We start from the raw sequence: 72,089 nt of genomic DNA on the forward strand, positions 1-72,089 counted from the left end.
AGAGGCAATCACCTGTATTTATCTCCCTTTTTTGTTTGGAAACGCATAGGAGTTCCTAAAATTCCACTCTATCACAAACCAACATAGGTCTCCGCTTCCAATTTCCAAAATTTTTCTTCCTCTCAAGTGTTCCTCCTTACTGTTCTAAGGCAGGGAGGGGGGGGGGAGGTCTCTTTTAATGGCATCTCATACCTTCATGTTGTGGGTTTCGTTTACTCTGGAAGTAACGTGTGCCCCTGTGATAGTTTGCATTCTTACTTAGTCTACTAATATTATGATATGTTTCCTTGGATTTCTCCCTCTCACTCACTTCGATTTTTGTTCCATCCCCCTTCAACCTTTTAGAGGTGTTCAGTTTGTCAAAAAATTGTCTAGTGAATTGGAGGCATCTAGTCCTACCAAGTTCCTTATCAGGATGGGGACTAGGCTCTCTCATTTTCCTCCTTTTCTTTTTCCTAACTCTACCATGACTTACTCTTGGGACATTAGGCCTAAACGTGTCTATTTCTAAGCTCCCAGTGCCAATTGAATTTCCCTGTGAAGTTCGTACTACCAAGGATACTTGATTCACATGAGGGCTTGTCTCTGCTGACAAAGTGTGCTCCTTCATGCTTAAGTAGTCATCTGCTAACTCACCTGTGGATTTACTAACCTGGGTTTTAAAGGCTCCCCATAAAAGATCAGATTCTTGGTGAGTTCCATCCGTTATTATGCAATTTTGATTCAATTCCTTTGTTTATGTTTTGCCTTCTTCCAAGGAGATATACTTCTTTTCTCGCATAATCACACTTAAAGTTGTATGGCTTTAAAAAATCATTGCCCAGAATCAGCTTTATGTGTGGGAGAGAAGATCCTGACAAAACTAGAAACTCATGCCAAACACACATTCTGAACTCAGGCAGATACACTTTAAGATTTACAGATTTAGATGCGTGAGATGCTGAGGCTGTGCACCCAAATATTCTCATGGATCTTTTGAGGTAAGTGATCTTGTCCTTAATATAGGGTTCTAAACCTTTTAAAATAGTCTTCAGAAATGATGGAGGTTTGCGCTCCAGTGTCAAGTAGGGCATTGTAATGCTCTCCAAGCACACTGGTCTTCACCATCATTTCATATGACTGCCCTCTTATCCCTTGTCCCTTCTTCCAAGTCCTATTAGTATATGTATGAGATCTAAGTTCTTCTTCATGACTTCTATTAAAGCGTCCCCTGCCTTTGAAACAATTGCGAGCCGTGTGCCCAATTCTGTCGCACCTATAACATCTGGGAGGCTCTCTTCCATTTCCTTGATCATTGACCTTGTGATCTGATGGTGGTGGTACAAACTTTTCTTGGGAGGTAATAGCTGTAATTTTTTCCATGACCGTGTCCATTCGGTCAAGAAGGGGCCTTTGTAGCCTCTCGACCTCTTCTCTAATTAAACTTTTTGTTTCGTCCGCCTCAGAAATATTTGGTTCTGGGGCCTTCACTGATAATGTCTCTAATCTTTTCATTACTTCGTTCAATCGCTCCATGACAGGTTTCTGGAGAAGTTCCACTTCCTGTTTTACTATAGCCCTGATCTTACAAGTCTCAGGCAGGATTTCAGTCAACTTATTCACTGTCTCACTATTATTGCCCTCATTTCCTTTTCTTGTCTTGGATTTGTCTTTCTTATCTTGGTTCATTATTGGGCCGCATTCTTGCTCAACTAAGTTTACAAGACCGGCAGCAGATGTGGGATGTATGTCTCCAAGTATCTGCTCCCTTTCTTTAACTGCACTGTAGAATTAATCCAAGTTAGTCACTTTTTTGTTGAAGGCAGTTTCTTTAAATTCCTGTCTTACTCCTTGCCTGAATTGCTGGAAAACGGCCCAGTCCAAATGAGGTTTCTCTTCATTGTGGACACTCAGGGTACTGGCCACCATTAGTAATCTGTTCTGAAAATCAGATACACTCTCCCTGTCCTTCTGAGTGCACCTCTGGAGTTTCCATAAATTAGGCCCCAAATTTTCTAGTTTAGAGAATTGGGAAATTAGGACCGTTTTAAACTTTGAATACTCAAGGGTCTCTTTTAGAATGGGAGAGGAGTATAGGAAGGTTTTTGCCTTCTCTATCAGCTTACTATGGAGCAAGACCAGTAAATGAAAGTCAGTCCATCGTCCAGCTTTTCTTAGTTCTTCTATGTATGTAAAAAATGAAATGACATCATCAGAATCTTCGCCTGAGAACTGGGGGAACACTTGTTGGGGGTTAATGCATCTAAAAAATTCATTGTCCTCCATTATTGAGCTACTCGAAGGGTTAGACATGTTTGTCTCTGAGTTTACACAAATATTAAATCAACCTTTGCCCTTGTTAAGAATTTCTGTTTGGAATCCGAAACCTGCTTACTGTGTTTGATATTTTAATGTCTTCATCTTCATTTTGTTCTTTCGCTATTGTTATTTATTGCCGTGTGTGCCATTTTAATGTCGTTGCTCTTTTCCTAAAATATTTTACTTCCCTCATTCTTTTAACCTCCCTACTTTACTTGACTTACAAAATTTCCTTGACTCTAACATCTGTATCACTTCTTACGTCTCATTCTATGAGGAAAGCAAATTATATCTCTGGCCGATTCCTAAATTTACTCGCGTGCATACCCTAACGGTTAAAGGCTATTCCTGACTATAAGAAACGAGTCCTCTAATTTCTGTCTGGGACCATCTCCTCTTCAGATATTGACAAATTTATTTTTTAATGCTGTGCCAGCCAATATCTTAGAATAGAAGGGACTCTTATTCAGGGAGACTCTAGAAGACCTTAGGTGCACTTAGGAGAATAAATTTAGAGCTTATACTCATAAATCAAATGCTCTACTAAGGCTAAGAAAATTCTGGTTTGCAGTTGTAACCTCATTAACAACATGTTATACCTTTCTTTCAATTCCTCCCCCTCCCGCTATGGTTAGAATTAATGAGTGGTAGTTTTGGTTCATATCACAGGCAAAACTCGGGTGTAAAAGAAAAAGCATATTTATTGGAATCTAAAGACATAATGTATACTTAGATCAATCTTACTTTCAATTAGTTCGATGACATGATAAATCAAACTATATCAAACTTATTAATATTCAAATGCATAAATAATAAACCCTTCTTTCAAGTTAGAGAATTAACACACATAATGTACACCTCTAATCAATATTCTACCCATAGTCACAACCAAACTGTATCAAACTGATTGATACCCTAATACATGAACACCAAACCTTCTTTCCAGTTAGAGAATTAACACACATAATATACACATTAATCTTTCCTAATCAATATTCTACCTACTGTGTTAATCTATCATATTAATCTAGACACAATCATCTATAATCATTCCTAACAATTTGTCTTATGGACATTAGCCACTGCTAAATAATCACTTAAAGTCCTTAAATACTGTCCATACTCGATTAATACACTGCAATGATTTTTCCCTTTTACCGACTGGGTAATTATACAACAAAATCTGTACTTTACCATTTCTTGGGGCAGGGTCTCCTGGTCTGTCCGAACTGTCCTTCTTTGTTTGAAATACCTTTTGAATCTTCCATAAGCCTGCATCCACGTGGTAGGTCACTATGGTTATCAGTTTCCCTCTTCTATTCTCGATCTGTTTCGAGCCATCCTCAACTCTAACTGCTGGTTATAATATACGTCTGCGATAGTGTTCTGTCGGTACTTTCAGCAAAGGCCGTATCTACTGACATCTCATGCTTTAGTACCGGCAGAAGTTCAGACATCGAAGGGAAAGGCGCACCCTCCGATATCGAACTGCCGCCACGAACACCACCAGGAACCACTGGTCCACGAGAGAAGTCAAATCATCATCCAGGGAAACAGGCAAAAAAAGCCTTGAGAAGGGGGGTGCAAACCCTTTTTATTCTTCCTTCGTTCCCCCCCCCCTTTCAGCACCCTGTTCTTACCACGATAGCGTCTCTTACTCTTTTTTCTGCGATCTTTTCCCGCCCGCTACTTTCATCGACAACGGCAACTTCGGTACATCACAAGATCATAGCAGTGTCTTCCGGGAACCGAATATGCGTCACTTTCCAAGATTTAAAATTGCCTCAGGCCCGCCCGTGACCTTTGGACTATTGCTTACATCTAATTTACGCATTCATATGATACTACTTTATACATGAAGTTCTTTACGTGATCTTACAATTCTGCTAAAATAAAGTAATTCTATTTCCGTTTACAGTTAGTACTTTAATTCTTCTGCTTGAGTACAAGTTTTTCTCTCAGCTGATTTTTCTGACTTGTTAAATCCTGAATGACTTATTTCTTTAATAAAGTTCTTCATTCAGGATGTAACACCGTAGTAGGACAGATTTTTGTTATGAGTGAATCTCATCACATTAACAGTTAAAAAATGTTTAAATATTAATAGAATGAAATAAAGCATATTGCAGACATTTTTTGAATTCAAGGCTATATTGAGTGCAGGTAGTTTCTTTTGTGCGCCTATAAGATATGACTATTAACTTATTTAAGGAACTTGCAACGTATACTGGAATATTAATTAAAAGAAACTTTAATAAATACTTCCTATATTTTGTCATTGTCACATTGCCATCTTTATGGGAACATACAAATATGGCATGTGCATACTGGAACTACAAAAAGCAAATGAGGCAGAAGACAAGAAACTACTGTTGTTCCTCAAGTCCTAATGGTGCCCCCAAGAATACCCAATATATTGGGTATTCTTGGCTGTTGGGCTGATGTAAGTCTACCAAATTTTGGGCAGTCTCATGCACCCAAATTTGTTGAGGTGTGGAACTTTTTTTAGGGCTGAGGCTGATTCTGTGAATAATCTTTCGTACTTGAACTTGCTGCAGTGTATTACTTTGGCTTTCTTCCAACGTATTCTGTGGCGGGTATCCAGACCATGGTCTGCAAGCCCAGAGTGGCTGTACTGGTGAAACTTATATGTACTTACGATGAGTGAATGCAGACTTTTTCTTCTGTGTGCTGGAAGTTTTCCTCTCCTTTTGTACATCCTGGAGATCACTTTGTAGGCTGGTAGTAGATAGCTCACTATCTGTTGCATCACAAACACCTTCAATAAGAGATTTCTTAACACCAAAATTAAACAACGTCCCTTGTCTCTTATTCATATTAAAATTTAAATCTGCAGGCCTATTTTAAAAAATCACGGCACTACGGTTTTGAAACTTTCACCTTACAATGCAAACTTGCGAAGAAAGTATTCAGTATTACTAGATTTGAGAATTGGATACAGGCTACCTTGATCTTCAGTTTTAGTGGAAAAATTTCTTTATACCTTCTTCCTGATTGGTCACTAACATTTGCAATGCAGATGTTATTTCTTTCAGGTTTGAGAACAGAGGATACATCACCTGTTGTTGTAATCGGCTTGCAGGCAATTTTTTGATTGGTCATAAACAGCGGTATTCTCTTTCCCGATTGTTGAAAGATTTCGATGTTTGAAAATTAACAATAATTCATGAATATTTCCACGTTTAAAAATATGCTGCTTGGTCACTAAAATTTGCTACACAGATGTCATTTCCTTCAGTTTTGAGAACAGAGGATATGCTGCCCATTGCTATAATCTGCTTGCAGGCAATTTTTATGACCGGTCATTAACAGTGGTATTCCCATTCCAAAATGTTGAAAGGTTTCGATGTGTGAAAATTAACGATAATTCGGGAATACTTCAATGTTTAAAAATACACGGCTTGGTCACTAACATTTGCTACACAGATGCTAGTAGGCATTCTAGGTCTGAGCTTTTCGACATATTCACGAATATTATTCTCCCCAGAATATTTCCACTATAAAATATTTATTCATGAAAAATGCTTAGAAAATTAAATGACAAATTCCAAGAGAACTTCTTGCAGAACACAGTTTGGGAAACCTTGATATAGATAATGAATAACAGAGGGGATAATGTACATCCTTGTCTGACACCAGATTTAACATTAAACCACCTTCCCGTACTTCCTTCAATTCTAACTGCTGACTTACAACTCAAATGAAGACTAAGTATTGCTTGATATAATCCCCAATTGACACCATATAACTGTAGTGTTTAGAATAGCTTCTCTTTTGGCACCTTGTCATATGCCTTTTCCAGATCTGTGAAACTTAAATTCAGATATTTGTTTCTCAACTATCTGTTGTAAAGTGAAAATCTGATAGCCTGTATTTGGCCTGAATCTAGCTTGTTATTCACCATGCTTCTCTTCCACAATCCTTCTCAGCCGTTTCTCAAGTATACCTGCGTATATATCTTACCAGGAACACTAAGTAGAGAAATACCTCTGTAATTCTTACATTCATTTTTTTCCCCTTTTTATATATGGGTACTATGAGAGCTCTACTCCAATTATCTGGAATTCGTCCCTCTGTCCAGGCCTTCTGAACTATACAGTGTAAGGCTGCATTTCTCCATACTTGAACATTTCTGGTCGAATATCATCTACTCCTGCTGCCTTTCCACATTTCAGGCTTTTGATGGTTTTTCCTATTTCTAGTATGGATGTGTATTCCTGATCGCATACCTGGTCACTGTTTTTTACCACTGTGCTGTCATCACTGCTTGTTCTATTTAGCAATCTTTTGAAGTAATTACTCCATACTTCAAGGATATCTTTTTCTCCTGTTTTTCATGTTACCTTTATTATCTCTAATTCCTTTTACAACACTCTTTCCTCCATTTCTGAGCTTCTTCAACAACCTCCAGAATATCTTGCCACCTTCTAGATATTTATTTTTTATGTTCTTACCAAAGTCCTCCCATGACTTTTGTTTAGCTAGTTTTAAACAGTGTTTAGCTTTCTTACATTTGGCTCTGTGTGTCCACCATGGAGTTCTGATTTTTCTATCCTTACAGACAACCTCACCACATGCCTCTCTGGCTGAATCAATCAATGTTTTCTTCAGGGCTTGCCACTGAATTTCCAAGGTTTGGTTCCTGTTCTCAAACTCTTTCATTTTTTCTTCAATTATAATAAATTTAGTTTAATCCTTTATTCAGGTGCAAATTTTGTTTGCTTACACTTGGATAAAGGAATAAAACTAAATTTATTATAGTCTAACCAAGTGCAAAATGAACTTCCAACATCTTTCTCTAAATCCAGAGTAATTTAATATTGAGGTGGTACACTGGTTGGCAACTCATATAAGTATCACCACTCTGGGTCTGCCTCCCACTGACGAGACCTCAATAAAGGTTGAAACCGGTCTGGGTAGTGGCCCTTCCCTTAATGCATAGGAAGGAGATGTGCTTTGCATTACGGGACATGCTGAGACGAGTGATGAGAGCTTGGTCCACCTTTGCTCAGAGGTGCCAAGGGATGTAGCACCTTACCTCAGTCCTGAAGATATTTTCAGGTGCAAACTTTGTTTGCTTACACTTGGATAAAGCATGAAACTAAATTTATTATAGTCTAACCAAGTGCAAAATAAACTTCCACCATTTTCTTCAATTATGTTTGTGTATAGCTTTGAAAATTGCTTTAAAACTTTCTTATATGTTCTTCTTTTCAATATGAAATTCAATTTTATCCTGCTCAAGACTCAATGGTGATCACTTCCAATTTCAAATCCTCTGTATGCTCTGATGTTGTGCACCAGGGAGAAAACATTAATATCAACAATAAGATAGTCATTGAGATTTTTCTTATTCCTTGCCTCTTCTCTCCATGTGAATTTGTGCACATTTTTATGTTTGAACATTGTGTTAGTAATAGCCAGTCCATGTCCTGAGCAGAAATCGAATAAGTATTTGCCATTATTATTAGCTTTGCTGTTTTCTCCTAATTTTCCCAATATATTTTTGTATATCTCACCATCATTTCCTACTCTGCTATTTAGATCCCCAACAAGGACCAACTTTTCCTTTTTCATTGTGTCAGTTGCTTTCTCTAAAGCCTCAAAAAATTCCTCCACTTCTACTTTAGTAGAACCCTCTGTGGGAGCATAGGCGCAAATAAGTCTCATTGTCCAGTTCCCCATTCTCATATTTGCCCACATGACTCTACTTGAGACTGCCTGCCATTCAAAAAGATTAGCCTCATATTTAGTGTTGAATACTATGGCTACTCCTTCTTTTCCTTGATTTTCATTGCCTGAATATAACATTTTGTATTTATTGCTCAGAAAGATCTCGCCAGTTTTTGCCTTTTTTGTTTTAGTCACCCCTATTATGTTGATCTGGAACTTATCCAATTCCTCAGCTCCTTTCTTTGCCATTCAGGCTTCTTATGTTGATACTTATTTATTTATTATTTATAGTATGGCATGTACACATGGTTAAAAGACAATTAGATAAAATACACATGAATATAGATAAGATACACATATATGATAATATAAATAAAAAGTAAAACATCTACATTCAGGCAAATAAAAACACGAAATTTATGACAAGCATCGGACAGAAGATTAATCATATTTTAACATTTAGGTTTTTTAATCCAATTGATCTTCTCTGGGGATAGGTCAAAGATATCCTTAAAGTCACCTGGATATGCCATCAGCTCATATTCCTGTACTATATGGCGAATGGTTTGGGTCTCAGCTCCACAGGGACAGTGGGGATTTTGTATCTTACCCCACTTTGAAAGTAAGTCTCCACATGCACCATGGCCTGTACGAATCCTGTAGCCGTTGTCCATATATTCCTGGGCAGGTCAAATCCAGATGGTTTTTGGAAGCGTTTATGTAATTATGAAATTCAGGTGATACTGCTCGGAACCACAGTACATCCTGCCTACTCACCATACTGTCATTCTGGCTAAGAAGATTATGGGTGGTTTTTATGGCAGGTCTTCTGGATTTTAGTCTATTAGATAAAGCATATGGATTAAATTCATGTATTGAGAGGTTTTGGTTATTTAAAATTCTTTTATATTCACGAAGCAAGGCTTCCTGTCATTGCAGTTCCAGAGGAGCAATATGGCTCAAAGCGGAGAGCCATTGTAAGGGTGTACTCCTAATGCAACCTCATTATTGTAAGGGTGTACTCCTAATTAACTCCACTCTCCGTTATTAAACGCAGAGTGGAGTTAAGTTGAGCATCTAGTTTATTGACATGGTAACTATTGAGCCAGACAGGAGCACCATACTCTGCTGCACTGTAAACTAGACCCATGGCAGTGCACCACAGAGTTGTGGCACTTGAGCCCCATATAATACCACAAAGCTTCTGAACTATGTTATTTCTGGTGCGAATTTTAGCAGCGATATTAATCATATGCTGTTTATATGACAGAGTTCTATCCAGAGTTATTCCCAGATATTTAGGTGTCAGATTAAATGAAATTAATGTTCCATCAGCATATATCTCTGGTTTTTGATTTACGTCTGTTATTGAGATGAAAGCAAGAACATTCGGTTTTACCAGAATTTGGTGTTAATCTCCTTTTTTTTATAGAACTGCCATAAAGCCGGCAGATCATTTGCCAATATTTCTTCAGTTCTTTTTATAAACTTGTCGCTGATCACCAAAGCTAGATCATTTGCATAAGCAAACTTCCTGCTGGCTATTTCAGGAATATCTGTGATGTAAAGACTAAAAAGCAGATGTTCAAGCACTGAGTCCCTAGGTAATCCATTCTTAAGCACTCTCTCTTTACTGATGCTTCCTCTGGTGACTACCCTGAAATATTGATCACACAGTAATTTGTTTAGGAGATGACTCAATATTTTACATGGGATGAACCTTGAGAAATTTATATATGAGTCCCTCCCTCCAAACAGGATCGTAAGCCGCTGTTAAGTCAATAAAGACTGCAGTAGTCTTCATGCATCTTTGAAATCCTGCTTCAGTGTAAGTTGTTAAACTGAGAACTTGATCTGTGCAGCTGCAATCTCTTCTGAACCCCTCTTGTTCTATTGAAACATGTTCCAAAATTTTCTCACTGATCCTATTCAACATTAGTCTCTCCAACAATTTGTAGGTTGCACTTAAAAGGGCTATGGGGCATTAGCTTTCAGTTCTGTCTGCTGGCTTACCTGGTTTTAACACAGCAATGATTTTTGTTCTTTTAAATTCTTTAGAAACGCAGCCATTTTCAAGTATAATGTTAAAGAACTTAGCCAGCCACAATCTTTCATAAGGTCCACAGTATATCAGGAGTTCAGTTGGGGCGGGTTTTAGGATTTGTGAAATGCAAAGATAGACAGGGAAATTAACAGTGCTGTTATTACACAGCACTTAAGAATGGTTTGAATAGGCTGGAACTGTTGTCAAATGATTAATGGCTGTCAGTTCAGTGATAGTAAGTGTGAAATTATGTACTTTGGTGTGATGAAATTTCCAGCAATTTATTATATTGGTGGGATTATGCTCAGAGAAACTGATGAGACTAGGGATCTTTGAATTATGGTAGATAAGAAGTTGCAGTTTAAAGGTGATATAGCAAAAATTACAAATACAACTCAGAGGATAATTGAGACACTGAAACAAGCATTGATGTGTAAGGATAAGGAAGTCATTTTGCAGTGAGGATAAATTTGAGAGTTTGTGGACTGCAGATGCTGGTAAACCAGCATCTGCAGATTGGTCATATTATAGAGGCTTATAAATTTCTGAAAGGGTGTTATGAAATACCACTTGATGGAATGTTTCTTTATATTTGAAGAGGACAGAGAGCGGTGGGGGATTGTAGAGGTTCAAATGCAGTTAAGCAACAGGTAAAAGCTAGATTTTTCTCTCATGTAGGAGTGTTGGGTGAGTGGAACAGTTTTCTAGTTTGAATGAGTTTAAGAGAAGATATATGACAGGTGGTGTGGGTGATGTATGGATACCGTGAATGAGTTATTGATTATTATCCAAATGTCTCTAGTGGTGGTGAATGATGATGATAATAATAATAATAATATTGAAAATGCCTATAGTTTTTCTTATCAATGTATTTTCCACTTTATAGTAGTACTATTTTATTTTTAGGAACAAAAGGTCGAGAAAATGAGGATCACTACCAAAAGGTTTGAAGCAGTCTTTGATCTGGCAGTTTTTCGTAATAGCCACTGTGAACAGAAGTTCATATTTCAAACATGGAGTGTACAAGAATTTTGTAAGTAGTAAATTTATCTGTCAAAACTAGACAACTATTTATAGTGTGGTATCTGTATATATAGTACGTGTTTGGGTAAAGGAGATGTCTATGTGGGTAACAATTAACTCTCTTTCAACTCTAAGCATAAAAAACAAATAACTCAAAAAAAAAAAAACCATAAGAAGTAAATTAAAAAATGTTTTCATCTTCACCAACATTCAGAATTTAATACTAACATAAATAATATTGTCACCACTTAAAAGACATTCAGATTCAGGTATTCATTTTTTGGCTGAAATATATGTTGCAGCTACAACAACCATTGCAAACACCATGGCTGTCCAAACTACCTCCTGTGTAATTCCTTTCACAGGATAGGTATATGTTTATTTATTTAGCAAAATTTATGTACATAGAGGTAATTATAAGAGAATGAATAGGTAGAGCTATTATATAAAAGAGTATTCACTTGTTCTTCTACTATATTCATTCATTTCAGTATTAATATCAGAAACTGATAAATCTAGAATTTACTTTTCTTTCCAAGTTTCCTTAACTGGAAGATTAGAGAGATAGACACACACTCACACGAGGTATCACATAACTCCATTTTTTGACATTAATCTTTTACCTCTACCACTTCTCTAAATTCTGAAAATCTTAAGTCTTTGACTTTTTTTTTTGTTATTATTTTTAATCTCTGAAGTTTGATTTGCTGAAGACTAACCACCTAAACTATGATGTCTTCCTCTGTTTAGTTATAGAGGCTGCTAGAAGAAATGTTGCAGTGATGATCTAACCTAAGTCGGTCAGTCATTTACCCTCCAGAATACCAGATAACTTTACTGATCACTTAGCCCTTGATGCTTTCTTAACCACTTCTCTTGCCAAATATATCAGAGTGGTCACATCTCCTTTGGTAACTTAGTAGATAACATTCCACAAACGGAGGTGATCATGAGTACTTTGCTAGTGAATCAGTTTAAAGAGAAGTGTGAATAACAGCATGGACCTATGATGAACCTTCAGACTCCATGGAGCACTTCCGTTAGCTATAACTGATCGAGTTGCAGAAATTATTCTTTGCTGGAATGAAGACGTTTATTTTCTGTTCCATTCAAAATTTCTGTCCTTCCATTCATCAAACCTTAGTTTTTTCAAAATGTATATCAGGGGAGTTCAAGAAAAATATTATATACTCTATACTCTCTTTTGTGGAGTCTTGAACCAGCCTGAAGATATTGCCAATATTGACAATATTGCCATTTACTGAAAGTGAATATTACATTATTCGCTTCTTTCCCTGCATTGTCATTTTCTGTAGAGCTTGATGTTTTTTATAGATATAGCATTGGTATGTCAATGCTATATCTATAAAAAAGATGGCACATGCCAGTCTGGTTAGACAGTTGGATAACTCAGAGCACTCTCCAACATGGATTCACATTTCCTGGTAAGCATGGATGGTTATGGATGTCTTTAGGTAGTAGATGAATTTCATTACCCCATGCAGACTGCTATCCTAAATATTCACTCTAAATATCCTAGGATATTTAGAGTGAATATTTAGGATATTCACTCTAAATATCCTAGAATGAATTTTTTCAATTCACTCTAGCCTGCTTATTGCAGGCTAGAGTGAATTGAAAAAAAATTATTTCTGTCTAGCTAGAAACAGAGTTTCCAGTTATCTTATCCTTGGCCCACTTTGGTTTTGCTTACTGCAAAACAGGTGATCTAGTTTGAAGGACTAATGCAATTTACAGAAGAGATATGCTGGACTTGTAGCCTTACACAGCATTCCCATTACATAATGAGATTAATTTTTTACAGGACAGACCTCTGAATTAAAGTAACAGGCCTCTTTATAGTTTTGAATGCTAGTGTTGTAATCGCAGGTGCAAATTTCGAGTTGGGTGATGCAGCAGCTTTTGTGTGAGAACTGTTGAAGTAAGAGTGTGTGAGTGGAGCATGTCAGATGTTGTGTCATGGAGCAAAGAGGTGTGATAAAATTTTACTGTAAATTAGGAAAAACTAAAGCAGTGTACCAAGGCCTAAAAAAAGTTTATGGCAATGACTGTCAGAGCTATGCATAGATTTTCCACTGGTTTTCAGTGTTTAAAGTGGAGAGGGAATCCCTTGAACCATGCTGTGAAGTTTTTTTTTTTTTTTTTCAATGTTACTCAAATTATCACCATGAATTTGCTCCTGAAGACACCACAGTGAATGGTCAGTATTATTTAGGAGTAATGTCTGTATGCCCGCATGCGATGTGTCAAGAAAGAATTGTTCCACAATGAAAATTAGTATCTGTTGCACAAAAATGTACATGCACACACTGTGCACTGCCTGTGAAGCAGTTTTTGTTCTGGTTTTGAAGTTGATCTGCATGATTAAATATCCCCCTGTTCGCCTAAATTTGGCTGACACAGACGTTTTCTTCTTCCCATAGATAAAATGTGACTTGAATGGGGAGTGCTGCAATGATATTGACAACATCCAATGTGGTGGACCCAGACACTGAAGGATGTTTCTGTTCAAGACTTCCATTGTGCCTTCAAATACCTGCATGACAGATGTAAACATTGTGTGGAGCTGGAGGACCATTGTTTTGAATCTTTGAAATTGACAATTCCAAATATTGTTCTTTGTTTTGATATAATAATTGTTGTCTCATTACTTAACTGGCACACTGTGTAGTTATGTTGGCTACATTAGCAAATAACACTTAACAGTATGTGTGATAGGTTTAAGCCTTTCATTGGTGAGATTCACATTAAAAAGAGATGAAAAAAAGTGGTCTAAGTCATTATAATTCTTGTAAATAAACGAACAGTAGCAAACTCACTCACTATAATAAACTACTAATATGTCATGGCTAAAGCCTAATTGCATCAGTGCTGTGCTAAAAGAAATTGGTGGTAACAACTTTTTACTAAATCATTCCTTATACTTAAAAGTTTGTTATAGCTAGTCTACTATAATACTATAATTCTTATCTTAACTTTGTATGTTCAGTAATTTTATGGATTGCAATTTAACATTTCCCTACATCGTGTTAATTTATTTTCATGGTATTGATGACAACACAGAATGATGAGAAAATAAAATAATTAATATTTATTAACTTATTGGCTGATATTTTGCTGATATTATATCCAGCATCACAAAAACAGTTTGTCACAGTATGTGAAACAACAACAATTTGGTATAAATTTGTTTAACCATGGGACTAGTTTAAACAATTGTAACAGACAACACAAGGAACTAAGTTCTTAATTAGGTGTCACCTATGTTGTAACAAGAGAGAAAAAAAGTATTATTATTTTATTATTAAGAAAGACATCCAGGGAGACCATATACTACACACACAGCTATCATACTTATTCTTGAATTCATTCATACTGCTTGCACTCAAATCATCCGATGGCAATCCATTCCAAACACACACTGCACTATGAGAGAAAAATCTAACCCTCATCCCCTTCTTAGCAGCATTCATTCTGAGCTCCCAAGGATGTCCTCTTGTCCTTACCCCACTCTCCATAAATGGAAAAATTCTATCAACTGAAATCCTTTATAACCCTTTCAGAAGTTTGTAAGTCTCAATCATATCACCTCTCTTTCTCCTTTTTGCTATTGTCTGCAGTCTACAAATTCTCAGTCTGTTTTCATAATTAGTATTGCACAATCCTGATATCATTTATAACACTCTCTCCACAATATCAGAATCACAACAGAAACCAGCAGACCAGGCCTGTGCACAGTAGTCCAAGTGAGGTCTTATCAAGGCTTTGTAAAGTCCTTTATACATGAATGTTCATTTCAGCATTGCAATTATCTTTTGAGTTGTATTTGTACCCTGAACTTCAAATTCCTATCTATTAACATTCCAAGATCCCTAGCCTCATCAGTTCCTTTTAGCATAATCCCACCAATATAATACGACATTGAATATCTAATCATGCCAAAGTGAATGACTTTACATTTACGGACATTGAACTGACATCCATTTTCCCATGCCCACAATTCCACCTATTCAAATCATTCTGCACTTACTGCATATCAGCAGAATTTTGCTTGTCAAATCCCTCGCAGTATCATTAATGTACAGATTGAATAACAGTGGAACAAGCACTTATCGTTGTGGTACATCACTGGTTACCTTAAATCTTGCAGATTCACATCTCCCCCCCCCCCCCGTATATCACTTTTTGATATCTGTTAGTTAGCTATCCGCTTATCCATGCCAATAGTTTATTATCCAACCAACCCCATTTTCTCCAATTTATGCAACACTCTACCATGCTGTATTCTGACAAAAACTTTAGCAGAATCCAATAGCATCGTGGTGTATTAATTCCCCTTGTCTTGTTCAATGGTAACATTGTTATAGAATGTGAGCAAGTTGTTAAAACATGACCCTTCCTTTAGTAAACTCATGTTACTCGTTGCAAAATGCAGATTCACTGATAACCCATTTCTGAATGTGAGCCCTAACCAATTTTGGAAAAATTGGTTAAAGATGCTAATTGGTCAATAGTTGGTTACATCGGTCTTTGCACCACCCTTTTGCAATGCAATGGAATTACTGTACATTCTTTCCATTACATGTTGTACCATCATTTTTTATTTTGGTTTAACCAATAATGATACAATTTGGTCGGCTAAATCCCAAATTGCCAGCCCATCCTCGTTCGTTCAGTATCAAAGTAGATACCCAACAGGGTGCACCGCGAGAAGGTGAGGAATGGACATTAGGTCAGAAGCCCTGGTCGGTTCTCCGCATTCCTTTAAAGGCTATGTGGAGATCTCTCAGTTATACTGCTTTGACCCTTAAGACCAAAACTGGTGAGATCTTTCTGAGCAATAAATACAAAATGTTATATTCATGCAATGACAATCAAGGAAAAGAAGAAGTAGCCATAGTATTCAACACAAAATATGAGGCTAATCTTCTTGAATGGCAGTCAGTCTCAAGTAAAGTAATGTGGCCAAATATGAGAATGGGGAACTGGACAATGAGACTTATTTGTGCCTGTGGTCCCACAGAAGATTCTACTAAGGTAGAAGTGGAGGAATTTTTTGAGGCTTTAGAAAAAGCAACTGACACAATGAAAAAGGAAAAGTTGGTCCTTGTTGGGGATCTAAATAGCAGAGTAGGAAATGATTGTGAGACATACAGAAATATTTTGGGAAAATTTGGAGAAAAGAGCAAAGCTAATAATAATGGCAAATATCTGTTGGATTTCTGCTCAGGACATGGACTGGTTATTACTAACACCATGTTCCAACATAAAAATGTGCACAAATTCACATGGAGAGAAGAGGCTAGGAATAAGAAAAGTCTCATTGACTTTTCTTATTCCTATATGTTATTGTTGATAGTGATGTTTTCTCCCTGGTGCAGGACACCAGAGTGTACAGAGGATTTGAAATTGGAAGCGATCACTATTTAGTCTTGAGCAGGATAAAATTGAATTTCATATTGAAAAGAATAACATGTAAGAAAGTTTTAAAGCGAATAAAAGTTGAGCAGCTCTCAGATGTGAACTGCAGACTAAAATACAGAAAGATTATTGAAAAGAAAATGAAAGAGTTTGAGAACAGGAATCAAACCTTGGAGATTCAGTGGCAAACTCTGAAGAAAACATTGATTGATTCTGCCAGAGAGGCATGTGGTGAGGTTGTGTGCAAGGATAAAAAAATCAGAACTCCCTGGTGGACACAGGAAGTTAAAGAGGCAGTGAAGGAAAAGAAGAAAGCATATCAAAAGTTCCTGGCAAATAAGTCAGCTTTTACTCTTACAGAATACAGAAACAAATGTAAGAAAGCTAAACAGTGTGTAAAACTAGCTAAACAAAAGTCATGGGAGGACTTTGGCAAGAATATAGAAAATAAATATCAAGAAGGTGGCAAAATATTCTGGAGGTTGTTGAAGAAACTTAGGAATGGAGGAAAGAGTGCTGTAAAAGGAGTTAGAGATGATAAAGGTGACATGAAAACAGGAGAAAAAGATATCCTTGAAGTATGGAGTAATTACTTTGAAAAACTGCTAAATGAAACAAGCAGTGATGACAGCACAGTGATAAAAAACACTGACCAGGCATGCAGTCAGGAATACATATCCATACTTGAAGTAGAAAAAGCCATCAAAGGCTTGAAATGTGGAAAGGCAGCAGGAGTAGATGATATTCGACCGGAAATGCTGAAGTATGGTGGTATAAAAGTCTTACAGTGGCTGCACTGCATAGTTCAGAAAGCCTGGACTGAGGGACGAATTCCCGATGATTGGAGTAGAGCTCTCATAGTACCCATATATAAAAAGGGAAATAAAACTGAATGTGAGAATTACAGAGGTATTTCCCTACTGAGTGTTCCTGGCAAGATCTATGCAAGTATACTTGAGAAACGGTTGAGAAGAATTGTGGAAGAAAAGCTTGGTGAAGAACAAGCTGGATTCAGGCCAAATAGAGGCTGTCAGGATCAGATCTTCACTTTACGACAAATAGTCGAGAAAGCATGGGAATATAACAAAGATCTGTATTTAAGTTTTGTCGATTTGGAAAAGGCATATGACAAGGTGCCAAGAGAGAAGCTATTCAATACGCTGCAGTTATATGGTGTCAATGGGGCATTATATCAAGCAATACTTAGTCTTTGTTTGAGTTGTAAGTCAGCAGTTAGAATTGAAGGAAGTACAGGAAGATGGTTTAATGTTAAATCTGGTGTGAGACAAGGATGTACATTATCCCTTCTGTTATTCATTATCTATATGGATCACATTATGAAGGAAAGTTGTATTAAACCTGATATCAAAATTCGAGATGTTAATGTCAGCTCTTTGCTTTATGCGGATGATGTTATACTTCTAAATAAATCCGCCACAAGTCTGCAAGATTCTCTGACTAAATTGAATAGCTGTTGTAATAGATATGGTATGAAGGTCAGCAATAAAAAGACAAAGACAATGAAAATAGGCAGAATCATTGAAAATGTCAACTGTGTTGTGAATGGAGAACCTGTGGAACAAGTAAAACATTTCAGCTACTTAGGCACGATTTTTACTGAAGACGGTAAATTAAATATAGAAATATACAACAGAATCAGCAAAGCTGGTATGGTAGGAAGTCAATTGAATAAATTCATATGGAATAAGAGAGAAATTAGTCGTAACACTAAATTAGCTGTATACAAGACAGTGTTCAAACCAGTTTTAACTTATGGATCTGAGAGCTGGGTCAGAAGAAAAACATTTGACCAAAGGCTAGAGACCACAGATATGAGAGTCCTGAGAAAGATTATAGGCGTGAACAGATGGCATCAATGGCAATATCATATAAAAAATGAGGATATTAGGAAAGAACTTGACATTGTCAGCATCCGGGAATGCGTTAGCAGAGCTAATCTCAGGTGGTATGGTCACTTAAATAGCATGAGAGAGGAAAGATTAGCAAAATAAGTGTTCTCTGCCAGGTTGGCAGGAAAACGACCCAGAGGAAGACCAAGATATAAGTGGATTGATACGGTACAAAGTGCCTTAGACGATAGAAATATAAGATCTGTTAATGTTGGAGTCTTGACTAGTAACAGACTGATTTGGAGGAAAATTGTAGATAGGAAGTTAGTAATGATGTAAATTTTTCATGTAGTACTGTCATATCCTGTGCACCCCTTGAGGGTACATGGCAGGAATTTGATGATGATGATGATCTTTCCATTACTGCAGAATCTTCCCTGTTCTGAGACTCATATTAAACAGCCTAGTCAAAGGAACAGCTGGTTCTGCTGAACTCTCTTTTAGCACACTTTCTGATATCTCATCAGCCCCTATTGCTGAATTCTTATTTAGTTTGTTCAACAGCTCTAATACCTATCCTCATACATCTGAGTTTCTTCATCCAGTGAAAAGGTGGCAGTGAGCTCAATGTTGCCCACATTAGGTTGATAAATTTTAAATGCAAAACTTTGTAATTTAAATATATATATACAGGAATACCTTGTATATCACGGTCAATTGGTTCCAAAAAGTGTCCGTGCTATGCAAAACCTTGTTGTTCGAGGTCTATTTATAAAGGTTTTCAATTTAATTTGTTTATTACAAAAATTTAGGATAATAAAAATGTTTAAAAATGAAAAATAAAAATTTTATTTTTATTAACTAAATAACAAATAAAATCCTTTTACACTGATATAAAAGTTGTAGAAAACAAAACAAATATTGCTTCAATTTTAGCATACAGTAATTTACTTTTTAGTAAAGTAGTCTTTAATGCTTGTTAAATATCCTTGTCTTCTTTGTCTCTTCAAGTACTAGATCTCTGTAGCATTTGATGGCATTATTGAGACTTTGTCTCACTTTGATGCTTCTTTCTAAATTTGGGTCGGCATTTATGAGAAAGTCGGAAGCTTCGTCCCCCCCCCCCACCCCCCCCCCCCCCCACCCCCCCCCCCCCCCACCCCCCCCCCCCCCCACCCCCCCCCCCCCCCACCCCCCCCCCCCCCCACCCCCCCCCCCCCCCACCCCCCCCCCCCCCCACCCCCCCCCCCCCCCACCCCCCCCCCCCCCCACCCCCCCCCCCCCCCACCCCCCCCCCCCCCCACCCCCCCCCCCCCCCACCCCCCCCCCCCCCCACCCCCCCCCCCCCCCACCCCCCCCCCCCCCCACCCCCCCCCCCCCCCACCCCCCCCCCCCCCCACCCCCCCCCCCCCCCACCCCCCCCCCCCCCCACCCCCCCCCCCCCCCACCCCCCCCCCCCCCCACCCCCCCCCCCCCCCACCCCCCCCCCCCCCCACCCCCCCCCCCCCCCACCCCCCCCCCCCCCCACCCCCCCCCCCCCCCACCCCCCCCCCCCCCCACCCCCCCCCCCCCCCACCCCCCCCCCCCCCCACCCCCCCCCCCCCCCACCCCCCCAATGGACAATCGGTAAAACCGTTCAGAATGCAAAGACGAAGCTTCCTTGAAAACCACTTCAGGCCTGCAGTAATCAAGGCCGTAGTCTCACACCCGGTGATGAAATTCATTTCCCTCGACAAGATTTCAATTCATAGCTTGTTTGTTAGAGAGCAAGTACATTAACTGCTTGCCCAACCAGAGCTTCGATATGGACTAATCCTGATTACTGATAGAACCAGAGTCATTATGTCGGTAGCGACTCCAAACGACATCTGTTACACTTTAAGTAACCCCCCCGTAGATTTGAATTCAACTTCGGTACGATAAAAAAAAAAAAAAAAAAAAAAAAAAATCAGCTAACGCCTTTTTATTCCCGTATATACGGGAGTAGGCGAGGCCATTTAGCTCTATCTAACTTTTGGAGACTGAGTGGGCAGTTCAATCTCCACTGGTACCCAATCAGAGACAGATGGCCCAAGGGTATCACTAATTAAGCGGTACGCAGTGAAGAGAGACGGCTCAAATGTGCCGCCATCTCGTGGTCTAACCCTAACACAATATATTTTAATGTCTGAAATAATGTGGGTTCTACGGTCGATTTTCTTGAGTTTACAGGACGAAAAACCCGAGTTTCCGGGAGGAAAAACCTGCTTGCCCGTGCCAGAGATCGACTAACTCGGGAACCGGTCGAAAAAAGGCTTAGAAAAATTTCCTCTAGTCGCCGACTAGACTCGAAACCAAGACTTCCTTCGTGCGGCCTAGCGCGATGGTGTGCAAACGCCACATCCACTGAGCTACACAGGCTAATCAAATTGAAAACGCTAGAAGTATGTAACATTTTGTTGTTTTGTCTTATAGGTGTGAGTTGAATAAATAAATAAATAATAATAATTATAATAATAAAATCTAGTTCATATTTGCTTATCGTATCAATTTTTAAGACGACTATAAGAAAGAAATGTGTCCATGCTATTCAATTCCACTGGGTAATCTGCTAGCAAACACTGTTTACAGAATCCCTCTGAAAATCATCATACTTTACTTGTATTTCGTTTAAAATACAATAAATATAAAATAAATAAAATACTGACGATTAACGGTTCTGGATAACGATCAAGATGGATAAAAATTCCGTGGATTTTGATATCCCTTCTGTTAGAAGTTGATTATGTACAGGAAAGATCATCGAGCGCCTGGATCGCCGAAAGTATGACTATGTGAGGGCAGAGCTGCTTTCGGGCGCTTATGTTTCCATCTGTCGTTTTAATTTATAACTTATATTAAAATTTATAACTTTATTATAAATTTTAATATAAGTTATAATTAATTTTGAACAAGTTGGTTGGGTTGGAGAGCTGCCTGTACATGGAGGTAATCTCATGGAGTAACGTAGGAATATCTGGCATGAAGATGAACGTTTCTGACAAACCACGGGTATCAAAGATCATTCGGAGGTATTTGTTTCGTAACACTTGCAGTTTCTTGATGTTACTGGGGGAAGTGTGTGTCCCTAAGCAGGTGATCCATAGGTTAAAGTGGGTCTGATCATTGCTTCGTATATGCGCAGCTTGTTCTCGGTGTTAACTTGGCTTTTCCGATTGACGAGGGGATAGAGCTGGGCAATTGCTGAATTGGTTTTATTGCAGACATATGAAATGTGGGGGTTAAATCTGAGGCGATTGTCTAGTTGTATCCCCAGGTATTTGACATGGAGAGCAACGTTGAACAATTTAATTACTCCATATTGCGTGCTTTTCTTCTTCTGAAAAGTATAGCAGAGCATTTAACAGCGTTGACCTATTCTCCATTTCCTGAACCATTTTTCAAGGTTTGTTGGTGCGGTTCTGGAGGCGTTGCGTTGCTAAGTGCAGTCTGAGTGATCTGGTCATAATTGCCATGTCATCTGCGTAGAAAGCCATTTTAGTTGTTATTGTGCTTCGGACATCTGCAATATAGATGTTGATCTATATTGCAGATGTCCTATATTGCAGTTGATCTAAGATCTTCTCTCAAATGATCTAAGCCTACGCAATTTAATTTGGATTTTTTTTTATTTTTCAGGTAGGAATGAATGAGTTTGATGAGGTATAACGGAAAATTAGAAGTTATTAATTTGTGAATGAGGCCCTTGTGCCAGACCTTATCAAAGGCTTTTGCCACGTCGAGGAAGATTGCGCTGTATGCTGCTTCCAGTTAAACCCAGTTGTGATGTATTCTACTAATCTGTGAACTTACTGAGTTGTGCTTTGACATTGTAACATCGGTTGCTTTATGTCATAGTCTAAATATTAGCGTTGAAATTGTAACAAAACCTACCATCTACCTTGAATGCTCAATTTTGAAATATATATATTTATATATATATCAGTGGTGTCGCGTTCCCATTTCGGTTGGGTGCGCTATTACGCAACTCGCACTAAATATTTCACGTCAATTTGATCGTATGCATGGGCATCCGCAGAACATTTTTCAGGAGGGGGGGGGGAGCTTGAAAACAATAATTACATCAATAAGTTTTTATAATTATTGACGTGTTTCATCAATACACGTCTTTTAGCATTCTTTGATGTAATTATTTGTTGATGTTATAAATACATAAATATAAATACTAAGTATAAATAAAAAACTATAAATAAATAAATGATAAACTGTAAAGTATAAATACATTATTTTCATTTTACATAAATTTTAATGATCTTTAATTCTTGGAAAAAAAGTATTTAAAATTAATACAGTTTTAAGCCTAATTTCATATATACAAAATTGAATGCTATATTTTATTAAAAATCAACTAATTAATCCCAAAATCCTAATTTGAATTATTTCAGTTTAAAAGAAAAAAACCCATAAAACTAACAAGAAAATAATATTAAATTACATATATTTGCCTTTTAAAAATGTATTTTTCTGTTTAAATTTGTTTGACTATAAATTTACAGTTCACACTTCACTCAGTGACTCATGAGACACAGAGGGAAAACGAAATGGTCACTGTTCACGAGAGAAATGAACATTTTTTCACAAATCAGAAAAAGATGAACCAAAAACAGAACACATGCTTTATTGCTGCAATTAAACATGTGTTATATGGCTACCCCACTGTGGGCCGAAACAGGCCAACCCATAATAAAATTTTAACACAGAAAAAGGGTCCCATGGTCGAAGGTGTAAGGTTACATATCTCAATCACTTTTGCGATTATAATTTGTAGAAGGTTTTACTCAGTACTAGGGAGAGTTCCCCATTGCCCCTCCTCTGCAGATGCACATCACCATATGATTGCATTTTTATCAATGTATGAATGTTTTGAGAGTGCATAGCGCATCAGCGTTCATCTTAATTGGTCCAATGCAATTAATTGATGGATAACTTTGAATACTTCTCCAATGTGGGAACAATCGGCTTGTTTTAGGATTAGAAAACAACCATGAAGGAGAATGTTATATTTGGTTGGTATATTTGAAATACTGAAAGATGAAAATATCTGAACCATCATTTATAACACATGTAAGAATACGAAATGAAAGGAAGGAATAAGTGTGAGTAGAAATACTTTCATTAATGCTAAACGAATTATTAATAATTGATATTTGTGATATGTGTGTCCTATATATTGCTGGTTAGAGCGAATGGAACGAGCCTATAAAGTCTAGACATGAATAAGTGAATAAGTGATGAACAAGTGATTGCATAATTAAAAAAAGAAAAACTTACGAGGAAACAGAGAATGGTAGGAATAAATATGGTTTAATGCAGCAGCAAATCACTTCATAAAATTTGTTGCCCATGTTATGTGTATTTCTCTGGTTTGTGTATATTTCGCTCAGTTTTCCAAGAATTTTATTTTGTTTACTGAGACTGAGTGTACAACACGTCCGATCATTATCGGATGTGATGTACACTCAGTCGGGTTTTGGATCTTTTAACACACATCTTCAAGGCCCATCTTTCTTAATTGGGTTATGGGGCAACAGCTGCAAGAGGAACTTCCAATGGTAACGATCCTGTGCCACCAAGCTCAGGTGTTTTGGTGGGATTCCCAAACGTGTCCACCCAAGGTTTTGGATATAATCTATCCAGTGAGTCCAAGGCCTTCCACCCTTGGCTTGGCAAAGAGGGCCTGGTGAAAGAGCCTCTCTTTTGGCAATCTGACCAGGTGCCTGTACCAATATAACTGTAATCTCTCAACATGGAGAAGCAGTGGCTCAGTATTGAGGGTTTCCCGAATTGCAGAGCTTGTAAATCTATCGAGTCTTGTCAGCCTGCAACCCCTCGAAGGAACCTCATTTTACCCGCTTGGATTCGTGTCCGCATACTTTGAGTCATTACCCAACTCTCATGACCATAGGTGAGGATGGAGACATAGACTGTATTGAAGACAGCCAGCTTTGCCTTCTGGCTTAACTCCCGCTTCAATACTACCAAACGGCCAAGTTCCCACAATATTGAGCTTCCTAAGCCAATTCGAGTATCTAGCTCTATGTCCCATTTTCCTTCATTCGTGAATATGAACCCAAGGTATTTAAACTTCTCCACCTGTCTCATTGGGACTCCACTTACATGAAGAGTGCACTGGGATGATTGTCTTGAGACCACAAATGTTTCAGTTTTTGCCATAACACACTCATTCCGGCATCATTCCGGCATCTGCACAAACAGTTACAAACCTATCCAAGGTCTGCTGCAGGTCATCTGTGGAAGTGCTAAGCAGAACTAGGTCATCTGCAAAAAGCAGATGTCCAATGCTACACTTCCAATTCTGACACACTCACTGTCTCAGCTGTGCCTATCAATCCAGTCCATAAATATAACGAAAAGGAGGGGTGACAGAATACACCCTTGGCAGAGGCCAATGGAGACTGTGAAAGGTTCAGACGTTGTACTGCTTACCCTGACACAAAACTTTGGGCATTCATACAGGTACTTGATGGCAGCTAATAGTTGGCCATCCCCTCCATACTCCTGTTATCCCAAATAACCCGGTCATATGCCTTCTCCAAGTAGTCCACAAAACATGTGTAGACATTCTTGGCATATTCCCAAGATTTCTCAAAGACTTGCCTTAAAGTGAAGATTTGGTCAGTTGTGCTTCTACCAGGTGAAAGCCACATTGTTCTTCCTGGAACTTTAACTCAACTATGCTCCTGCACCATCTTTACATGCACCTAGCATACACTTTCCCAGGCAGGCTGAGCAGAGAGATGCCACAATAGAAGACTGGTATTATTATGCCTGTCTGCCATTGCTTTGATGCTCACCCAGATATCCAAGCAGCTTGACACACGAGTCAGCCAGAGAACACCGTCTCGAATTAAGGCTTTTAGCATTTGGGGCCGAGTTTCATCATCGCCAGCAGCCTTGCCCGATTTTTGCGATTTTATTGCTAAGTAGTATGGGTGGCGGTAGTGACCAGATCAAGATCAAGATAAGATAAGGAATCGTGACGTGATTGTTTGATGACGTCATTGTGTGCATGGCTTCATGGGTGTGGAATGTTTGGAATTTCCCTGTGGGCAACTGTGTCACTGGCTTCTGTTGTTGTGTTTTGGTTCGCGTATGGGATTATGGGTGATGATAGATAAGGATTCGTGTTGTGATTGGTGGTGCACTAGTGACCAGATGAAGATCAAGATAAGATAAGGAATCGTGACGTGAATGTTTGTTGTTATGAGATGTAGATAAGTGACGTCATTTGTTATTTGTAAATAAATGTCGTCTTTTGTTATTTGTAAATAAGTGACGTTGTTGTTTTGAATGGAAAGGATGATATTAGTGGATAAGAAATCGTGTCGTGATTGGTGGTGCAGTTCTGACAAGATGAAGATCAAGATAAGATAAGGAATCGTGTCGTGGGTGTGTGGTGTTTTCAGATGTAGATAAGTGACGTCATTTGTTAGTTGTAAATAAGTGACGTTATTGTTTTGAATGGAAAGGGAAATATATTAGTGGATAAGAAATCGTGTCGTGATTGGTGCTCACTTCTGACAAGATCAAGATCAAGATAAGATAAGGAATCGTGACGTGAATGTTTGTTGTTATGAGATGTAGATAAGTGATGTCATTTGTTAGTTGTAAATAAGTGACGTTATTGTTTTGAATGGAAATGGAGATATATTAGTGTATAAGTAATCGTGTCGTGATTGGTGGGACACTTCTGACAAGATCAAGATAATATTAGGATTCGTGACGTGAATGTTTGTTGTTATTGAGTTTGGAATGATAATTTAATTTAACTATATTCTATGTCACACAAACATACAGTTTTTTTTTCTTCTATAGATGGTTGTACTAATTTTCCAATACATTTTGGGTATTTCTTTCCTGTCAAAGTGTGGGAATTCTTAGAGAAAGTCATGATGGCTCTCGTGTTTCGAGCTTTTCTGAATAATTAATTATATACTTAAAGTACCTGTCCTTAAACACACACACACACACACACACACACACACACACACACACACACACACACACACACACACACACACACACACACACACACACACACACACATTAGACATAAAAAATCTCTAATGTGTCCATGTTGATACGCTAATATATACCCTATGATTATCCTTATGGAAAAAAAAACCTATTCAGTATTAGAATTACGCTTACCAAACAACATGCGATCAGTTATGTTTAAGTTAAAAAAGTACTTACAGCTTTCCAGATGACTCTTCTAAATACGAATATTCCAAAATAGTTCAATTTTATATCCACAACACAACACAAACACAAAAACCACAAAGAATGAAATTTCTGTAAATACTGTAACCTGAACTAGTTACTTCGTCCTTTAGATTACGGACCGTAGATGATGAGCTTTCGTCATTGCAATATCCCCAGCAAGCGCTTTTCTTCAAAGGGAATGACATGAGTCACATCCGTAAGTGGGGGTATTGTTCAAAAGGTAGCATTTTCTCAAGTTTGGATATTTCTCAAATACTTACATATGACTAAGGGATTAGTATCCACATGTTTGAATGAAAATCATTCTTTCTTCGTTACCGTCGACATTCATTGGTATAGTAAATTAATGCTTACATTTAATGTTAATTTAGATTGCTGTTAGAGTATGGAATTCAGACAAGTGAAATTATTATTTCTTTTTTCAAATTGATTGGTTATTTTCTATATTTTACTTTTACAGGTCATATTCTAACAGAATAACTGAGCAGAATTAATAAATATATAAAGTATATGTGAATTTATTTCCAACACAGAATATTTCTCATTGTCTTTTCTTAAATTGCCCAACTTGGTGGGAAAGTCTATGCGCCGTTTTGTTTAGGGTAAGTGTTATTTCTGGTTTCGAATTCCGATTGCTGTTAGATTATGGAATTCTGATAAGTGAAATTATTTTTTTTTTCAAAACTGAAAAGAGTTTTCATTATAGGTTACTATGCCTAACATATATTCACACCACAAAACACACAAAACATAGGAGTTGATAGATATTTCTGTAAATAACCAGAAAAGCTAGTGGACTACTTAATTTACTTTAGTATCCGTTTGGTTCTCTGTATTTATCTTTCCCACGGGTGTCCATCCTTGTTTGGAAAGTCTATGCGCTGTTTTGTTTAGGGTATGTGTTATTTCCGGTTTCGAATTCCGATTGCTGTTAGAGTATGGAATTCAGACAAGTGAAATTTTTATTATTTTTCTTTTCAATTGATTCGTTATTTTCTGTATTTTACTTTTACAGGTCATATTCTAACAGAATAACTGAGCAGAATTAATAAATATATAAAGTATATGAGAATTTATTTTCCAACACTGTATATTTCTGATTAAGTCTTACCTTTTACGGTATCTATCTTATCCGGTCGCCTTTTGTTGTACGTAGGTGAGAAATCGTGTGTTTTGTTTTGAACTCTTGGTTTCCGTTGGGAAATTACCAATATAACTATTAATTTTACCTTCGATTCCTTGTGCTCTTAACCTATTTCTGTAAGTAGAATTTATTTATGAATTATTTTCCCACACTGTTAGTTTTCATTCATTAATCTTGTTTGTAGATAACGAACAAATAAGACTTTTCATTCAATGAATCAAAAAAAAAAATTCTCTGGTTACTTTGTGGCATGAAATTTCACAAGGAAAAAAAAAAAAATGTTATCTTCCTTCTTAAATTTGTATAACACATCTACGACACCCAATTTGTTCATTTAATTTACACATTTTATTGAACAAAATATTATTTACAAATTGTATTTACTGAATCTAACAATACAGAAAATAAATAAATTGAAAAATACATCAAAGGTTCTTCCATGGTTGTGGAATTGCCATCGTATGGTTTTGACAATGTGATTCTCATCTGAAAGTTAATTTTCATATGGTGTTTGTTTGTTGGGAATTTATTACTGTAGTAGTAAAATTAAGGGTTGCATATTTATATTTTCGAATCCAATACGTATACTTCAGAGAATTATTAAAAGCACAGAATCTTTCGTTATGTTTCCAAAAGCATTTAAAACTACACGTTATGTTTTCACGTTTCGGGCATCCAATTTCATTTAAATCAAGAACAGGCCTCCCTATTAACTTCGTTAATGTTTTTGATTTTTCTCTTCCTTTGGCAAGTAATATATGATATTTGCATGTTGATTCTATCATCCAATCTCTTAGTTTGTCCAAATCTAGTGAACCAATTTCCCATTTCAGCTGATGGTTATATTTTATTAACCAAGAATTCTGTTTTTTAACTCTTTCAGGTAATTCTTTCCAACTACAAGGTGATTTTGTCACTGCATATCTTACACTAAATCCATCAGAAATACAAATTTCTTTAGGAAATAAATTTGAACTCTTATTCAGCAAAAATTGTACATCAATTATCCCAATGATAACTGAAAATTCGTATTTTTCACCCACTGTCGATTTTTCATAATCGTTTTCCTTCATTCTTCTTCTTCGATTACTTCATATGGCACCACAAATAAATAGTTATTTATTATTATTTCACTGATTATTAGCTCTGATCGTATACTTTATGGTAACTTTCGTTTACAAAATTCTAAACAATTAGAACTTTTCACAAAGAAACTTTCAATGAATTTGTGGCTCACCCATTATTTTTGCATTACCAAACACAAATCACAAAACAGCAGCTGCAGTGGATGAACGATTACCTTAAGTCCAAACTCACTCGACTCTCTGGTATTTTCTTATAGTACTGTTTACACATACCATCCCCTACCCTGACTGTTCCTTCAAAAATGAACCTTTGCGCAGATGACTCAACGACATGTTTTCACATGCTGTTGGATATACTGTTGGTGTGTTTTTATCTTACTTTTTGTAGGGAAAGGTAAAATTTGTATATGTGTTATCTGTAGAGTACAAACATTTTCTCTATGCCAAACTTTAAAGAAGTGTTAAAGTCACGTTTTGTTGGTTTAATTAGATGCTTCTCTCTTTCTCTCTGTGTAAAATAACCAAATTCTAACAGTTCGGATTTTCGATTATGTGAACGATTTGTTTTCAGATAACTCAAATAATGTCAACAGATAGCATTAGACAATTTCTAAAATAATCAATACATGGATTTTCGTTTTCAACACTTTTTTTTTCCTGTCCTGGCATTAATTTCACAGTTGTGATTTTTTTTTAAATAATTAAACAGAATGGCATTAAGATATAAAGTTGTGGATTTAAATATCAAGATCTAATCAGAATAACTGAGTAAAAATTCACTGTGGAAAAACACAACAACAAAAACACACATCTTTGTTCATTTAAGTTTACAAATGCACATTTTATTTTGCTGAAATACTATTTACAAGTATATTCACTGAGAAAAATTCGAAACATGTAATTACCTAAAAATATTTCACAATATTTAGTTTAGACTCTTAACATTTTCCAAAGAGTTCAATGAATAAAATTTTTGTTACTCACTGTTTCTTGGTTACATTACATCAAAATAGCTGGTCACGCAAAAGAATTTTTAAATCAGATACCATGGTAACCACACTTCCATACGTTTGATATTGTGTCAGTCTGGAAATGACACCATGCCTCGCTAAACATTCTGTGTATTCTTTTGTCAGCAAATATACACAAACAGTTTTTGTAAAATGTTCGTAAATGTCCCAAAATAAAGAATCTTTATCGAATTGGATAAAATCTTGAAAGTCTAATTTTACCATTGATGAATTTAAATGTTGAGCGATAATTTTTCCCATTAAACGGACAGATGGTAATTAAGTTTCCAAAAATAGTAAATGATTATCAATGTCAAATTTCCAAAAAAGTTTTTATCAAAACTTTTTTGGAAAAAAAATAAAAAAACGCGTTTTTTAATTTTTTTCAAAAAAAGTTTTCATAAAAAATGCGTTTTTTTCCTAAAAAGTTATCATAAAAAACCAGTTTTTTAATTTTTTTTTCCCAAAAAAAGTTATCAGTATCAATTGGAGGTGACATCACTAAAAGATATCTGCAAAAGATGAGCTCACTCATCTCCACTAGGCTGAGCAGACATCTTCTGGAGGAGAGGGATGGTGAGAGACTAGGGTGATGGGGTTAGGTTGGGGGAGCATTGCAGGGAAGACATCTGTCACCCTCTGTGATATCACAGTATGAGAGACATATGTACCCCAGAAATATCCAAACACATAACGACATTGTTGTCATGTTTTGTTTGGCTATGGAATTGTGGGTGATGTTTTTGAAATAAGATACCTTGGAATTTTCCCAGGGTGACACACATCCGTCATTGTCGTCATGGTTTATCCAACACCATGTAGAAACATGTCCGTGAATCATCTGCGCAAAAGTTTCATTTTGGAAGGAACGGTCAGGGTTAAGGGTCAGATAAACAGTACTATAAGGAAAAATAAACGAGTCAAGTGTCTTTGCAGTTACGACAATTCGTTCATCCTGTGAAGTTATCGTATTGTGTTGTGGTGATTGGTATTCAGGAAAGTAAAGTAAAGTAAAATAATGGGTGAGCCACAAAAGTCATTGAAATTTTCTTTCTTCAGGAAAATAGCACGAGACAAAACTCTTCACCTAGCTCTAAAAGGATGGAAACCGATTATTATTTTAGAAGACACGTACATTGTGATGTATTTATCCCGGACCACTTGGGAAAAATTACGCAGGAAGTGGTCTGATATCCTCGGCAACTTGCAAAGAAGAGTTGACTGCGAAATGGACCTCGTTGATTGTTATATTCTGAAATGCCAAGATGGGGAACTAATACTTGATGATACAGGAGCTGATGGAAGTAAGGTTTTTTCTATTAGTTGTGAAGAAGCTGAGAGATTTTCAACAAAAATGTACGACATTGATAATCATTTACTATTTTTGGAAACTTAATTACCATCTGTCCGTTTAATGGGAAAAATTATCGCTCAACATTTAAATTCATCAATGGTAAAATTAGACTTTCAAGATTTTATCCAATTCGATAAAGATTCTTTATTTTGGGACATTTACGAACATTTTACAAAAACTGTTTGTGTATATTTGCTGACAAAAGAATACACAGAATGTTTAGCGAGGCATGGCGTCATTTCCAGACTGACACAATATCAAACGTATGGAAGTGTGGTTACCATGGTATCTGTTTTAAAAATTCTTTTGCGTGACCAGCTATTTTGATGTAATGTAACCAAGAAACAGTGAGTAACAAAAATTTTATTCATTGAACTCTTTGGAAAATGTTAAGAGTCTAAACTAAATATTGTGAAATATTTTTAGGTAATTACATGTTTCGAATTTTTCACAGTGAATATACTTGTAAATAGTATTTCAGCAAAATAAAATGTGCATTTGTAAACTTAAATGAACAAAGATGTGTGTTTTTGTTGTTGTGTTTTTCCACAGTGAATTTTTACTCAGTTATTCTGATTAGATCTTAATATTTAAATCCACAACTTTATATCTTAATGCAATTCTGTTTAATTATTTAAAAAAAATCACAACTGTGAAATTAATGACAGGACAGGAAAAAAAAAGTGTTGAAAACGAAAATCCATGTATTGATTATTTTAGAAATTGTCTAATGCTATCTATTGACATTATTTGAGTTATCTGAAAACAAACCGTTCACATAATCGAAAATCCGAACTGTTAGAATTTGGTTATTTTACAGAGAGAGAAAGAGAGAAGCATCTAATTAAACCAACAAAACGTGACGTTAACACTTCTTTAAAGTTTGGCATAGAGAAAATGTTTGTACTCTACAGATAACACATATACAAATTTTACCTTTCCCTACAAAAAGTAAGATAAAAACACACCAACAGTATATCCAACAGCATGTGAAAACATGTCGTTGAGTCATCTGCGCAAAGGTTCATTTTTGAAGGAACAGTCAGGGTAGGGGATGGTATGTGTAAACAGTACTATAAGAAAATTCCAGAGAGTCGAGTGAGTTTGGACTTAAGGTAATCGTTCATCCACTGCAGCTGCTGTTTTGTGATTTGTGTTTGGTAATGCAAAAATAATGGGTGAGCCACAAATTCATTGAAAGTTTCTTTGTGAAAAGTTCTAATTGTTTAGAATTTTGTAAACGAAAGTTACCATAAAGTATACGATCAGAGCTAATAATCAGTGAAATAATAATAAATAACTATTTATTTGTGGTGCCATATGAAGTAATCGAAGAAGAAGAATGAAGGAAAACGATTATGAAAAATCGACAGTGGGTGAAAAATACGAATTTTCAGTTATCATTGGGATAATTGATGTACAATTTTTGCTGAATAAGAGTTCAAATTTATTTCCTAAAGAAATTTGTATTTCTGATGGATTTAGTGTAAGATATGCAGTGACAAAATCACCTTGTAGTTGGAAAGAATTACCTGAAAGAGTTAAAAAACAGAATTCTTGGTTAATAAAATATAACCATCAGCTGAAATGGGAAATTGGTTCACTAGATTTGGACAAACTAAGAGATTGGATGATAGAATCAACATGCAAATATCATATATTACTTGCCAAAGGAAGAGAAAAATCAAAAACATTAACGAAGTTAATAGGGAGGCCTGTTCTTGATTTAAATGAAATTGGATGCCCGAAACATGAAAACATAACGTGTACAGGGTGTTCGGGATAAATTTGACAGTTTCGTAAGGAAAAAGAAAATCTTCTTTGTATCTATTAAATTTAATGAATTGACAAAAAAACATTACAGGCAGAGTTAATTACAATACTATCAACAAGATTTACTCAAAATAACCACCATTAGCATCGATCACAGCTTCAATTCTGCTTCGGAACCTCGAACAAGTTGATGCTACAGTCTCCCTGGGAAGGGCCGCAAAAACTGTTTTAATTTTATCCATTAACTGGGCTTTTGTATTACTGGAAGTGCGATTGGTGTCTTTTTCAACTGCGCCCCATACAAAATAATCCATGGGGTTAAGGTCTGGGGGGTTTGGAGGCCAAACATTTGGACTGGTGAAGTCGTAGAAATTTTCAGACAACCATTTTTGACTTTTTCCAGAGGTGTGGCAAGGGGCCGAATCCTGCTGCCATACATACGGCCTACCATTGGCTACCCTTGTTATCCAGGGCTTGACTACAGTTAGCAACTCCACGAACAAAGCCCGAATTCCAATGCCAGGGTTCTTCAACACCTGTTCCTGCAGATTTGCGAGGAATTCTGCTGTACGAACGCAATCAGATCGTCTGCTAGTGATCTTTCTTCTTGCTACATCCTCGTAGTCACCATTGCAAGTCTCTAGTTCATGCCTGATTGTTTTTACTGTATTCAGGGAGCATTGGGCAGCAGTCGTAATATCCTTATTTTGATGGCGGGCACGAATCATCATGATACAAGTTATTCTCTTCCATGATTCAGGTATGTTCCAGCTATCCATCCTTTCTGACATCTTGTATATGAATGAAGAAGGGTCCAAACTTTTAAATGAAGAGAAGTGTGTGTTAATACATGTAACTTACGGAAAAATATAATTAATTATAAATATGTCAAATTTATCCCGAACACCCTGTAGTTTTAAATGCTTTTGGAAACATAACGAAAGATTCTGTGCTTTTAATAATTCTCTGAAGTATACGTATTGGATTCGAAAATATAAATATGCAAACCTTAATTTTACTACTACAGTAATAAATTCCCAACAAACAAACACCATATGAAAATTAACTTTCAGATGAGAATCACATTGTCAAAACCATACGATGGCAATTCCACAACCATGGAAGAACCTTTGATGTATTTTTCAATTTATTTATTTTCTGTATTGTTAGATTCAGTAAATACAATTTGTAAATAATATTTCGTTCAATAAAATGTGTAAATTAAATGAACAAATTGGGTGTCGTAGATGTGTTATACAAATTTAAGAAGGAAGATAACATTTTTTTTTTTTTTTTTTTTCAATCAGCTAAAGCTAACGCCTTTTTTTTTATTCCCGTATATACGGGAGTAGGCGAGGCCATTTAGCCCTATCTAACTTTTGGAGACTGAGTGGGCAGTTCAATCTCCACTGGTACCAATCAGAGACAGATGGCCCAAGGCTATCACTAATTAAGCGGTACGCAGTGAAGAGAGACGGCTCAAATGTGCCGCCATCTCGTGGTTTCTAACCCTAACACAATATATTTAATGTCTGAAATAATGTGGGTTCTACGGTCGATTTTCTTGAGTTTACAGGACGAAAAACCCGAGTTTCCGGGAGGAAAAACCTGCTTGCCCGTGCCAGAGATCGACTAACTCGGGAACCGGTCGAAAAAAGGCTTAGAAAAATTTCCTCTAGTCGCCGACTAGACTCGAAACCAAGACTTCCTTCGTGCGGCCTAGCGCGATGGTGTGCAAACGCCACATCCACTGAGCTACACAGGCTTTTTTTTTTTTTCCTTGTGAAATTTCATGCCGCAAAGTAACCAGAGAATTTTTTTTTTGATTCATTGAATGAAAAGTCTTATTTGTTCGTTATCTACAAACAAGATTAATGAATGAAAACTAACAGTGTGGGAAAATAATTCATAAATAAATTCTACTTACAGAAATAGTTTAAGAGCACAAGGAATCAAAGGTAAAATTAATAGTTATATTGGTAATTTCCCAACGGAAACCAAGAGTTCAAAACAAAACACATGATTTCTCACCTACGTACAACAAAAGTCGACCGGATAAGATAGATACCGTAAAAGGTAAGACTTAATCAGAAATATACAGTGTTGGAAAATAAATTCTCATATACTTTATATATTTATTAATTCTGCTCAGCTATTCTGTTAGAATATGACCTGTAAAAGTAAAATACAGAAAATAACGAATCAATTGAAAAAAAAAATAATAAAAATTTCACTTGTCTGAATTCCATACTCTAACAGCAATCGGAATTCGAAACCGGAAATAACACATACCCTAAACAAAACAGCGCATAGACTTTCCAAACAAGGATGGACACCCGTGGGAAAGATAAATACAGAGAACCAAACGGATACTAAAGTAAATTAAGTAGTCCACTAGCTTTTCTGGTTATTTACAGAAATATCTATCAACTCCTATGTTTTGTGTGTTTTGTGGTGTGAATATATGTTAGGCATAGTAACCTATAATGAAAACTCTTTTCAGTTTTGAAAAAAAAAAAAAAAAATTCACTTATCAGAATTCCTTAATCTAACAGCAATCGGAATTCGAAACCGGAAATAACACTTACCCTAAACAAAACGGCGCATAGACTTTCCCACCAAGTTGGACAATTTAAGAAAAGACAATGAGAAATATTCTGTGTTGGAAATAAATTCACATATACTTTATATATTTATTAATTCTGCTCAGTTATTCTGTTAGAATATGACCTGTAAAAGTAAAATATAGAAAATAACCAATCAATTTGAAAAAAAAATAATAATAATTTCACTTGTCTGAATTCCATACTCTAACAGCTATCTAAATTAACATTAAATGTAAGCATTAATTTACTACACCAATGAATGTCGACGGTAACGAAGAATGAATAATTTTCATTCAAACATGTGGATACTAATCCCTTAGTCATATGTAAGTATTTGAGAAATATCCAAACTTGAGAAAATGCTACCTTTTGAACAATACCCCCATTTACGGATGTGACTCATGTCATTCCCTTTGAAGAAAAGTGCTCGCTGGGGATATTGCAATGACGAAAGCTCATCATCTAAGGTCCGTAATCTAAAGGACGAAGTAACTAGTTCAGGTTACAGTATTTACAGAAATTTCATTCTTTGTGGTTTTTGTGTTTGTGTTGTGTTGTGGATATAAAATTGAACTATTTTGGAATATTCGTATTTAGAAGAGTCATCTGGAAAGCTGTAAGTACTTTTTTAACTTAAAAATAACTGATCGCATGTTGTTTGGTAAGCGTAAATCTAATACTGAATAGTTTTTTTTTTCCATAAGAATAATCATAGGGTATATATTAGAGTATCAACATGGACACATTAGAGATTTTTTATGTCTAATGTGTGTGCGTGTGTGTGTGTGCGTGCGTGTGTGTGTGTGTGTGTGTGTGTGTGTGTGTGTGTGTGTGTGTGTGTGTGTGTGTGTGTGTGTGTGTGTGTGTGTGTGTGTGTGTGTGTGTGTGTGTGTGTGTTAAAGGACAGGTACTTTAAGTATATAATTAATTATTCAGAAAAGCTCGAAACACGAGAGCCATCATGACTTTCTCTAAGAATTCCCACACTTTAACAGGAAAGAAATACCCAAAATGTATTGGAAAATTAGTACAACCATCTATAGAAGAAAAAAAAACTGTATGTTTGTGTGACATAGAATATAGTTAAATTAAATTATCATTCCAAACTCAATAACAACAAACATTCACGTCACGAATCCTAATATTATCTTGATCTTGTCAGAAGTGTCCCACCAATCACGACACGATTACTTATACACTAATATATCTCCATTTCCATTCAAAACAATAACGTCACTTATTTACAACTAACAAATGACATCACTTATCTACATCTCATAACAACAAACATTCACGTCACTATTCCTTATCTTATATTGATCTTGATCTTGTCAGAAGTGAGCACCAATCACGACACGATTTCTTATCCACTAATATATTTCCCTTTCCATTCAAAACAATAACGTCACTTATTTACAACTAACAAATGACGTCACTTATCTACATCTGAAAACACCACACACCCACGACACGATTCCTTATCTTATCTTGATCTTCATCTTGTCAGAACTACACCACCAATCACGACACGATTTCTTATCCACTAATATCATCCTTTCCATTCAAAACAACAACGTCACTTATTTACAAATAACAAAAGACGACATTTATTTACAAATAACAAATGACGTCACTTATCTACATCTCATAACAACAAACATTCACGTCACGATTCCTTATCTTATCTTGATCTTCATCTGGTCACTAGAGCACCACCAATCACAACACGAATCCTTATCTATCATCACCCTTAATCCCATACGCGAACCAAAACACAACAACAGAAGCCAGTGACACAGTTGCCCACAGGGAAATTCCAAACATTCCACACCCATGAAGCCATGCACACAATGACGTCATCAATCAATCACGTCACGATTCCTTATCTTATCTTGATCTTGATCTGGTCACTACCGCCACCCATACTACTTTGCTAAATGGACCTCTTCTGCTCTAAGACTAGTCATTGCCCTGATCTGCACCTCTTGGATGTCCACAACTGCTGAGCCACCTGGGTTAAGAAGGCTCTCAAAGTATTCCCTTCATCTGTGGAGGATATCCTTCTCGGATGTTAAAAGAATCTTTTAATACACAGAATATTCATTTTTATTCAGGAATAGATATTTTTTACAGTCTGTCATTTCCGAAGACTAGAATAAAAATGTCTCTGTACGAAGAAGCTAAAATCCTTATGAGATGGAAGAAATGCATTGAAGATGCATTTCTTCCATCTTATGGCACAGAAAATAGACCAAATGAGTTGCCATTAGAAAATATAAAGAAGGTAAGTGATGATGATCAAGGCCCAGAGATTTTGAAGACAGGAGTAGAAATAGCCATTAAAGAACGAAAATGTGGAAAACCAGAAGGAATAGATGAAATACCTGCAGAATTCCTGAAAGAACTTCAGAAGAAAGGAACTGAAGAAATAACCAAGATAATAAATTTAATTTATAACAAAGGAAAACTACCAAAATATTTTATGACCTTAATATTTATACCTATACCAAAGAAAAGTAAGGCAGTTACTGAGGATTGCAGAACAGTAAGCCTCATTTCCCATATATCAAAATACTTATGAGAATCTTAAATGGAGAATTGCATCTAAGGTGGAAGAATTTCTTGGAGAAGATCAGTTTGGTTTCAGGAAGGGTAGGGGAATAAGGGATGCGATTGGACCGTTAAGAATAGTAAGTGAAAGAAGTCCGGAAGTGAATAAAGAAGTTAATATCTGTTATATAGATATTGAAAAAGCTTTTGACTTGTAAAATGGGATTAGATAGGAAGTAATGGAAAAGATTGGTGTAGAGTAGAAAGACAGAAGGCGAATTATTTCACTATATATGGGACAAACTGTCATCGTGAGAGATATATATGGTACAACAGAACCAGGTATCATTGGATGAGTAGTGAGACAAGGCTATTCTCTGTCACCAATTTTGTTTAACATGTTTTCCGAAAAACTGTTAAAAGAAGCACTGGAGAATTCGGAAGAAGGAATAAAGATTGCAGGTAGAAAGATATTTGGAATAACATGCGCAGATTACAAGGCGTTATTGTCAAATACTGAAACAGGACTACAACATCTGTTGAACAGATTACTGGAATCCTGTATCAATTATGGAATGAAAATTAACATAAGAAAAAAAGGTAATGAAAATAGCAAGGAAAGAGGCAAATATGAATATCACAATAAATGGGGAAAAATTGAATCAAGTAAAGATTTTAAGTATCTAGGAAGTGTTATTAGCAGTGATGAAAGATGTAAAAGTGACATAAAAGCAAGAATAGCGATGGGAAGAGATGCCTTTAATAGAAAATGGAATTTATTCAGAAGTAAAATGAATAGAAACCTAAAGAAAAGACTGATAAAATGTTATTGTGTGGAGTGTTGTCCTCTGCAGCTGAAACTTGGACATTGAAAAAAGAAGAAATTAAGATTTTGGGAAGCTTTGAGAGGTGTATTTGGAGAAGGATGGAAAAAATCAAATGGACAGATAAAATAACTGGTGAAGAGGTCTTTAAAAGAGTAGAATAAGAAAGAAGTGTGTTAAGGAGGATAAAAAGAAGCAACAAAAACTGGATCGGAATATTCTGAGAGGGAATGAAATCATCAGAGATGCCATCGAAGGAAAAATAGACGGAAAAAGCACCCTGAGGAAGAGTAAGGAAAACAATGCTAGATGACATGCTGAATGGAGACAGGTACACATCCTTGAAAGAGAAGTCTCAGAACAGAAGAGAGTGGAAGGAAGGTTTCTGCTACTAAAAGAAGAACCTGCTGAATTGCCGAATAATCAAGAAGAGAAGAAGAATACACAGAATATTCATTTTTATTCAGGAATAGATATTTTTTCAGACTGTCGTTTTCGATGACTAGAATAAAATTGTCTCTATACCGTTAAAAATCTTTGCAACCTCAACAGACGCTATACTGCATAGCAAGAGAAACATTTAGGTTTTTTCTCCTAACATCCACTTTGAAATTTTCAGTTCCAGAAAACATGTGTAATAGCTGTTTGTAATACAGCCATCGGATACAGAAAGAGCTCAACTCATGACAAGTGACAACGTTTAATTGGATTGGTTGACACAATAACCAATCACAGCCGCTAGGTGCTGAGTGAGCTCACCCAGCCTTGCCTTCTGAGTGGTTTAAAAATACCATATGCTAAGAATCTGACCTTCTGCACCCTCTCTACATCTTTTCAAAGGGCACAAAAGTGTACGCATTTTGAAAGCACACCCGGATATTAACGCGAAGTGACGCCATGTTTATGCGTCGAAACGTGCCCTCTTTATGAAGCACTATGCTTTATTATTGTCGTGAAGAAGATAATGAAGCATTAGTACATTGTGTTTAATTTTAGGAATCACGCGAAGTCTGCAAACAACTAGGGGAGACATCAACGGAAATAAGTGTAAAAATATAATATCGGTGATACTGATATTTCGTGGATGAGCACCGCAAATCTAGCACACCCGGAATTTTATATATATATATATACAGGGTGTTCGGGATAAATTTGACAGTTTCGTAAGGAAAAAGAAAATCTTCTTTGTATCTATTAAATTTAATGAATTGACAAAAAAACATTACAGGCAGAGTTAATTACAATACTATCAACAAGATTTACTCAAAATAACCACCATTAGCATCGATCACAGCTTCAATTCTGCTTCGGAACCTCGAACAAGCTGATGCTACAGTCTCCCTGGGAAGGGCCGCAAAAACTGTTTTAATTTTATCCATTAACTGGGCTTTTGTATTACTGGAAGTGCGATTGGTGTCTTTTTCAACTGCGCCCCATACAAAATAATCCATGGGGTTAAGGTCTGGGGAGTTTGGAGGCCAAACATTTGGACTGGTGAAGTCGTAGAAATTTTCAGACAACCATTTTTGACTTTTCCCAGAGGTGTGGCAAGGGGCCGAATCCTGCTGCCATACATACGGCCTACCATTGGCTACCCTTGTTAGTTCGTGGAGTTGCAGTTAGCAACTCCACGAACAAAGCCCGAATTCCAATGCCAGGGTTCTTCAACACCTGTTCCTGCAGATTTGCGAGGAATTCTACTGTACGAACGCAATCAGATCGTCTGCTAGGGATCTTTCTTCTTGCTACATCCTCGTAGTCACCATTGCAAGTCTCTAGTTCATGCCTGATTGTTTTTACTGTATTCAGGGAGCATTGGGCAGCAGTCGTAATATCCTTATTTTGATGGCGGGCACGAATCATCATGATACAAGTTATTCTCTTCCATGATTCAGGTGGGTTCCAGCTATCCATCCTTTCTGACATCTTGTATATGAATGAAGAAGGGTCCAAACTTTTAATATATATATATTTAAATATATATATAAATATATATATATAAATATATATATATATATATATATATATATATATATATATATATATATATATATATATATATATATATATATATATATATATATATATATATATATATATAATATATTTAGAAGGAGCACCTATATTTCACTAGGATAAGGCTAATGGTGTGTTTGTTCAGTGCAATGGTTCCCAGCAATGATCGTTTGGCTTTCCCTGAATAGTAAATTCTCTGAATAATATTTTCGTGACCTATCAAGAAGAGGTAACCCTTATGTTCTCGCTTACTATAATTAAGTTAAGTAAAGGGCTCTGAAATGAATTTAAAGTGCACATTTTCTTAAGAAATTAAGTATCTCTCGCTGCATTCGACTGGATTTGTAAAATAAAATTTAATGCTTATAAAAAATGAATGAAAAGTTAATGATTGTAAAAAATAAAATAAAATAGAATAAAATAAATTTAATAATTTGTAAAATGAAAATATTTATGACGTATTTAGTGATAACTAAAAGGTTGAAAACACTAAAAATTCTCAAAGAAACAAATTTGTAATATTTTTTCCCTTAAATATTTTATGCATTTTTCACCAATGAATGAGTAATTACATAATAAACCGGATTGATTGCTGAATAAGTTCCTGATTTAATTACAGGAATCTGCAGATGAGAAATTTGATCCCCTCAAGCAAGCATTTACAATAGGCAAATCTCTGATTATACCCAGTGAGCAAATAAACCAAAGCATCTATAGAATTCTGAAGGAAGATTTTGCTTTTCTAGCTGATATGATGTATTTGCAACTGCTGTCCAGTTACAGTGGTCGGCAGAATTTCTTCATATCAAAAGATTCTTTGCTGCAGGCAAGATATAGCTGAAAGGGCATCAATGTAGGGAACAATTCGACATCAAGTAAGAACTATTTCCTTCTTTTGGTAGACACAACTCAGAAATGAAGTTTTTGAAGTGTGTTTAAACAATATGCACTCAACATAAAATTTAAAATCGAAATTTAAAAAATATTTCAGATCTAGAATTCTTGTACCATTTTGAATGGTTTTCGGTTTTCATTTCATATCGCTGTTATTAATGCACTTATCTTCATTGTGAGCATGATTCATCATATAATTATTTTACATATCATGATGCTGGTGATAATAATCTGACATCCATGACTCAGCTCCCTCTTTTCCCCCCCCCCCCACCCCCCCCCCCCCCCACCCCCCCCCCCCCCCACCCCCCCCCCCCCCCACCCCCCCCCCCCCCCACCCCCCCCCCCCCCCACCCCCCCCCCCCCCCACCCCCCCCCCCCCCCACCCCCCCCCCCCCCCACCCCCCCCCCCCCCCACCCCCCCCCCCCCCCACCCCCCCCCCCCCCCACCCCCCCCCCCCCCCACCCCCCCCCCCCCCCACCCCCCCCCCCCCCCACCCCCCCCCCCCCCCACCCCCCCCCCCCCCCACCCCCCCCCCCCCCCACCCCCCCCCCCCCCCACCCCCCCCCCCCCCCACCCCCCCCCCCCCCCACCCCCCCCCCCCCCCACCCCCCCCCCCCCCCACCCCCCCCCCCCCCCACCCCCCCCCCCCCCCACCCCCCCCCCCCCCCACCCCCCCCCCCCCCCACCCCCCCCCCCCCCCACCCCCCCCCCCCCCCACCCCCCCCCCCCCCCACCCCCCCCCCCCCCCACCCCCCCATTTATTTAAAAATACAGAGTGATGATAAGTGATGATAAAATATATATAAAATTGATAAAAATAGAAAAAAAATATCCTTAGCCCACCATCGATGCAAAATGTACTACAGGTGCAAATTTGCAAAAAAATCTTTTTGTGGGAGCAACGTAAAGAAAAGTTAATCTGACGAAGGCTTTGGTTAATGTTGGTTTTGTGGTGGTGAAGTAACACGTGCAGTATCGGCTTAACCGCATTTATATTTCTGATTGAGCATACAGAAAGTAATACAAAATGGATCCATAACTGAATCTCTCTCTCTCTCTTTCTCACACTCACATCGGCGTGCAAGTATTTACTCTTCTGGGTCTCTCTCTCTAGGTGTGTGTGTGTGGGGGGGGCAATATGTGGTGTGGATAGACATTCAACATATTGAGTTGGCATTCGAGGGAACTTCATTACACTTAACTGAAGTAATTTCTGTTTATTTTCATGTCATTATTCTTGAAAAGTGCAGTCTGTGTTTTTCAGTTCTTTATAGTAGTTTATGATCGTATCGAGTACATGGATGTCCCGGTTAGCTTTTCAGTAGGAGTGACTGTTCTATGTTTCTGGGAGTTAGTTTGTTGGTTGCGCTTTTGATATTTGATGTGGTTCTGGTTATTCTGCACTTAGGGTTGAAGAAGTATTTGAACGCGAATGCATAGCGGCACAGGTTTTTTATTCTTATATATTTTGTGTTCTGTCATTGCGACACCTATGAGCATGAATCAGTTCTACCTTATAATGAAGTGATTGTAATCTGTGAGGATAATGCCATGCTTCATGCTAGTGTAAACAATGTTTGCAACATTAGAGACGACCATGGTGGTGTCGTCTGTATTGGAAGACGTTACTTTTAATGGGATTTATTGATGTCGTGCGTGTATATATTAAACAGAACTAGAGGAAGAGAAAAACAGTTCCTGTGGGAGGGACTCCATAAGCTATCGGTAGCTCTCTGCTGTTGGTTGATCCTATGCGTGCAGTGTGCTTTCTCCAGGTATGATTAAAACCATGAGTAGTGGTGTACTTAAGCCATGAGAACACGTCTACTATATTAGCTTGTACAGTAGGAGTTTCTATACTAGTGTGCGTTAAGTTAATAAAACAACTAATGCTCTGTATTTTCATCTAACGCAGCTTTCATTAAGTCAGTAAAATCTTCGCGAAACGTTGATTGTCATTCCTTTATTTTTTGGAACCCGTTTGGAACTGTGTTTTCAGAATGATGTGCAATTTTATTACATATGCGGAAAATATATGATGCATGCGATATGTTTCATAAGATGTTGATTACCGACAAAGTAGCAATCGGTTTCCAGCTGATCATAATGTTTCTTATTCTGTGTTTATGTTCACTTTAAATCACTTTAATTCCTTTAAATCTTCACTCCAATGAGTGATTTAAAAGAATCTTCAGTGTGTGTTAGATATATACCTCGTTTCGAAGTCTTTATTTAATAGTTCTGGATTATTATTATTATTATTATTATTATTATTATTATTATTATTATTATTATTATTATTATTATTACCACCGCCTCCGAAACCATTAAACACAGCTTCATGAAAGACGCAAAACCTATCCAACAACTATCAAATGACTTTAACCAATACTTTGCAGACTCCTTGGACCACAATCAAAACAGACATTATGGTTCCGAACCATAAAAGAAGCAGAACTTCTCTCTGCAATACATCAAATCAAAGCGAACAAAGGCCCAGGAATTGATGGTATAAGACCTAAGGTTATCAAGCAACAGTCAACTAGCTTAGGTCCTGTCCTACTAAAATTAATAAATAAAATATTTAAAACAGGACTGATACCAAGTATGCTAAAGACCGCCATAATCACACCCATATACAAACATGGAAAAAGAAATTTAATCAGCAATTACAGACCCATAGCAACATTACCAATTATCAATCAAATTATGCAGCGGATCGTACTGAAGAAACTCACAGCATACACTGAGATCTTTCATATTATCCCGAAAACACAATATGGTTTTCAGAAAAATAAGGGAAAAACATCTCTCTTGGAAGACTTTACAGACGGAATTAATACCGCCTTAGACAAAAACAAAATTGCCGTGGTAGTCTTTATTGATCTAACTAAAGCATTTGACACACTCATACATCAAACCTTGTTAGAAAAGCTGAAGCATGTTGAAATAGGCGGGCCCCTGCACAGGTGGCTCACAAACTACCTCCAAAATAAAGAGCATATCACACGTATCGGGTCAAACCAAAGTAAAGAGCTACCAGTAACCTGTGGAATGCCACAGGGAGCTGTACTCTCCCCAACTCTATTCAACATTTAGACGCACGATATTAACCAGCTACCTCTCAAAGATAGGAGATTCCAATACGCAGACGATACAACTATAATATCCATCCATAATAACGCAAGCATAGCCCAAACAAATATGCAACATGACATAAATCTGATCACAAACTGGCTTACGAAAAACTCCATACACCTAAACTCAGAGAAGACAAAATTAATGTTATTCAGAAATCCACTGACTCGATCAGTTGATAACAAATATATAACCATCCAACATCCACTCTCCAACATAAAAAACATAATCACTCAGGTTGAACGATGTGATACCTTGAAATTTACTTCGATGCAGATATGAACTGGAATAGCCACATAAACCATCTACACAACAAACTCCGAACAATAAGTGGCAAACTCTACAGGTTAAAAGACATAGTTCCCACACGCCTAAAAACACTAATATACAAAGCACTATGCCAAAATATACTAAGATACGCTATAACAACATATGCTTTCTGTGCACCCTACAAATTAAATAGATTAATGTCGCTACAGTACAAAATGATAAAACTGATCTTTTGGGAACAAAGAGACAATAACGACCTTATATACATTGCAATGTCAGAACACAAAATACTGACAGCAAAACATTTATGCCACTATGCAGTTTTGCTAAAGCATTATTTCGATGCCAACTACAGGACAGTCAGAAATACATACCGTATAACAAGACCTCAGACTACTAATTATATCACATATAAATTAATAATCACTACGGAAAGGCCACGCCAAACTTCTACATCCCAGACATGATAAACAAATTACCTTTTGAATACAGAAACCTTACAAACTACAATAGCCTGAAAAGAGCACTAAGGACATACTGCGAACAAGAAACACGCACCCAAAATCCCATACAAACTTAATGAAACACAATATATTCGCTCAGGCTTCCAGTTCAGCGATGAATCAAGACATTCCAAGATTGTGTGTGTGTGTGTGTGTGTGTGTGTGTGTGTGTGTGTGTGTGTGTGTGTGTGTGTGTGTGTGTGTGTGTGTGTGTGTGTGTGTGTGTGTGTGTGTGTGTGTGTGTGTGTGTGTGCGTGCGTGCGTGCGTGCGTGCGTGCGAATTTCACAACAATGGCTGCAGAGGAAATCAAGCCTATTAAACACAAATTTGATTTCATAGCTTCCCAACACAGCAAACTAGCCAATAAATAATAAACGGTGTCATCCTGAGATAAGCTCAGAAATAAGCTTAGAGGATAAAAGCTGGGAAATACATCTCATCCAAGACAAAAATAAATAAATCAAAAAAAAAATAAAAAATAAAAAATATGTATTACATGTAATCAAATGTATGTAATGTTATGTCATATGTAATCAAAACTATGTAATGTATGTATCATATGTAATAAATCATTATTATTATTAATTTAAAAAAAGACTATTATTATTATTATTATTGTTATTATTATTATAATATACGAGAATTTTCAACTAAAGTTCATAGAAATATACAAAAAAAAGCAAAGAGACACCAATCCACCCACCGATAAATGACGACATACTAAATAATATTACTTTATAAGAAAATCTATGCAAACAACTCAAAAAGTCCCTCAGTAACACACATTTACAAACCTTATACAAAAACACAAGAAATAAACTAACAACAAAAATTCGTAGGGCAAAAAGACACTACTATTTTTAGAAATTCATGGAACACAAAGACAACATGAAGCAAACATGGGCTACAATCAACGAACTAGTAACTCGAAAAAAAAAAAAAACTTCAGCACAAGATTTTATTGCAAAAAGCTTCGGACAGGATATAAACCGAGAAGAAATAGCAAACTCATTCAACCATGCACAAACTTCACAAACAATATCACGCAACTCAAAAAAGACAATCTACTAACGATCGACAAAAAACTAACGACACAAAGTCAACAACAAACGATGTATTTTCCACCCGTAACAAAACAGGAACTGAAAGAAGCACTCTTACAACTAAAACCAAAGACCACTCCAGGAATAGACAAAATAAGACTCACAGACCTTATAACACACTTTGAACAAATAAATCCAATACTTTTGAAACTCGTGAACATAATATTCGACAATGGCATTATTCCAGAACAACTAAAAACTGCAGTAATTACGCCAATTTACAAACATGGTAAAAGAAACGATTCTCAGAACTACAGATCAATAGCTACACTACCAGTCATCCCAAAAATTCTAGAAAAATTAGCACACACCAGACTATCGAACTATTTACAGAAGTACAACATCATCTCACAAAACCAATACGGCTTTCAGAAAACAAAAAGCACCATTACTTTATTAGAATACATCGCCGACACAATAATCAAAGCTCTCGACAAAAATAAAGTACGCCGTCCTTATACTGCTTGACTTAACCAAAACGTTTGATACACTTGAAAATGACATACTAATCACCTAACTATACTCAAAAGATATGAGAGGAACACTGCATACATGGTTCAAGAACTACCTCTCAAACAGAACAAAAATAACAAAAATAACTACATGTCACAACCGCGGTATACAAATAAAACACAGTGTTCCTCAAGGCGCCATATTATCACCCACTCTATTCAAAATATATATTAACGATGTTCAACCATAACGCAATTCTAATCAACGGCACCAAAATACAGACGTTGATAATACACAACGCAAAAATCATGCGTCTCGCACCACTATCGATATACTGTTGCACATACCGCTGCATTAACAACAAACATACCTGCTACTGTCCCGAAATCAAATCGTAACACATGCAAAATACCTTAAATGGACAAAACATATAGAATACCTACACACCAAACTCCGGATCATCGCAGCAAAACTCTTCCAAGTTAAAGACATTATTCCACCCAACATAAGAAAACTCCTACATCACGGTATCTGCGAATCCCTACTCAGATGCGGTATAACAGTCTATGAAAACACATCAAATAGTCACCTAATAAAATTAGAAACATTGCATAAGGAAATCGTGTGGACAGTGATTTGGCCACCTTACAAAAACAACCAATATCCGACCAGCATATGGCGACACACATAATCACATAATCCTGAGCATTAAAATCCTGAAACACTACATAACATTAACAAGGAATTACTTCAACATCACCTATCGAAACAACAGAGACACATATCGTATAACACGACCTACAACAACTCTCTACATCCCTACACCCTTCAACAACTCATGCGGTTCTTCTACGAGATCACATCAGATTCCAACGCATCTCAATAACCTACCAAGAAATTTAAAACACATAGATAACTACAGAACATTAAAACACGAACTCTGGAAAATATACCAACAAAGTTAATACACCATGAACATTAATATACACATCACAAAATCACCAGCATCCAATGCCTACATCCCATGCATAAACAGTAGCAACAACATAAATAGTGAAGGCTAAATCCCACTCTCTTCATAAAAGCTAAGCCAAGCTTCGAAGTAGGTGGGATCAATTCGTCTCACTCATCAACATGATAATCCTCGTAATCAAAGACTGCAGATTATATAGTAAAGCAGTCAATTAAAAGAATTATTATTATTATTATTATTATTATTATTATTATTATTATTATTATTATTATTATTATCCACAGGTAGTTTGGTTATGAACCATTAATTTTTTACGAACAGCGCTGAATGTAGACCAGAGGAATTCTCGGTCTACATTAGCGAAAGATTTTTTTTTCGTACTTTCTGCTAGAACGAAAAAACTTAGTTAATAATGACTAAATCGTTTCTTACACGGAGTATATATTTTAACTGAAGGAAGGAGTCATATGTAATTTCTCTGTTAGTTAAACTTTATACCTTTAGTGTGCATTGTTTATTTAAATTTAATCACCATTAATTTTCCATTTATGTTTTCTTTATAAACGATTTAAGGCGCACATCTAGATCGGTATTTAAGTAATTACGGAACAAAAATCACATTCCAGATTATGTTTTTCATTCACGCGAAAGATGCAAGTGCATTTAGATATGTTGCTTTTTATTCTGGTTTCCCGATTTTAGCAAAGTACAATGTAGCAAAATTTATTGTTAATATTAAACTAATTAAAAATAATTCTAGAAAAAATGAACTTTTAAGAAACTTTCTCTGGAACGGAAACTACGCGCCAAGAAATTACTTCCACAACACACATCGTAATAACAAACATATCGCAGATATGTCTGTTATTTATGCAGTGCCTTCCCATAACCAGTCGCTCATAAACGCATACTATTCAGCTGTGAAAGAGCATCTCATACCCACACTACTCGACAACCTGTTAAAAACTTGAACAGTAACAGAACACCAAAACACGAACTGTAGTTCGTGTTTTGGTGTTCTGTGATTTGGATTTGGTGTTCTGGAAATCACACGTTTTCTCGTATGATTTCCACGATAAAACATAAATCGTGGAAATCACAACACCCAACGCCTACACTGCATCCGTATAAAGTACCAAACACTCACTTCGAGACTAAGATTAGCCTTTATGAAGAGAGTGGGATTAGACCGCCTCATCATGCCTTAATAAGTTATTCTGATGAATACCATTATTATTATTATTAATATTAATTAATTAATGCAATCTATTTTATACTGAACTCTTTGAACAGAACATAAATGCTATGTGTTAACTGTATAAATGCAAATAACATTTATGACAATAATCTCTGTCAAAAAATGTACATTTATCCAAAACATTTATTCGGGAATGAAAATCTCATCGTTGTTATCTAATTCAGTCATTTTATTTCATATTGCGTGCGCATTTTTAGGATCACAAAGAATTTCTGGTAAGAAATATTTTGCGCTTGTTCTTATTTTGTTTCCCATCTTTTCCGTAGTCTCCTCAGCACTCAAACCATGAAGTGGTCTAGCTAAGAACTCGGAATCTGACAGTCATCCATCCTCATTTTTAAAGCCGCTGTGGAGAAATCAAACATTTATGATGTACGATTTGCATTATTTTTCGTATCTCAAATAGTAGGATTTGCTGAGTACTACAGTGCATCAGCTGACTGCTCTAATCAGCAGTCATCGCTAATCATAGGATCACAAAAAACAGTCATCCTACGCTTTCCAAAGGGTTCAATCACTCATTTACCAAACGAATTTTTTATAGCTCGCAAGGTGAACAGCCAGTCGTGAGTCATCCCACAACGAAGACCTCGAGCGTGCAAATTTAATTTATGGAAGCACCGATTCCCGTATGGAAGCACAACTCATACATGCGTGATCGCCATTATATTTAAGATTAGTGTTCTATCTCTCTGCACCAAAGATTGCTTACACGTTTTTCTGGTGTTGCATTAGCTGCAATGATGGGAGCAGCAACTAAGCCTGTGAGCCACTGCGACGGGCGTTCAGCTAGTTAGATGTTTTTGAGATGAAAATTCAGATATTTTAGAAGGAATGAAATCCCGCCCATCCTCCATATGAGATCGACTAATTCATCTTCCTTCAAAAATTACTTATCACAGCTTTTCTTATCCTTCATAACATTCGTAAAACCAAATATTTCAAGCCAAACAGTATCATCGATACTCCCTGAATCCTCGTGTGTTGTCCTTCTGCATTCATTTGTACAATTTATAATTTCTTCTTCTATTTCGTACAAATATCAGTTATTTTTTATTTTCTATATATAGCGATCATAAAATGTATATTCTCTATTTCTGAAAAAGTTTAACTTTCAAGATTTGGGATGTTCATCAATTATCAGAACTTTCTCGTGAGTTGAAATGAGTATGAGCCTTATACTTCATTCCTCCCCATATTAATGAGACACTTGCAGTTTACTTTTACGTTAAATACAAAATACTCAAAGAAATGGGAATATAGGTTTTCGTTTAATCAGTTTATTTTTTTTTAAATACAAAAAAAGAATGCTTCGAAGAGAGAATTAGCATTTGCAGATTTCAATCAGCAATATTTTCTTTACATGGAGAGACAATGCGGGCTCATCGCTGATTGTAGATGATACGGACATGTAAAGAATAATCAAAATTATCGATCAGAATATTTTTATATATATCTTATTTGTTGGTATACAACAATTCTATGTTTAAATTGTTCAATTCATCGTTGGCATTTCTGTTGGAAATCGCAATGGCCCTCGACTGGGGTGTAACAGTCGGTTATGTCTGCAAAATCTCGAAGTTTTTTCTATTCGCGTTGATTTTGATTTTCCAGGAAGTGAGTTAGTTGGTGTCATAAGGGAAATGGGACCAGTTTTCGGCTTTTTTACTACAAAGATAATCTTTCCAGGCCGCTTGCATTTAGCTCAAGTAATGCACTGACCTCATAGCCTTAAATGCTTCTACCGGAATTCCAAATACCTTTACGATCTGTTCGCTGTGGAGAAGAGGAATAAGACACTGAAATTCAAATAAGATGAGTGTAAATGTCCAGCGTGCTCAGGCTGCCTAGATTCCTTCGAGAACTCCTCAGTATTCACCATTGTTCCTGTGCTGAAACTGTTGCTGTGTGCTGGTTGAAACCTGAGAAATGTTGGAGAATGATGCCATAGATAGCGATTCATCTAGTTTTTTTTTTTTTTTATTACTACTACTATTATTATCATCCGCGGACAGTTCTGCAGGTGCGATGTGATATGTAATGCAACTATCACACCTCAAGACATTTAGTTGGAAAGGCACAGGTTGGAATCCCGTCACATCAAGAGCTTTAACAAGGCTTTAAATTAAGGAGATAGAGTTAGTGTCACGTAGAAGTGGAAATCTTTTTCGTCAACATCAGAAAGTTCCTTTTAATTAAAGAAGAAGAGAAGAAACGAGCAAGGTCGAATGCAGGACACACCACATTTGAAAACATCATATACTGGTCTCATAGCTTTATTTGCTTTGGCAGCTAATTGCAAAGAATGCCAGTAAGTCAAAATTTAAAGTTGAACTTAACCAAATATCTACCAAATTGTCTATCTCTATTTCGTTTATCATATCATAGTTTATCAGTATTTTTATATTATTTATTTATTTATTTATTTTTATTTTTTATTAAAATTTATACTGATAGTGCAGTATTACACTTATAAATCTTACTAGGCCGAAGCCTTTCAAAGAGATCACCCGATTCCTGAACGCGGCATCCTAACGGTCATACGCTGATGGCAGCGACAAGTCACCAGTGTGCCGTGCAGAGCATGCAGAGACAGATTATTAAAAGGTCCATAGGATTCTGAAGTTGCTGACTTATGTATACGATACACAAGTATACGTTTTATACGATTATAGGGTATCAAGTAGATCTCGCAATATCAGCAAAGGCACCTTCCGTAGCCTATATTCTGGCAATCCATCAGGTCCAGAGACAGATGAGCTGCTTTAATTTCTTCAGTAGACACTGAGTGAAATATTGAAGATACAGGGATGGATCAGAGCACCTTTGGTTGGTCTTGATGAGGAGGTGGAGTATAGAACACTGCTTTACAAAATTCTACGAAGTCCTCATGCTGTTCTTCAAGAGGAGGAGGAGGAGGGGAGGCGACATCAAGGATGGTTTCGGCACACCTCCCTCTATTCTTCTTGTAGAGGGCTTGCATTACTCCATCTTTCTTTGCTTCAGAGAGTGCAGTATTACAGGTAAAAATCTTACTAGTCCGAACCTTTACAAGAAATCACCCGATTCCAGCACGAGGCAACCTAACAGTCGTATGCTGGTGGCAGCAACAAGCCACCAGTGTGCCGTGCAGAGCACTCAGAGACAGATTCTTAAAAGGTCCGTTGAATTTTGAAGTTGCTGACTTGTGTAGGTCGAGGTTAGTTCTCAGTAATTTTCCGAGTTTATTAAAGCAAAGCGAGTGGGAATTCTTTTACTGTTGGATGTATGTTGCAAAGCTCCGATACCATACATGAGAGGTCAATCAGGCAGAATAGACCTTATCAAATGACTACTTTTGTTTGTTATTTCCTCTGTATTTTCATCGCGATGCTGATAACACTTCTTATTTTCTCATGAATTGTAAAAGCTTTAATACTGTAATCGATGTTTACTGTTCTGATGAAAATTGTGTCATCAATGGGGATTATATTATTCTCAGCTGTCAAGGGACACATTTAGGCAATAATAATTATTATTGCCTAAATGTGACCCTTACTGAAATCATTTAAATGTTCCACCCTTACAAGTGCTTATTTTTAATGCACAATGTTTATATTAACTCTTGATATATCCTCTTGAGTCCTGAATATTTACTGTGTTTCCATCGTTATGTCCTTATTCATAACACCTATCCATACACTTTAATAAAGGTGTATCCTTTAAACTCATGGTATGTCAGTTTTCGAGATGTTAAAAAATTAAAAATACCCAGCTTCGTTCACGCACTGACCTCAATGCTTCACGCATTGGAACTACTTCATACCGATTGTGTAATCCAGTGGTTCTCAATCTTTTTTGTCTGGCAGCACACTAAAATCAATAAATAAATTTCACGGCACCGCTAGTATTATTTGCTTTTTATAGAGAGCAAAGTGCCGATTAATTGATTCTGAAAGACTCGCATATATAACCCATAAATAAATTGGTATTACAGATACTAAAGATATGAAGGAAAGCGTGTTTAAAAGAAAACGGAATTTATTTAAACTAAATTGGTTTATTTTCAAACAACCCTAAAACATACAAAACAAAAGCTTTTATAAAGGTTCAGATAATAAAATGAACTTAATGTGAAGTATGTGCCTGGTGTTGTTTGCATATTTCTTTGATATTAGGCCTTGTTTTTGAGAGACATATTCTCATCTCATTTTCAAGGGCCTTTAGGCTTTCTCTCTTCTTTGTTTTAATATTTACCAGAGCAGAAAAACCCAGTTCACACAAATAAGATGTAGGAAAGTGCAGTAAGATGTTAAGTGCTTTGAATCCTATATTGGGGTACTCCTTCATAGTTGTTATCCAAAATGAATTCAGACACATTTCTCAATGCTTCAATCTCAACGTACGATCGTTACTTATATCAATTAATTCTTCGGCTTCTATAAGACTTAACTCACTCTTTGCTGATGTTGACTCTACAAATGGATTTCGAATCCAATCGTATAAATTGACTGAAATGTCTGGAAAATAATGGTCAATTTTTTCTTCTAACGATGTTAAATGACTGTAAATAAGTTTTTCAGATCAGTTTTCTTATATTTTCTGGAGACAACTTTAAGGAACATTTCTACATTGTTGGTGCTTAATTTTATCTTCCACATTTTTATTTTATCTTTAAAAGCTTTAATTTTATCTGTACATGTCAAAATATTCTCATTTCTTCCTTGCATGTTGGAGTTCAGCTTGTTCAGATGATCGAATATGTCTGTTAAATAGGCTAGTTTGGAACACCAAAAATCATCTTGTAATAATTTATAGAATTCTGGTTTGTCTTCATTTTGGAAAAACATTAATATTTCTTCTTTAAGTTCAAAAAAAAAAACAATCCAATACGCGACCTTTTGAAAGCCATCTTACTTCGGTATGAAGAAGAAGATTCTTGTAATGAGATTGCATCTCTTCACATAGTCCTGCAAATATTCTAGATTTTAATGGTCTGGCCTTGATATAATTACCCATCTGAATGATTTCTTCTAATACACTTTTTAATTCCAAGCCTATTGTCTTTGCTACCAATGATTCACGATGAATGAAGCAATGAGTCGTTATAATGTTCTCATTTTCTTTTCTAGCAAAGGAAACAAACCCTTTTGTAATTCCAACCATAGAAGGTGCACCATCTGTACATATACCCACACAAGTTTTCCAAGATAGACCATTTGTATTAAAATATGTGTTCATTATATCAAAAACATCTTTTCCCGTCGTGGTTTTTTCGAATTCCTTGCAGCATAAAAATTCTTCGATAATTTTATCATCTTCAATGAATCGAGTAAAAACAAGTAAGTGTGCTTTACCACCGATATCAGTTGACTCATCTAACTGCAAACTGAAAAATTTTGATTCGATTATTTTGGTTATAACTGACTTTTCAATATCGGCTGACAGATCATTAATATGTCTACTCATAGTATCATTTGATAATGGAATCTTCTTTATTTCTTCTTCTGCCGCAGTACCAAAAATTGTTCTCGCAATTGCTGAACAGGCCGGACGAATCAGGGTTTCGCCGATAGTATGAGGCTTCATTTCCTTCGCAATTATTTCAGCGACTAAGTAACTCGCTTCTTGAACTCGGTCGGAAATTGTAAACTTTCTTACAAAACTTTTACTTTGTTTTTCTTGTAATCTTATTAACTCTTTGAAATATTCAGGATTTTTATTCGACAAGTTGTCATGTTTTGTGGAGAAATGTCGCAATAATTTGCTAGGAACCATAGCCTCATTTGATAGAACCAAACCACACAAAATCACTTAGGTCTGGGAATTAATTTATCACCACACCACGTAAATCCCATATTTAGATAGCTCTCTTGATATAAACGAGTTTTTACATTCTTTTTCATTGTTCCCTTTTTATTCTTTCTGTTTCTGATGTTTCATTAGTGCTTTTTTGTTGCTGAACGTTAAAAATAGTCAAATCTTCATTAATGCAAGTATCAGTTTTTGATAATTGATTAGTGCGAATTGGTTCGTTAGCTTTGCTACAAATAGACATTTCTTGATCGTCAGAATCTTCACTTCTTTTTTTAAGGAAAAATTATTCATGATTTTGAAGGGTATATGTAACTTTAATATTTTATTTTAAAATTTATTTCAAGTAAATAATTTTTTTTCCGGATGGAAAAAGGAAAAACATTTGTTTACGATGTCTCTCGTTATAGTTGGAATATATAACAACAAGAAAAACCTCTACTCACTGAATTTAACGACTTTAATATCGTACTTCGTTTATTCTCACCGATGACAAAAGACTCATGATTTTTGTTTAGGGGAAATGATCATGTATAATACTTGTATTATACATGATCATGTATAATACCAGCATTTATGTGCCGTCACATATCTAGTTACTACGACACGCGGTGATCTAATGAAATCCCAGGATATAACATAAGAGTGATACAAAAAATGATAATTTTTATATACGCTTCATCCATTAAAATCAAAATATATAATTTTTTGTTTTTGATTTAGTTATTTGTGGCAATTGAATATTTTGCTTTTTTCAAATAAACGATCCAAAATTTCGCGGCACCCTTGTGGCATTCTTCCGGCACCCTAGGGTGCCGCGGCACCCAGTTTGAGAACCACTGGTACACATCATGCATTTTGTGAAAAATATTTGCCGTTCCGACAGAATTTTTCTCTTTTGCAAAGGTTGTTCTTATGGTCAGTTTGGGCACTTAAGGTTGAATTTTTTAATTCATAAGTTTTGACTTCATTAGTATAGTTTTATGTTTTGCATTAAAGTTTATATTATAATACTCTTTCTTATTTTAATAAGAGAGCATATTCGAATTAATACTCAGTTGTTCTTTTCATTTTATTTCTCCCAAGTTTTATAATCCTATTCAACTAATTTACTGGGATTTCTTCGTAGGAGAAATTCCACGTAATCGAACACCTTATCTTTCTTTTACGATCGAAGAAGACAGCAACCTGGCAGAACTTCAAAGGATGCTGCATTTTACATGTGCCGCCAGTAAATGAACTCTTTTATAAGATTATTACTTAACCAGCGCACAGAATATATTATTACAGATAAGCCAAATGATAATGGGAGAAATGTTTCCAATCCAGATATCCTGTTTGTTCGCAATTGTGTGGGCTTAATGTCTGCCATTTGTATTTTGCATTTGACGGGCAAGATCAAAACTCAAAAAAGAAAAAAAAATCATTTTTCTTCTTCTTCTTCCCTTTCTCAGTCGGGCCTACCCTTTAGACGCCAACTAGTAAGACTGAATAGATGTTAACAAAGCAGGGTGGACGAGAAGGACATGCTAGCCATTCCCAGTTCATCCTTCACCATACATTTCAATAACTCCATGATCCATCTCCATCGACCATGCTGATCATGGAGGTTATTGAAATGTATGATGAAGGATGAACTGGGAATGGCTAGCACGTCCTTCTCATCCACTCTGCTTTGATGATGAGACCATTTACGGTAAGTCATTCAAGTCAAAGAACACGAAGAATTAAATGACTTACCGTAAATGGTCTCATTTCATATAAATAATTTATTATAAAAACAACATTACTTTTTAATTAAAAAAGAAAACGTCCTTAAAAAATTATAGAATTGTCGTTGACCATTCCACCGGCAGGATGAAGTTGCTGTTAGCAAGACCCGCTCCTCTGGCCGCAGGCTGGTAATAGCTTCTGTATGCTATCGTCATTGTTTCATGGCTCAAATATCCGAGGTGGTTGGTTTAATCTAAGCATTGCAACAAATTTTATATACAGATATTTAAAAATAAAATAAAGAAATAATATATGCGCGCACACACACACATATAACACAAAAAATAATGGTTACCTTTAAAACCGGTTGTAGAAGCGCATCATTATAATAAAAGCACTTTTAAACCTCCTGTTAATTTAGATCAGGATGGCTGCATTAAATAAACAAGTGAACTAAGAGAACAGCTGATATAAATGAACGAGTGAACTAAAAGGATCATGAACTATCTTTAGATTGATATATTATGATGATATTAAACCCAGAAGCAAACCGTTCTCGATTCTCCATTAGAGTAGACAATAATCCATCGTTTTTTTTTTTTTTTGATCGACTTGAAGATATCTCTATGCATTGGTCATCAAACAGAATATCATATTAAAGTGATGTTTATTTGTTATATTTTGTTTTAATTTCTCAGGTAGCAAATTCATTGGTGTAACAATTTGTTTAAAACATGCATATGATTTCAAGACCCTAGTCTCGGTGTTTGTTATACGTAATGTTTTTAATCTTCCGTAAGAATAATCGCATGGAACGAAAGAGAATAAAATAAATAATTTAATAAGTGAACTAAATGTTTCGTTAGCTCAAGCTAGCATTACGTAAGCACTTCAATGACACACGCTTAACAAAGACAGAGACTGAAATGATCTACAGAACAAGGAAAGTCACATGTTGCACTCCTCGTATCTTTTTTTTAATTTATTATTATTGTTGCGTGTAAATGTTTCATTGTGAAAATGAAACATTTGCACGTGTACACAATGATGATGCATCACATAACGTTTTGAAACTTTATGCATATCGTAACCTGGACGAGCTGTTGCTCTTAGGTTACACATATGATTTCTCAAAATTTTATACTATAATATAAAGCTTGGAATATATGAAACTTTACAAAAAACATTTACATTAACAAAAATTCGAATATGGCAATGAAACATGGCTAAAGTATTACTGTACTTTGATTTTCAAACTGTATTTAATAACATCTACAGGGAAATCTATAGGATGTCTTAGACCAAACAATTCTGTTTTGTCCTATTCTTCTTCACAATACGAAGCCTTGGCTTTCTACAATGTTTCGTTTTTGTCCGGCTCTGAGCGTCAGAACGACCATGTTGAATTACTGTCATGAGCGTTAACTGGAAACTAAACTTCGAATGATGACCACATTCCTGCAAAACCCAGAATTATCATACTTATATGCGCACGCACACAGAAAAACGTTTGACATTTTTTGATACTCGGCTGCCTATAAAGCAGACCATGAAAATCTCTCTCTCTCTCTCTCTCTCTCTCTCTCTCTCTCTCTCATCATAAGCAGAATAAATCTTTTTTTGTTTTCATAAAATATGGGAATGGGGTTGTCTTTGAGTCACGGACAATTGTATTTTGTTAATCAGCTACGTATGGCTAAAGTAATTATTTATGTTTGTGACGTTGTTTCATCTTTCAAACTGTGCTGAAGATGCTCACTACATATTCCATGAAACTTATGGATAAATAAATATTTACTGTAAGTAATTCTTATTTAAGGTACATTAATATATCAGCTTGTCTCAAAATTTCAATAGAAATTGTTCAAAACATCTAGCAAATTATTACCTTGAGGGGACAAAGGATTAAGTAAACCTTGCATTGGAAACCACAGGATTTTATGATTCTTCAGATCTATAATAAATTAAAGTGTGGAATCACATCACCAATAAAAACGATTTACCTCCTAGTTTTTTTGTTTTTTTTTGACAATCCTGATAAATATCTAAAGCTGGAAAGAGTTTTCGAATCCATGCCAGAATTCGAACTCAGGAGAAAGCGAAGAATGGTCGAGTTGTTTTGAATTACGGTCGTAGCGGCTATGAGGCGTTTTTATTTTGTCTCTTAATCGCGTGTGTTCTTCTGGCCAGTTTTCCTGTTTTGGTAAATGAAAAAACCATGTTTTGGAAATAAAATCCTTCGCCTCGTATGAGAACTCATTTCAGTGGAAAAAATCGTATAAAGAATCTTCTTTGAGCTCCAGAAAGAGATTCAACCGCGGTCCTTCAAAACACAACTGGGGTTGGGGGCTACGAAAACTCAAGCTACGTGATAAACAGGACGACAGCAACAAAAATAGAATGTTCTTAAATGCATTTCGAGAGCTGCGTGAAAATTTTCACATTCATAAAATGAACCTGATAGTTAGAATAAATTGTTTGTGGTTAAGCCTCTCGGCTGTTTAGGGGCAGCTACATATGCGCCACCATCTAGGGAAATGACTATGAGCAAGGTGGTTTTCCGTTGCCTTCCTTGACGTACTATATCCTATGACTGTACCCTGTGTCTTCACTGGGCCGGTTTGCCTGCTTGCGCGATGAAAAACCCCAAATAAACTGGCAGGAAAAAACTGCCTAACTTGGCTATGGCTGAGGAAGATCCTTCAGCTCCTCACGTCGTCGAATAAATAATAAATCATTAAGTTTAACTACGAATAGTTCTACAAAGCAATATATCTAAAGTATAGAAGAAACTCAGCAGTCGACGACTGTAGTGCTAAACAGCAATAGCACACTTGAGGTAGGAAAGGATTACACTGCCCTGAACAACAACGCGAAAAGATAGTAAACCATGAAATTATAACGCTTCACAAAATACTTTTGTGGTGTTATTATATGAACGCTGGCGAGCAGTAATTCAGCATTAAGATTAACATGAATACTACGTTAGTTCTTGTTTCTGTATTTCGATTTATTTAATTGCTATTTTAGTCAATATTCTAACACGATAATCTCTCGTTCAACAATCAGCCTGAAAAATATCATTGAGATGCATCTACAAACAGAATATTGTTATCCGAAATCATTGTTATTGGAGGTACGTAACAGTGATATCAAGCCAACTCAGTGGACCTCAGAAATACATCGGACTAAGCCACTGAAGCTGTTGGTCTCCTTTTTTCCCCTATCATTCGATCTGCGCAGCATCGGTTGTAGGATGATTATCTAAAAACTATTCAAATTATGATAACAAGTAACACTACTGTGGTTTTGCATTAACAAACATCGGCTCTGTAAGTATTATTTCCTGTGTTATTTATGATGGAGGAAAAGAAGGAAGAGGGCAGCAACAAATCGATTTTATCATTAGACAGCATTTTATCGAAATATGCATCATGTTGTGGCTCTTTGCCTTTTGAGAATGATTTTCCTACTGCCGGAGGAGAAAATAAAGTCCAAGAGGAGAGCTTAACGAATTCATCTGCAACGAATGAGCAGGACACGGTTCGTATTACTTACTCATTCTCCTCATTTAATTGATGCTATAATTTTATTCAGTTTAAAATAATAAACATATCCTACTCATTTACCTCGAATTGGTTCCCCAAATATTTAGGCCTTCTGTGTTCTAGCTAGCCCGTTATAAAATATAACCTTTTTTTTTTTAATTCCCGGAATGCTTTTCTCTTGTCCATAACTTGGTGCTTTATTTTTAGGAATCTGTGTCGAGATTTCCAAACGAAAACACAATCCTGACGCCAGATGGTGATATAACTGGAACACGTATTACTGGAAGTAATTCTAAAACAGTCCATTTTGCTCGGCTCGGTCAGTATGCAGAAGCATTGTGGAACAGGAACCTCGTCACTAATGTTACCATAAAAGTGGGAGAATTCACATTCAGCGCACACAAAGCAGTCCTCACTTGCTTCAGCAAATATTTCAAGAGAAAGTTCACCGAACAAGATGCTAGTAAGGTAAGGAATCTTAAATAATAATATTCTTTTAGTCCAAGGTGTTGATTGCTTGACGTATTACTTTCTTTTTCATGTCGAAAAAGATTGTAAAAGTTTGAGAGTAGGGATTAAGGTCTGTACTTTCAGTATGCTGCTTTTTCTTTAGTTATTAGTACAGTATGTAATAATTATAATGCGCAGGATAACCAAAAGAAGACTGGTTTATAAAATGGAGCTGGAAAAGCGGAAAGAAGAGGAAGAATAGTAGTCTTGGTGGGTTAGTAGTTGGAGGATAAAGTAATTAGAACAAGTCGTATTGTCGAATTAATTACCTTAAATAGTTAGGTTAATCTCCAGAGAGTCAAGGACTGGTGGAGGGGGGCCATATACTACACACACCAGCTATAATGCTTATTCTTAAATTCATTTACACTGATTGCACTCACAACATCCAATGGCAATCCATTTCAATCACGCACCACCCAATGAAAGAAAAATCTAGATCTCAGACCACTCTTAGCGGTTTTCATTCTCAGCTTCCAAGCTGCCCTAATGTCCTTTCTCCATCTTCCATAAAATAAAAAATTCCATCGACTAAATGCCTGTATGACCCTTTCAGAAGTTTGTAAGGCTGAATCATGTCACCCCTCTTTCTCCTGTTTGCTAGTGTCTGCATTTCACAGATTCTCAATCTGCCTTCATAAACAGTATTCCACAATCCTGATATCATTCCACTATCAGCATCAAACAGAAACCAGGAGACCAGACCTGTGCAATCAAGGCCTTGTAAAGAGGCAAAATAACATCCTTATCTTTACATGTGAAAGTTCGTTTCAGCATTGGAATTTTCTTTTGAGTTGTATTTGCAATCTTTGCTACATGGCCGCTGAACTTCAACTTCCTATCTACTAACACTCTAAGATCCCTAGCCTCATCAGTTTCTTCTAGCCTAATCCCACCAATATAATACGAAATCGGATAGCTAATCACTCCCAACTGCCTGACTTTACATTTTCTGACATTGAACTGACATCTATTTTTCCATGCCCACAATTCCAGACTATTCAAATCATTCTGAAAGGGATGCATATCAGCCGCATTCTTGAATACCCTACTTAACTTTGCATCATATGCAAATAGCTGCATGTCGCATGACAAATCCATCCAATTGCCAAATAGATTAAATACCAGTGCACCAAGCACTGATCCTTGTGGTACACCACTTGTTACCTTAAACGTTGCAGACTCAGATCCCCCGTAAACCACTTTTTGATATCTGTCAGTCAGCCATCCTCTTATCCAAGCTAATATTCTATAATCCAAACCCATTTTCTCCAATTTATGCAACAGTCTTCCATGCTGTATTCTGTCAAAAGCCTTAGCAAAATCCAAAAGTATGATTGTGTATCCATTCCCCTTGTCTAGTTCAGCGATAACATTGTTATAGAATGTCAGCAAGTTGCGAAAACATGACCTTTTCTTAGTAAACACATTATTCATTGTAAAGTAGAGATTCTCTATCAATCCATTTCTGAATGCGAGCCCTGACCAACTTTTCGAAAATCTTCACCACCATTCCTGAGATACTGAATGGTCTGATTTGTCTTTGTATCACCTTGTGCAATGGGATTACCATACATTCTTTCCTACCCTGTGGAGTCTCCCTGTTCAGACTCAAATTATATCGCCTGGTTAAAGAAATAGCCAGTTCAGCTCAAACACTCTTTGAGCACACGTGCTGATATTCCATCGTTCCCTATTATTGAATTGTTATCAAGTTTGTGCAACAGCTCTAATGTCTCCTCCTCATACACCTGAGTTTCTTCATCCAGTAAAGAGGGGGGGGGGTTTAGCGGAGAACTGTTGCATCCACCAAGCTGATAGCTTTTAGCAAAATGGGCACTCATTGGTTGAAGAGGAGATATTCATCCTCACACCATGCATTCAGAAGAGTCATTCTTTCATATTCGTTCTTTCTTTTACTTGCAGCACATTAATAAATTATTAGTACGCAGAGCCAGTTTCTTCTCCTACCCCGATTTTGCTTTCCATAAATCAGTTGTGACTGTTATGGCCTGCTGGTTATAATTTTCATAACGCCATCATCTTTATGCACATTGTATTCCTTTCACATCATCCATTTTTTACGAAGCTCTTGCTTAATAAGATTACACATCCGTTGAACTCCTACCCTACTTATTCTTCTCACTCTCAGGACACACATTCTGATATTGAAAAATTTAAGCATTGTTTAAATGCTTCCCATGCACCGTCGATATTCTGCCCATCCAGCAACCGATACCATTGCGCTGAACTCAGTATACTCCTTAGTACAGAAGTTCAGCAAGTGGGAAAATAGATAGAAGGCATATCGATCTTGGAACAAATTTAATGAAGACTAAATAAATGAACAAATCGCCAAAAGTACGTAAACTAAGTTTTCGTTTTAGAGCGCCAGACGAAGGTTCATTAAGATAGGTTTTCTTTATAGGATGCCAAAATACGAGAACGTTACTATGTTTTGGTAAGAATACTCACTAAGAGTACTATTTCTTATGAATATTGTAAGCTGCTAAATACACTTCTTGGTAGCAAAGATTGCAAACACAACTCAAAAGATAATTGCAATGCTGAAACGAATGTTCACATGTAAAGATAAGGATATCATTTTGCCTCTTTACAAGTCCTTGATAAAACCTCACATGGACTATTGTGCGCAGGTCTGGTCTCCTGGTTTCCGTTGCGACTCGGATATATTGCAGAGAGTACAAAGGAGATTATTAGAAATGTTATCAGGATTGTGGTATATGATTATGAAGACATTGAGAATTTGTAGACTGCAGACACTAGCAAACAGGAGAAAGAGGGTGATATGATTGAAACTTACAAACGTCTGAACGGATCCTACAGGTTTTCAATTGATGGAAGTTTTCAATTTATGGAGGGTGGGGAAAGGACCAGAGGGCATCCTTGGAACCTGAGAATGAATGAATGCAGCTAAGAAGGGGGTGAGGGCTAGATTTTTCTCTCAGAGGGAGGTGCATGATTGGAATGAATTGTTATTGGATGTTGTGAGTGCGAGAAGTGTGAATGAATTCAAGTAGAAGAACGATAGCTTATATATGTAGTATGTGGCCTCCCTTAATGAATCTCTAACTCCTTGGAGGTCTCTCTTTAATAATAATTGTGCCGAGAAAGACTAGTGACAAATATTAAACTGAGAACGACGACAGCTTGATCTTGTTTGAGGATCTGGGCATCAAGAAGGTTGATCAACGTTTCATTGAATCTGCCTAAATTACTTTCTACCTACTGAAAGCTATCTTGCAGACAGCATTTAAGGTACGCCGATTCTAGATGTATTTGAAGCTTACTTGCTTGTTTAATAGAGGCAAATTTTGCGGAAAAAACAGGAAGAGAGTGTTATCAACAAAACTTTATAGTCGTGGAAGGAAGATAAATTAATCTAGAGTAAGAGAAATTGTAATTGAGAAAACATTGCCATGTAGAACTCTTATATTGAAAAGGAAGTTGGAGATAGAAAGTTGTCCATGATAATCAACAGCGATTGACGTGAGAAAAATTAATTCAATCAATCGTTATACGGTAGGTCATAGGACAGGGGCTTGCTAAGAGAGGGCCCTCACATGCCATAATCAATCCTGGAAATGTCAAGGCCTAGTTTCAGTTTCTCAGAACTTTTCACATGGAACAGGTTTCGGAATAGATGCCTTTGGTCAAGGAGTTACCGGCAACTGAAGAATGGCAAAATCCATATTGGTTTTCGTTAATTAAGCTGACCTCTAAGAAGTATCTCAGGTTGTTAAGAGACTACATTATTTTGAAAGGGTCAATATATATTATTATTACGTGTCACCTCCATTGAGTCCAAGGATTCATCGTGGGAGGACACACACACACACACACACACACACACACACACACACACACACACACACACACACACACACACACACACACACACACACACACACACACACACACACATTCGCCGTCAACGCCGCCTACCATCAACAACAGTAGTATTTTTTGTCTATAAATTGCGTGTGTTCTTATGGTCAATTTGCCTGTGTGCGAGTGAAAAATCAGAATTTCCGGCTGGAGAAAAAAAACCTTTTACAACACTTAAGAGAATGGCTAACTCACCTTCAGTTGAAAAGGCCCATATAAAGATTCCTCTCGTCGCAACGAGAATCAAACTGAGGTCTTTACAATTGAATCGCAAATATATATAGTATTAAGGGATTACTATCAGAGGGTTACATTTCTATTTCTCTTGGAAAGGTCTAATCCCGTCTAGACTGCAAAGAACCTTTACAACAAAACTAGCTAGAAGAACGAGGACATATAACTTCGGCCTTAATACAAACAACAACCTAATATAACCAAATACAAAATTCTTCCATAGTTTGGAAGACACGAGTGAATATCAGGTGCGATTTGTTTTCCTTTATAATGTTTCTGTGGAATCATGTGAAAGAGGTTGAAACAAAGTCAACAAAAAGTTCTGATCAGCTTTCCTAGCAAGGCACTAAAAGACCCGATTTCGACACGAAGGAAGTTTTCGTTTGATTTTTTTTCCAGAAATGGATTTGAATTAATGGATATGAAATGCTTCAATTGGAATCAGAAATATTAATTCGATTTCGTATTTATCGAATATCTTTAAGAGCTACTCACTAGATGTTTATTTTTTGTGCTATCTTCTGTAAATTACCAGTTAGATCTGATGGATTACAGCATTATTATTTAAATAATATGAAACAATTTGTAAGAGTGATAACTGTTAGTTTGAGAGTAAAATTCGAATGTTTCCACATTCCAGATTCAGTTGGCAGGAATCGCACCCGATGTGTTCAAGGCCCTCTTGAACTTCATGTATAGCGGTGAACTGAAATTCACTTGTCAAACGTTACCAGACGTCTTCTTTGCTGCTAAGAAACTACAAATCAGAGATGCTATGAAAAAGTGCATTGACGTAAGTCGAATAAACGATTACGAACATTTTCTCCCCTTTAGAATTAGTGAAGTAGAACAAATATGTACTAAGCTAACCTCGACGCGCGCGCGCGCGCGTGAGTGTGTGTTAAATTTACGTTTACATTTTTGTATCAATGGATTTTGTATCGTGGATTCATTTTGCTTTTCCTAACTAGTAAACGATCTTGAGTAAGTGTATTTCCTTTTTCGCCCACATTTTTCCTTTTTTCTCAGGAGAAAAGGTACTTGTCTCCCTAAACCTCTTTAAAATCGCATTAACAAACTGTTCCAAACAACATCATACTCATCGGCCATTTGTCTTTGAGTCATGAGTGTGTGCTGAGAAAGAGTACATATTTTTGAGTGCTTTCTTGGAGATGGATCCATTTTATAGCTACACAAAATGAATAAAACACTACTGATGCCAACTAGTTTATATTATTAAAAACGCACAACACTATTAATAAACATCGTTCGCCACTGTATATCGGCCTGTGCTAATGCCGAGATGGCTAAGTTCTTGTCTTAGGTTAAGCTGAGGATTCTCTGAGATAAGGGGTGCAAATTTCTTTTGAATGCTTTTGCAAATGCATTTAGATTGGTTTTCTCAGCGAAGTACTTAAAGATACTGCAGTGGTTAGTGTACTCCATTTAAAATTTTGTTACCGATAATGAAACTTAACATGAGATGATCAGAACAACTTTCTTCTCCGTCGCATCTCCGATTAGAAATATTTTGTTGTTGACGTAAGATTCTTGTATTAATACCAATCTTATACTTCTTCTGTTTATGAATTCTGCTAAGTTATTTGCAGCCTTGGCGGAGTGTTGAAATTTTATTTGAAGACATGCCAGGGAAGTAGTGCTGTTTCTGCTAACTTTATTATTGCTTTCCATAATCTGTTTTGAATTTTGAGCTGTTGGTGGTAGTTGTATGTCAAGCAGTCTTTGCTTATGCCATGTATTTGAAGTCGGTCTTGGTTTTGGCATGCTTGTTATGATTTTGGAAATTTATGCAGTTCATCTCAGACTTATATCGTGGGTGCTCGCTGAACTTATGTTCTTTAGAGCAGAATGGACAGGTGGTTCTTCCCCTGCAGTCTCGTGTATGATGATGAAATTTATTGCAGTTAAAGCACCTCAGAACGCTTACGTAGTCTGCGCAATGGCAAATTCTCCACAGCATTTTAACACCGGTTTTCAGCAATTTGGTTCTCACTATTGGATCGACATCAATAATTACATTTCTCTTGTTCTTTTTTTTTATTATTTTTCATGAAGTTTTGTATAATCTTTGTATCTCCCCTCCTCCTTAAGAGTTCTTCGTTATGCAAACGTATTGAATCAATTGCATTATTCATTATAGATTTCGCTGAGAATATCATATAATTAGCTATGGAAGCTTTTTCGTACTACGATTTGCTACTAACGTCTTGCATTCCTTAGAGTTCGTTGTGTAGTAAATCACTGTTGATCCTTTCTTTGGATTCGATTAATACGTCTCCCTTATTAATACTTTTAATTTTTGTGATTCCGATTTTGATTTTTCTTGGATCTATTTCTTCTTTGGTGATTTTGTAGGTTTCTTCGCTGTTTATTTGAGATATCGGTTTCATTATTAGTTTACAGCTTTCAGATTCGTCTTTGTTATTAGCATTGTTTTTAACGACTTGTGAGTATAGCTGAGTGGGTTGAGCTAAATTAACCTGCACCTGCTTGGTTGTAGTGAGCTGTAGCTCTTTTAATGCTTGTGTTTCATTATTTATGTTATTGAATAACTTCGTTAGTTTCCTCACTGCAGTTAGTGAATAATTTCTTAGATTACCGCTTACTTTAGCAATGTTGTGCAGCAAATCGAGGAGCTTTATCGAACTCTAATTTTTCCCTTACCGCCATCTTATTGCTTTTCAAAGTTGTACTATTATAACTTTCCTATTGAACTGCTAAGTTATCTAAAGTACAAAGTTTCAGTAAACGTACTTACAGTTTTGCTGCTTATTCCTATAAGTGACATTTGTATTGACTCGAACTTCCGAAGGCTTTTCCTTGTCACTTTTTTTTTTGTGCGCGCGTGCGCTTGTGTGTGTTTCACTAATTAATTCATAAAATCAAATCAATGTTTAAAATGTTGGCTTTTAGTGCGAAACTACAAACATCTTGACAGTTTCTAATATAGTTTGTGTTTTTAAACGTTCACATACGTTGATTATAAGTCATTCGCTCTGTTCTCCAGGGTTCACTGATCATGTACAGAACAATCACGAGTCAATCATCATCATTTCGCTCTGAACACCAACAATCCCTTACTTTTGAGAATTTATTTTTTACTTGGTTAGACTATAATAAGTTTAGTTTAATCCATTGTCCAAGTGTGAAATTCACACTTGGACAAAGTGTGAATTTTCTGCAAATCTTCCACACTTCTATCACACTTCCCACACTTCCCATAATGCAAAGCACATCCCTTGCGGGATGTGCTTTGCATTATGAGAGATACTGAGATAGGAGTGATGATAACTTTCTCCACCTTTGCCAAGAGTTGCCTTGATGTTGCACCACCTTACCTCAGTCCTGAAGATACTTTCAGGCGCAAACTTTGTTTGCTCACACTTGGATAAAGGATTAAACTAAACTTATTATAATTCCTTACTTTGATGATACTTTCGTCTGAATGCGCCTATTTATTCCTGAAAAAAAAAAAAAAAAAAAAAAAAATATATATATATATATATATATATATATATATATATAGGCCTCGCCTACTCCCTATTAGGGAATAAAAGGCGTTAGTTGATATTTTTTTTTTTTTTTTTTACATATCCCATAGGCTTTCTTTCAGCTCGGTTCTTCCTTACAAATCCTGTGACGCGTTTCTAGCAAAGCGGAAAACCTGTTTTCTTCCCATACTTCCTCCTTGACGTGGTTATGTCGCTTTAAACAATCCATCTACATTAACGCCGCCTTTTCGAACTATACACATCCATCATGTCATCCCTTATTTCTCTCTAAGCACACTGCTTTTTCTTTCCATCTGGAATCTTGGTAACATCTCGGAAGCACATTGTGGAAGGTGGAGAATTAAGAAACGAAACTTAGCTCCCCAACGCATATAGCTAACCATCCTAAGTAGAGGAGTGTCTTTCTTATTTGCAGATTTCTGTGGTTTATTTGCTTGCTCTTATATTCTTTAAAATAAAAGGCTACTTCACATTTTGTTCCTGATACTATTTTATGCATGCTTTTATTTTTCATTTTATTTTAATACTTTGCAGTCATTATGTCCCATATTTTCAACGATCTTCATTTCGCAAATACAGATTGATTTACATACTCTTAAATGATGTATTATCACTTTCCAAGACCAAAAATCAACTGCTACCTTTCTTTCTTTCTTTGATTCCCAAAGTACGGTATTATTGTTTTATATACATCCTCTGTCCAAAAAGAAACCGACCTTTTCGAAAATAGAAGAAACTAGTGGCGCCACTTGTTGTATCTTTTTGTTGTCGAAAGCGGCAACCTTCATTAGTGTTGTATCAACATTTGTTTCATTAGAAGCCGAGTTATAGTCAAATACACTGCCAATGGTAAAGTGTGTTTTGACGAACGGTCGGAAAATGAGTTTCTTTAAGAAAGCTGCGATTGACTTTCGTGTTAAACTTAGTATACGTTTTATTGAAAGCATCAAATGCTTCAAAAAGCATACGGTGATGAATGCTTATCCGGTACTCACGTTTACGAGTGGTTTAAGCGATTTCAAAGTGGTCGCGAGACGTTTGAGGACCACGAAAACCCTAGCCTTCCGAAAAGTGGACTGAGCGAAGTTAACATCCAAAAAGTGCGTGATTTCATCAAAGAAAACCCGAAATAGTTTGACCAAGAGTTTGTACAATATTTTGACCGAGAGTTTGGGCCTTCGTAAATTGAGTTCGCGATTTGGTCCCTACAAGTTGACTGACGACAAAAAAATGTATCGAATCGTACGCTGCAAGGATCTCGTTAAAACCGCTAGTAAGGACTCAAACTTCCTTGAAACGATCGTTACTGGTGACGAAACGTGGTGTTTTGAGTATGATCCCGAAACAAACCGCCAGAGTGCTGGTTGGACACCACCAGAAGAGGGGCATCCGAAAAACAGTCGCTTGGAGAAGTCAAAAGTAAAGACAATGCTGATTTGGTTCTACGATTCCAAGGGCATTATCCACAAAGAATTCGTTCCTGCACGGTCGGTCGTCACGATATTCATTCCGTACGCGACGTTCGCTATCAATCGCTTCAGAACTTCGAGATAACCGACAATTCGTCAAAACACACTGTCACTCTTGGCACTATAACTCGGCTTCTAATGAAACAAATGTCATAAACAGTTGACATAACACTACCGAAGTTTGTCTCTTTTGACAACAAAAAGACACAGCAGGTAGCGCTACTAGTTTCTTCCATTTTCGAAAAGTTCGGTTTCTTTTTTGGACAGAGGGTGTACTGGATTGTTAGTTATTTGTTTGCCTTTTTTGGTCTTTGTTTATCTCATCTGTAACTGTTAAAAGAAAGAAATCTTTGTAAGTGCCTTTCAATTGCAGGTGAGTTATTTGATCTCATATGGATACCGCAGGACGTTTTCCTGCAGAATTTTATCTTTGTAAAACAGACAATTAAGTTCTTTAATCAAAAGGGAAGATCAAACAGCATTGGCATTGATCGATTTCTCCCAAACAAAAGGATCTATTATATTACTCTCAATAGCTTTTTTACGATTAATGAATAAGTTGGTTGATCAAGTCGATTTGCGTATCCACTCGCTCGCCAACAACACTTTGGGTTTGATTCCCATCGTGTGCATGGATGTTTTGTGAATGTCCTTTGGTGATAGATGAATTTCGTCATCCGTTGATTATTGGAGGCTTTAGGATTCACATAAAAGAAATTTTTTTCTGGTATTATGCAAGCCATTTTTGCTAATGATGAAATGGTTAATTTCTTCTCCGTAGTTTGCCATGTCTATCATTGTGTGTATACTCTGGCCCATTGATTTGTTTTGCAAAAAAAAAAAAAAAAAAAATAGTTGAAAAAACATCCGATCCGAAATAGGATTGGAAACTAGGTCTTTTCGATCAAAGATTGTCATCCTTATCGACTCGCCATGGAGGTACAAATTCGCTGTTCATATTTCGCGAAAGAGTGTTCATTTAAAGAGATTCTTTAACAGATATTTGGCGTCATTACAGAAACTTCGAGGGACGGATAATGGCATCGAAACTTACCTGTATCTTTATGCAACTGCTAAGAGATTAGGAATGTCGGAGAAGTGGATGAAATCTTTTAAACTTATTCTGGAACACTTCGAAGAGGCTGTGTGCAATAGAGAATTCTTGGAACTTGAAATGGAACAGGTGTGTGAAATCCTGTCTGCAGATAAAATAGCAGCGAGAAGGTATTTTTATTATTATAATACAGCTATATCGCCTGCTTCAGTATTTTTATGTTTCTTTAATTTTTAATAATGTTTCAATTAATGTGGATAATGTATTACTTGTTGATTTTAAATAGGATTTCTTGATATTTGCATGATATTCGAAAGAACACATTTTTGAAAGAATAATCCAAGGCAAATGTGGCTTATACATATGTTTTGGAGGAATACAGCGAGGCTTTAACGAGATTCTGTTATATTTTCGATCCTTTTTTTTTTGTAAATGAATCTTATATAATTGAAACAGGGACATTCCAGCTGTTCTAGAATTTCAAAGATCCTATAAATCCGGAAATGTTAATTAATTGTAGGTTGTTGATGATTATCATCATTCGGATTATAACAACAGGTCTTGCTTATTGTTATAGTCAGATATGGTTAGCATATCTGTTCTTCAATAAACAGGCTACCGGTTTCGAATCCTACTGTGGGCTTGGAATTCGAAGGGATTTCCCTACCAGATTAAAAATAATTAAATAAAAATACCAGAAATTCATTTTAAAAAAATCTTAGTCCAGCCA

Source organism: Typopeltis vanoorti, chromosome 17 (assembly GCF_054136105.1).
Source record: "Typopeltis vanoorti isolate ZY-2024b chromosome 17, IOZ_Tvanoo_1.0, whole genome shotgun sequence".
NCBI classification, from domain to species: Eukaryota; Metazoa; Arthropoda; class Arachnida; order Uropygi; family Thelyphonidae; genus Typopeltis; species Typopeltis vanoorti.